A 72,089-nucleotide genomic window follows, 5' to 3' on the forward strand; every position below is an offset into this window, starting at 1 on the left:
AGGATGCTGTACCTGAACACAGCCAGATATGAACGTGTATGAATAAAAATGCAATGTATATTAATGTAGCAGTAACATTCCCATCACCAACATACCTAAGGTTATATATAGGAAACTGTAGTAAGACCTGTAGGGTATATATATCTGCAGCTACTAGAGATGTACAGCATATGTATAGGTAGTTGAAGTTGTTAATGAAATATTTCTTCACCCTACCCTATATTCACAAATAATGCCATTCCACAACAAACTGGGTATGTGTATTCACAATTAATTCCTATGGACATTTGTCCTGTTGGCTCAAACATATTTACACGTACGTTGATGCATGTGCCCTGTTCACATATCCAAACCTGATGGCCTGTTGCCATCAATCAACCCTGCATGCTGTTGGATTGTGTACTGTTGTTCAAAATAGGCATGTGTTATGCTTGTTGTTCAATGTTTGGAATTCATGGGTGTTTGGTTAATGGGAATACTGATGCATGCTGTTACAACTAATTTTGAATGGTATTGTTTGTTACTAACCCAAAATGTCATAAAATATTGCTAAACATAGGACAACAGGGAAGGCGGGTTCCAGCGGACCCACCTCTCCCACCTCAGCTGGCGAGTGCACCTGGCACTAGTGCCCAGGTCGGAACCTCCTCCGGTGGCCCTGTGCCACCTTCGGGTGGAAGCGCTGCAGGGGATGGGGCTCACCCCCCCTCTGCAAGCGTGGGCTGAGGAGACCATCCACTCACCCTCCAAAGTGTCCAGTCTATGGTGCGCAGCGAGATCAGGCATTTTGTGCTTGAACCCTTACGCCAGCTTGAGGCATGGGTGGCGCAACTCATGGGTGTGCCTGCTGCCCATCCTACACAGCCCCCAGCATAGCCCCGTCCTGGGCAGTGAAGGCGCAGTGGCAACTGCCCATGGGTGGGGATCTCAGTTCCACTGTTGCCATCTGTGGGCTCATGGGCTCGCGATATCCAAACATCCGTCCCCGTCAATTGTGTTTCCCCCCACATGTCATACTCTGCCCCTGTATGTGTCTTGTTTGTCTTGTCTGTTAACCTCCCCTACCTACCTCCCCAAATATATCTACTTCCTGTACCTCACATTCCACTCTCACCTGAAAAAAAATAAAAAAAGGCACTCTGTTCCCGCAAAAAAATTACGCCCCATACATAGCTGCCCATTTTGCAGACATGTCTGCTGGACATGTGAACTGGTAATTACAATTGGCTGTACAACATATTTTGTTGTCCTCACCCCTCTCTCAGGAGTGGAAGGTTTCAATTTTCACACCAAATTACACACATATGCACAGCTGTTGCTGATAAAGAAATGGGCAGCTATGGGCCTTTCCTACATCCTTCCTGCAAATCCTGAGCTTGTTTTCCTACTGTCCTACCCTCTTTGTGCCCCCTTTTTCACCACTTTCCTATCTCCCCATTTTCTTTTCTTTCAAAGAAATTAGCGCGGGTGTGCATGAGAGTAAGCACTTTTAAGCAGTAGTAAGCGAGTGTGTGCTTGTGTGCGCTTAGCTAAGCGTGTGCGCGCGAAGCTAAGCAGCACTGTGCATGCATGAGCTCCGCGCAAACCAGCACTAACCCGCTTACAACTGCTTAAAAGTGCCTTAGTCACTCTGAATGATAAGGCCTGTAGTCTGCTCAGCATCAAAATAAAATTCCTCTGTCAGTCTCGAACCCAGGACCTTGGAAACACTAGTCTGCATGACTTACCACTAAGCCATGACTGATATACAAGAACTTTGTGCTGAAAGCAATATATCATGAAATAGTAGGAATGAATGTAAAGGGAATATAGGAAGGCTATTACACAAAGCTATTTTTGTATCTTTACTGGCAATTCTTGTGGATTTGTATAACATTAGTGTGAGAAGAGAAACAGCCATGCTAGTAGGTATCTAGTAGGTGATAATGTGACAGTAGCACCTTGCAAACCACACACACTATCAGAGCAGGATAAACACTGCCATATTTGAATAGGTAAGAGGCCAGACCTCGCAACTGTGACTGATTTACAGGGATGTCCCTGATTTGAAAACAAATGTTAACTGTGCCCCAATGACTCCCTGTGAAATGTACTAACAGTAGGCAGAAAGGTGTGGAATCCCACGTAATGGTAACTGTCAATTACTTAAAGTATGCGCTACTTGCATGTCAGAAATGGTGTAGTAATACATATGCTCAAAATACCCCAGAGTCACAACTGCAGAATATCTGAAATATATCACGGGTGTATCCCACTGATATGTACCATTCCCTGAGGCTGATAAAAGATACACCTGAGAGTATCTGAGGCCTGCAAGTGTCACAAACTCTCAGGCATATCATTGTCTGCTGTCACACACTCTGTGAATAGCTGTAGAATAGCTTCCACAAGCACACCCTCATGTAGGAATACAACCCAGAAATATCAAAGGATGTAGCCAACTAATAAAATAAGGACAGCATAGCAGTTTACAAGCGCTGCATGTGCCTGCTATCCATAACTGTTAGTACAAAGTACAAGGCCCCACTACTGCTCAGCAGCAAAATAAAATACCCTTGTAGGTGTCAAGCCCCACACCTTGGCCAGACCAGACTGCATGCAGTACCACCAAACCACACCAAACATATAAGGAATTGCTGTTGAAAGAAATATAGCAAGCATTACAAGGAGTGAACGTAAATGGAAAATAGGAAAGCCATAGCAACACATTCCAGTAAAGACACCTAGCAGGCCTTCAAGGAGTGAATGTAAAGGCCAAATAGTGAAGACATAGCAACAAATTGCAAGAGCCACTGCTGTATACCAGTTACTCCACAAGTCACACAGGAAAGCACATACTCCCATTTAAACAGTATTAGTATTATTAGGTGTCAGTTAACATACACACTGAGAAGAATGAACTGGAAGAAGCAACAGTCAGGTTTCAGTACAACATGCATTTCAGTGTCTACAACACAGCCTTAAATATGAGAGACATACCAACCTTTACACTCACAGAACAGTGTCCACAGCATACCAGCATGGTCCCCACCTTGAAAATCTGAAAGGACTACGCCTACCTAACCTAACATTTTATAGCACTGTCCTGAAATCACAGTGAGAACTGCAATTACCACACAGCAGGCTGCATGCAATTAGTAAATGCTGGCTAACAATTGGTGCAGAGGCCATCACATGCACATGTGCAGATACCGACAAAAGCAGCCTGTACTCCCAGTCCACACATGCAATAGTTTCATTGCAACAACCGGAGGGAGAGACAGAGAGAGAGAGAGACACAGAGACACAGAGACACAGAGAGAGGCACCAAAAATAAATAAATAAATAAATAAATAAAAACCATCAAGCTAACCAGCAGCAGGCCACCAAGCAGCAAGCCATCACAAACAGCAGTGAGAAACAAAGGTAATGTAAACTAATAATCTAATAATCTACATACTGTGAACCCTCCATATGTGTTAGCAGTCTGTATCTATATATATATATGAAGATGTGCATAGGGCAGGGGACATACTGCAACTGTTAGTGAAGGCTGGACATACATATGTATTTGAAGGTTGCTATGTGCACATATCAATGTAGGTTGCAGTGCAACGTACAATGTAGGTTGTACAGTAATGGATGTTTAGCAGTATGTTAGTGTGTGTATTCGTATGTGTAAATAAAAAATATATATATATATTATATGTATATGTATAGTTATATATGTATATATATATAATATGCATATATGTGTACATAGATAGAGAGGGATGTATAAATAGACATATATAGATAGATAGAATATGTATATACATATATATGTAATAGACACATACATATATAGATATATATAGATACATACACATATACAGACAGATATGAATGTCTAGAGATATGTATGTATATGAATATCTCTCTCTCTCTCTCTCTCTCTCTATATATATATATATATATATATATATATATATATAGATATAGATATAGATATATATACTGAGAGATGCACATGTGTGCAGATGTATTGCAACAGGTGCCTGGTGACAAAGGCATGGACTGAACACCAGTGTGGATACTGGAGTACCATACCCCATTCCAAAACACTTACACCACTAACCACCACATAGGTGGTTGCCTGCCTACTACTGGATGTGTCAGGAGGGAACATGGGAAACAAGTGTACAATAGCCTCCCCTTTGATATTCACAGTGGCACACTAGTCTTGTAATTCCTGTACATGGTACGTGTCAGCACAAATGGTGCGTCAGCTAGGGAAATGTAGGTCACTGTACCCCTCTACACCTCACAATGTCCTACATGGTATGTACCTCCCATGACAACTACAGAAAGGGAGAAGGACACAGTCATACCTAACAAACAGTGATAATGCCCTCAAACACATTACCTATGCAGAGTGACTGACAAAACCACAGACAGAGTGCCTCTCATACTACCTACACAGATGTTACCACAGCTGGATATGCATAGTTAAGTCACACCCATAACAGTTGTCCAACAACCATGGTAACACCTCACAATATCCCCAGCCTAAATGACCTATGTCTGTCATCCTTGGCACCGCAGTAAAGAGCACATGGTGGAGGTACAGGTTCCTACCCACAAATAAGCCATACCCTGGAGTAAACCACCCAGCATTAAGAAGCAAGGCTCCTCATTAGTAGATGTCAGACATACCCCTGTTGAATGTTATGCAGATAGATAATATGCCATATGAGTCACCCTGTGTAACTGTTTGACAGGAGCAAGTACAATCACATTACATGTGTCCCAAGGGGCAGGGTACATAACAGAATGCTGCTGTAGGCCCAGGGCCAATAGCATACTACCTACCTATGACACAATGCACACACACATGTACTCATTGCAATACCAACTATGTGAGGTGGAATGAGTGTGCCACTGACTGTGTGCAAGGTCTGTAATGGTGTGATTGCTCAGCATGACTTTGTGTCTGTCATGGTAGTGTGTGTCCTTGGTGTGAGGCCAGAGAAAGATGTGTCAGGTATTGGGATACAAACATACTACATTGCCATATGTTGTGCTGTGGTTCCCTGTATGTGACTGTGGTGTAGGTAGGGGTATGGCCACAAAGACTAGGGTGCATTACCATTGAAATTTTTACTGTGCATTGCATGGGTTGACAATGTTCCCCATCCATTACCTTGATCCAAACCCCCAGTGTGAGGTTGTGCATTGGACCTCAAACAGTGTGCCAACTGCTGGTGTATACTAGTTTGTTGTATGGAGTGTGCCAGGCACTGTCACACAGTTGGCTGAGCACTGATATGTGTTCATTTACATGTGTATCCCCCAACAGACAGACAGATGCTATATATGGCAGTTCAGTGATATCACTACAGTAGAGTATTATGTGTGCCATATCACTTGCTCACATATTTTTCTTTTCCTTCCAGGGAGATGGTGCAGCAGCACAACCCCTCGTACTCTGCTGCAGAGGAAGAGGAGATACACCAGAGCCTGGTGCGGGATTTTGCCACACTCTTTTCCCGCACCAGCCAGATCCAGCAGGAGAGGGCTGCACTATGGCAAGACCTTGTCCGTCGGGTAAATGACATAGGCATGCATAACCGGACATATGAGCAGGTACGCCATCACTGCAGTGATTTAAATAGAAATGTCCATCAGCGTGTGTCTGATATCCACAGGCAACAGCTTGCCACAGGTGGTGGGGCGGCTATACACCCCCCCTCACCAGACTGGAGGGGCTCCTCCTAAGTGTTGTGGCTCCAGCCCAACAACAACATCCGCAGACATGTGTAATGATGGAGGCTGGAGCCACCCAGCATGTGGACATGGAGCGTGCAGGTAACATGCCATATCTATAGTTGACTGTTCTCTACACTGGTAGTTTATGCATGTGTGAGATGTGTACTGTGTTTGTAGCTGTTATCCTGAAATTTATTGTGCAAGAGTGATATTCGCAGTATCAGCAGTAGACCTGTGAAAGCCAACTGTTGTACTACTGAACTGTATCATACTCACAGTATCAATGGCACAGTTGTGCCCACTGACAATAAATGTCTTATTTGTGCAGGTCCCTCTGACAATAAATGTCTTATTTGTCCAGGTCCCTCTGGTGTAACAGCAAGGCAGCCAATCCATGCTGGTGAGTGTGTAATAACAATACTTTTAATACTAATGATAATAATAGTAATATTACCCTCAAACAGTATTGCTATGTCTTTGATTGCAGGTGTGTTTGTGTCTGTGTGTTTCTATCTCATGTGCCCATGTGTGCATGTGTGCATGTACCCATGTGTGCATGTGCCCATGCATGCATGTGCCCATGTGTGCATGTGTGCATGTGCCCATGTGCGCATGTGTGCATGTGCGCATGTGCCTGTGTGCATCTGTGGTAACATTGTGTACACATTGTAAACTGTGTTTCCTGTCTTCCTCTCACAGGTTCTGGTGTTGCTCTGGTGGTGTGCAGCAGGGAACCTGAATCCACTGCTGGGGATAGTGATAATGATGATACATGTGTAATGGCACAGGGAGGTGTGACAGGGTCTGTTGTTGGTCAGCCAATCGACAGTACATAGCAGTCAACCCCATCAAAGCGCACAGTCATCCTGCCAATACATCCATTGTCACCAATGTCCTTAGGTGATGGACAGCATACAGTGGGCATTGACCAGGGTAATGTGGTATCAGTGGCACATGCATCCCCTCACAGCAGCCATGGCCAGAGTCCTGACATGGTACCACACAGGCAGATGTCCAGAGGTTCTCGTGGGAGCATCCATGGTCATACTGCCCCTGTCAGACATGCCCACAGAGGTCTTTCAACCTCAGCTATGTTCCGGGCTGTAATGCAGGCACGTATGGAAAAGTACAACAGACAGGGTCTGAGGGAGCTGAGAGCACATCGTACTGCTATGAATGACACTATGCATGACATTGCGGCTGCCATCCGTAATTTCACCGAGGTCATTGACAGACGTTGGGGGGACAGATTAGATCTGTTCCACAACTACATGTCCATGAGCCAGGGCAATGCAGGATGGTTGAGGCATGGACGTATGCCAGCAACATCAGCAGCTGGCAGTCGTCGCAGATGACAACAAACCCGCAGCCGCTCCCATAGTGCCAGTACCAGCCCCAGCAATGCTGGGTCTGTGCTGTCATCAGACCGCCCTAGGAGACCACGTGCATGTGGCTCTGGACAGTCCCAGCAGGGACATGTCTCCAGTCATCAACCAACTGCTTCTGATGACAGTACCCAGTCCAGCTTAGTACCTGATAATGTCCGTAGCACCCCTGCCAGGCACAGGTACTATGTCCGTGGCCAGAGACAGTGATCTGTATGACCTGGCAGGTACAATCTGTGGCTGTTCACAAATACCCGTATATGGCAGCCACGAGGTGGAACTGTGTGCATGCATACACACATGCATAATGCTAACACCTAGGGCTAACACATACACGCACACACCGCATCAACATTGCCCCATCTTGTACTGTTGTCCCTCACTAACACACACACACACACACATGTCGATTGGTTGTATCAGTGGCAGACTCAGGCATACCAAGTAGACACCCTGTGTATATGATGAAACTGTGCCACCTCCTGCAATCTGTAACATTGATGCAGGAACAGGTTAACATGGTGATGATGCACAGGGTGACTACATAGAAGTGTAGTAATATTATTATGTTGTCAACTGTGCAGTGTAATGATATCATTGTGGGTATATCCCAGCATGCCTGATGCATTAACAGTATGATTGTCATTGCATTGTTTGGTACACCAGTATTACTTACCATAGTGTAATGTCTGCACATCTTTGCATTCTGATGGAAAGGCTGTAAACAGAAGGCCACCTACATAGGTAGCACAGGGGATAAGAAAATGGAAGTAATGATACTCAATGATGGACATGTAAACACAAGGCCACCTACATAGGTAGCACAGGGGATACGAAAATGGAAGTAATGATACTCAATGCCAGACATGTAAACACAAGGCCACCTACAAAGGAAGCACAGGGGATAAGAAAATGGAAGTAATGATACTCAATGCCAGACATGTAAACACAAGGCCACCTACATAGGTAGCACAGGGGATAAGAAAATGGAAGTAATGATACTCAATGATGGACATGTAAACACAAGGCCACCTACAGAGGTAGCACAGGGGATAAGAAAATGGAAGTAATGATACTCAATGTCACACATGTAAACATGTAAACACAAAGCCACCTACATAGGTAGCACAGGGGATAAGAAAATGGAAGTAATGATACTCAATGATGGACATGTAAACACAAGGCCACCTAAATAGGTAGCACAGGGGATAAGAAAATGGAAGTAATGATACTCAATGATGGACATGTAAACACAAGGCCACCTACATAAGTAGCACAGGGGATAAGAAAATGGAAGTAATGATACTCAATGCCAGACATGTAAACACAAGGCCACCTACAAAGGTAGCACAGGGGATAAGAAAATGGAAGTAATGATACTCAATGCCAGACATGTAAACACAAGGCCACCTACATAGGTAGCACAGGGGATAAGAAAATAGAAGTAATGATACTCAATGATGGACATGTAAACACAAGGCCACCTACAGAGGTAGCACAGGGGATAAGAAAATGGAAGTAATGATACTCAATGTCACACATGTAAACATGTAAACACAAAGCCACCTACATAGGTAGCACAGGGGATAAGAAAATGGAAGTAATGATACTCAATGATGGACATGTAAACACAAGGCCACCTACATAGGTAGCACAGGGGATAAGAAAATGGAAGTAATGATAGTCAATGCCGGACATGTAAACACAAGGCCACCTACATAGGTAGCACAGGGATAAGAAAATGGAAGTAATGATACTCAATGATGGACATGTAAACACAAGGCCACCTACATAGGTAGCACAGGGGATAAGAAAATGGAAGTAATGATACTCAATGCTGGACATGCAAACACAACGCCACCTACATAGGTAGCACAGGGGATAAGAAAATGGAAGTAATGATACTCAATGATGGACATGTAAACACAAGGCCACCTACATAGGTAGCACAGGGGATAAGAAAATGGAAGTAATGATACTCAATGATGGACATGTAAACACAAGGCCACCTACATAGGTAGCACAGGGATAAGAAAATTGAAGTAATGATACTCAATGATGGACATGTAAACACAAGGCCACCTACATAGGTAGCACAGGGATAAGAAAATGGAAGTAATGATACTCAATGATGGACATGTAAACACAAGGCCACCTACATAGGTAGCACAGGGATAAGAAAATGGAAGTAATGATACTCAATGATGGACATGTAAACACAAGGCCACCTACATAGGTAGCACAGGGCATAAGAAAATGGAAGTAATGATAGTCAATGCCAGACATGTAAAATCAAGGCCACCTATATAGGTAGCACAGGGGATAAGAAAATGGAAGTAATGATACTCAGTGATGGACATGTAAACACAAGGCCACCTACATAGGTAGCACAGGGGATAAGAAAATGGAAGTAATTATGCTCAGTGATGGACATGTAAACACAAGGTCACCTACATAGGTAGCACAGGGGATAAGAAAATGGAAGTAATGATAGTCAATGCCAGACATGTAAAATCAAGGCCACCTATATAGGTAGCACAGGGGATAAGAAAATGGAAGTAATGATACTCAATGATGGACATGTAAACACAAGGCCACCTACATAGGTAGCACAGGGATAAGAAAATGGAAGTAATGATACTCAATGCCGGACATGTAAACACAACGTCACCTACATAGGTAGCACAGGGGATAAGAAAATGGAAGTAATGATACTCAATGATGGACATGTAAACACATGGCCACCTACATAGGTAGCACAGGGGATAAGAAAATGGAAGTAATGATACTCAATGCCGGACATGTAAACACAAGGCCAGCTACATAGGTAGCACAGGGGATAATAAAATGGAAGTAATGATACTCAATGATGGCCATGTAAACACAAGGCCACCTACATAGGTAGCACAGGGGATAAGAAAATGGAAGTAATGATACTCAATGATGGACATGTAAACACAAGGCCACCTACATAGGTAGCATAGTGGATAAGAAAATGGAAGTAATGATACTCAATGCAGGACATGTAAACACAAGGCCACCTACATAGGTAGCACAGTGGATAAGAAAATGGAAGTAATGATACTCAATGATGGACATGTAAACACAAGGCCACCTGCATAGGTAGCACAGGGGATAAGAAAATGGAAGTAATGATACTCAGTGATGGACATGTAAACACAAGGCCACCTACATAGGTAGCACAAGGGATAAGAAAATGGAAGTAATGATACTCAGTGATGGACATGTAAACACAAGGCCACCTACATAGGTAGCACAAGGGATATGAAAATGGAAGTAATGATACTCAATGATGGACATGTAAACACAAGGCCACCTGCATAGGTAGCACAGGGGATAAGAAAATGGAAGTAATGATACTCAATGCCGGACATGTAAACACAATGCCACCTAAATAGGTAGCACAGGGATAAGAAAATGGAAGTAATGATACTCAATGATGGACATGTAAACACAAGGCCACCTACATAGGTAGCACAGGGGATAAGAAAATGGAAGTAATGATACTCAATGATGGACATGTAAACACAAGGCCACCTACATAGGTAGCACAGGGATAAGAAAATGGAAGTAATGATACTCAATGATGGACATCTAAACACAAGGCCACCTACATAGGTAGCACAGGGGATAAGAAAATGGAAGTAATGATACTCAGTGATGGACATGTAAACACAAGGCCACCTACATAGGTAGCACAGTGGATAAGAAAATGGAAGTAATGATACTCAATGCCGGACATGTAAACACAAGGCCACCTACATAGGTAGCACAGTGGATAAGAAAATGGAAGTAATGATACTCAATGATGGACATGTAAACACAAGGCCACCTACATAGGTAGCACAGGGGATAAGAAAATGGAAGTAATGATACTCAGTGATGGACATGTAAACACAAGGCCACCTACATAGGTAGCACAAGGGATAAGAAAATGGAAGTAATGATACTCAGTGATGGACATGTAAACACAAGGCCACCTACATAGGTAGCACAAGGGATATGAAAATGGAAGTAATGATACTCAATGATGGACATGTAAACACAAGGCCACCTACATAGGTAGCACAGGGATAAGAAAATGGAAGTAATGATACTCAATGCCGGACATGTAAACACAATGCCACCTACATAGGTAGCACAGGAGATAAGAAAATGGAAGTAATGATACTCAATGATGGACATGTAAACACAAGGCCACCTACATAGGTAGCACAGGGGATAAGAAAATGGAAGTAATGATACTCAATGATGGACATGTAAACACAAGGCCACCTACATAGGTAGCACAGGGGATAAAAAATGGAAGTAATGATACTCAATGATGGACATGTAAACACAAGGCCACCTACATAGGTAGCACAGGGGATAAGAAAATGGAAGTAATGATACTCAATGCCGGACATGTAAACACAAGGCCACCTACATAGGTAGCACAGGGGATAAGAAAATGGAAGTAATGATACTCAATGATGGACATGTAAACACAAGGCCACCTACATAGGTAGCACAGGGGATAAGAAAATGGAAGTAATGATACTCAATGCCGGACATGTAAACACAAGGCCACCTACATAAATAGCACAGGGGATAAGAAAATGGAAGTAATGATACTCAATGATGGATATGTAAACACAAGGCCACCTACATAGGTAGCACAGGGGATAAGAAAATGGAAGTAATGATACTCAATGATGGACATGTAAACACAAGGCCACCTACATAGGTAGCACAGGGGATAAGAAAATGGAAGTAATGATACTCAATGATGGACATGTAAACACAAGGCCACCTACATAGGTAGCACAGGGGATAAGAAAATGGAAGTAATGATACTCAATGATGGACATGTAAACACAAGGCCACCTACATAGGTAGCACAGGGGATAAGAAAATGGAAGTAATGATACTCAATGATGGACATGTAAACACAAGGCCACCTACATAGGTAGCACAGGGGATAAGAAAACTGAAGTAATGATACTCTATGATGGACATGTAAACACAAGGCCACCTACATAGGTAGCACAGGGGATAAGAAAATGGAAGTAATGATACTCAATGATGGACATGTAAACACAAGGCCACCTGCATAGGTAGCACAGGGGATAAGAAAATGGAAGTAATGATACTCAATGATGGACATGTAAACACAAGGCCACCTACACAGGTAGCACAGGGGATAAGAAAATGGAAGTAATGATACTCAATGCCGGACATGTAAACACAAGGCCACCTATATAGGTAGCACAGGGGATAAGAAAATGGAAGTAATGATACTCAATGATAGACATGTAAACACAAGGCTACCTACATAGGTAGCACAGGGGATAAGAAAATGGAAGTAATGATACTCAATGCCAGACATGTAAACACAAGGCCACATACATAGGTAGCACAGGGGATAAGAAAATGGAAGTAATGATACTCAATGATGGACAAGTAAACACAAGGCCACCTACATAGGTAGCACAGGGGATAAGAAAATGGAAGTAATGATACTCAATGACAGACATGTAAACACAAGGCCACCTACATAGGTAGCACAGGGGATAAGAAAATGGAAGTAATGATACCCAATGACGGACATGTAAACACAAGGCCACCTACATAGGTAGCACAGGGGATAAGAAAATGGAAGTAATGATACTCAATGATGGACATGTAAACACAAGGCCACCTACATAGGTAGCACAGGGGATAAGAAAATGGAAGTAATGATACTCAATGATGGACATGTAAACACAAGGCCACCTACATAGGTAGCACAGGGCATAAGAAAATGGAAGTAATGATACTCAATGATGGACATGTAAACACAAGGCCACCTACAGGTAGCACAGGGTATAAGAAAATGGAAGTAATGATACTCAATGATGGACATGTAAACACAAGGCCACCTGCATAGGTAGCACAGGGGATAAGAAAATGGAAGTAATGATACTCAATGATGGGCATGTAAACACAAGGCCACCTACATAGGTAGCACAGGGGATAAGAAAATGGAAGTAATGATACTCAATGATGGACATGTAAACACAAGGACACCTACACAGGTAGCACAGGGGATAAGAAAATTGAAGTAATGATACTCAATGATGGACATGTAAACACAAGGCCATCTACATAGGTAGCACAGGGGATAAGAAAATTGAAGTAATGATACTCAATGATGGACATGTAAACACAAGGCCACCTACATATGTAGCACAGGGGATAAGAAAATGGAAGTAATGATACTCAATGCCGGACATGTAAACACAAGGCCACCTACACAGGTAGCACAGGGGATAAGAAAATGGAAGTAATGATACTCAATGATGGACATGTAAACACAAGGCCACCTACATAGGTAGCACAGGGGATAAGAAAATGGAAGTAATGATACTCAATGATGGACATGTAAACACAAGGCCACCTGCATAGGTAGCACAGGGGATAAGAAAATGGAAGTATTGATACTCAATGCCGGACATGTAAACACAAGGCCACCTGCATAGGTAGCACAGGGGATAAGAAAATGGAAGTAATGATACTCAATGATGGACATGTAAACACAAGGCCACCTACATAGGTAGCACAGGGGATAAGAAAATGGAAGTAATGATACTCAATGATGGACATGTAAACACAAGGCCACCTACATAGGTAGCACAGGGGATAAGAAAATGGAAGTAATGATACTCAATGATGGACATGTAAACACAAGGCCACCTACATAGGTAGCACAGGGGATAAGAAAATGGAAGTAATGATACTCAATGATGGACATGAAAACCGCAAGATGCATGCAGTCCAAACTCTACTCTGCATGGAGAATGTTGATATCTGTGCAGTAATAGACAACAGGTTCAAGACTCCCAAGAGCACCCTCGCACTACCAGGTTATACCTCATACCATGCTTGACAGCCCCAAAACATGGAACTAACTATGACAGGAGGGTGAGTCGCATTAAATGTCAGGGATACTGTGGTGGCAGGACAGGTAGCATACAGTCTACTAAGTTGGGAACTGCTGACTGAGGGCTCAGTGTCTGTTATTCTAAATGTGTTTTAGTTCTGGTTTAAGCACTTGGGCTTCAGGCCAGTTATTTTACATTAAAAGGGTTCGTGGTCTGCACTCTTCTGGGAGGAGAGGCTGGACTCTGCCCTTCTGAGCTGGGAATTTCTGGCTAAAGGCTTATAGTGCCTGCATATTTGAACTGTTTCTTACTGAAATTGGTACACCTTGTTTGCTGTAGCATAGACTAGATCCAGGCCTGCTGAATGTAGCTTTGTTTGTATGCTTGTTTGCTTGTTATTTCCCTGAAACGCTAATTCCACCTAAAACAAGGCTTTTCAGCGCTTCTGTGGATCCCTAGTGACATCTGCATTTCTTACTGTACTTATTTCCTTGTTTCCCTTGAAAGAAAGTTACTGTTTGTCATTTTTGCATTTAAGTTACCTGTAACACATTGCATTTAAATTACCTGGCACTTGCTCACTAAAGCAATTATATACGCCAGCACTAACAAATTAAAAGCACTACACCCTCACAAACTCCCCTTGAGTACCTTGTTCCCCATTGGCCCTTTTTGTTGTCAGTTATAAAGGAATTCCCAATACTATTCTAGCATGTCCAAAGGTCAGTTGTCAATCTCCTCTCCGATCCAGCTGGTGAATCTGGGAATCTTGAGGCAATGTTGCAACTGCCTCATAGGTTCATAGGTTCATAGGTTCATACTAGGCTATCTGCCCGAGGGCATTTATAAGCCTAGCCCATAGTTTTGTGGCTTACACCACCCCTTTAGTTTGGAGAAACTATGCCCATTATTTTGCTGTGCCTCTGTCGAGCAGTGACACTGAGGTAACCCCTGGGGTGTATCTGCGATCTCCCATCCATTGGTCAAGATTCCTCTTGAACAAGGCCAGCGACGTGCTATGCCTCACATAAACCGGGATTTTGTTCCACAGCATAGGGAGTCTTTGGGTGATGAATCTATCCCTCCAGCACGTCCTATTAATAACCGTGTCGAGGTTTAAGTCTCCCGCCCTTGTGGCTCTGAGGGATCTAGATTTTTGGAGATGAAGCATGTTCATCAAATCTGGGTTTGACATGGCCTTGTATGTCAGGCATAGGTCACCTCTGAGCAAGCGGTAAGCAACTGAATATAACTGGAGTTCTTTCAGTCGGGCAGCATAAGACAGATTTTTGAGACCCTTTATCCTTTTGGTGAGGAACTTTTGTGGCCTTTCCAGCTGCTGCAAGTGTCGGGTCAGATACATTCCGAATGGGGTATTGTACTCGATCATTGGTCTGATGAGTGATGAGTATAGGGAGACTATGACTTCCCTTGATCTAGATGTGAATCCCTTCATGATAAGGTGGGCAATGTAGAAGGTCTTCCTAACTACTTTAGCAATATGAGTGTCGAATGAAAGGCTACTGTCAACCTGGGTTCCCAGGTCCCTAATAACTTCTTCTGTGTTCAGGGTATTGCCACCTATATGGTAGCTAGGGTAACCTTATTTTCCCGAAGGGTATGACTATGCATTTCTTGGCATTTAACTTTAGGCCATGGCTCTGGCACCAGTTATCCGTTTCTGTGAGACCCTTCTGAAGGATATCTGTGTTGGATGCCCAGTTTGCAGTCATCTGCAAACTTTGTCAGCCATAACCCTCCTGTGTTTGCTTGTACTTCAGAAAAGTAGATGCCAAACAAGAGTGGGCCCAGGACTGAGCCTGTGGGACACCACTTGTGACAGGCTTTGAGTCTGACATGGCGCCAGCAACTCTGACCCTGTGGGTTCTGTCACTCAGCCAGTTTGCAACCCATCTTGTAATGTATGGGTTTACATTTAAGTTGATGAGTTTTTCAATGATACCCGAGTGAGGTATTGTATCAAAAGCCTTCGCCAGGTCTAGGTAGGCTGTATGGACTGCCTTTCCCTCATCAATGGCCTTGGTGACTGTTTCAAAAGTCAACCAAGTTTAAAAGGCATGATCTGCCTTTGACAAAGCCAAACTGGGTTGGATCCAAAGTCTGCAAGTTCCCTATGTCTTTATTTATGAGATCCATTATGATCCTCTCCATGGCTTTGCAGATAAGGCTTGTCAAGCTAATGGGATGGTAATTTCCAGGGTCGGTGGAGGCACCGCCTTTGTGGAGTGGGACCACAGTCGCTGTGCACCACTCCTGGCACGTATCCGGAGGTGAGACTAAGATTAAACAGCTGTCCTAACTGTGGGTTTAATTCCTCGTTGAGTTCATGGAGCACACAGCCGGGGACACCATCAGGTCCCATGGATGCTGTGTTCTTTGCCTTGGAGAGAGCAGTTCTCACCTGGGCGTTAGAGATGTTTGGGGGCTACAATCATTTGGTATAGATATCTCTCCTTTAGGGGAGGGGGAGAAGTTTGCACTGAACCTGTCAGCCAGTATGTTGGCAATGTCTGTAGGATCAGTAATCTTCACATCATTTTGAACTAATTCTGAGCATATCTGGGAGTTTCCTCCTAGGTTTCTGACATAGCTAAAGAATGCCTTATGGTTGTCTTTAGAGTCCTTAGCTATTTTTTCTCAAAATTAGCTTTGGATGATTTTATGAGAGCTCTTAGCTTTTACTTATAGTGATCAGCGGTGTCTTACCTTTTAAGGATTTTGCTCTATCTTGTAGTAGCTTTCTCCTTTTGTTGTAGAGTTTGTTTATGGCTAGGGTCCACCAGACTGGACGCTTGCCTTTGGTACAAAGAGTCTTTGTTTTGCTTGGGATTGCCTGATCCATGCAGCCTGCAGGTGCTGGTAGAAGGCATTTGTAAGTGATTCAGCGGTTTGAGTAATGTTAACCGCCTGCTCAGGGCCTTAAAGGAGACCACACTAGTCTTTAGAAGTGTGAAGTCGGCTTTGAGAAGTTCTTTACTGTGGTCTTTTTCATTTCGGTGGGGCGGGATGAGGACCTCCAGCGAGATTAGTTTGTGATCAGATCTCACCAGTGAGGGGTATACTTCGGCGTTGAACATTGTGCTCCCATATTCGTGATGATGAGATCAAGTATGTTTTCTCCTCTTGTGGGGATGGTGACTAGTTGTTCCATGGCATTTGAGTTTATGAATTCCAGGAACTTTTGGGCTAGAGTGTTTGGGCTTGAGTAGTGTTCCCAGTCTATATTAGGGTAGTTGAAGTCACCTAGTATGATGGTGTTCGGAGATACATTTATCCTCCAGTGTTTTCAGGAAGGCCATATGAGGTTCCTGAGTTTGTGAGGGTGGCCTGTAACATGCTACAAATTGCAGAGCAATCTTGCCTATGGTTAATTGCACCTGGATGGTTTCCGATGCATCGTCGATGCCACCAATCTTGAGGTGTGGGTGTCCTTGATGAATATGGATACCCTCCTCCTTTCTTGGTATTGTCTGGGTTTTGGGGCGGAGCATGATATGAGGTAAAACCTGATAGTGCTGGGGTGCTCTCAGGAGCCTTGAACCAGGTTTCTGTCACAGCACAGACATCGATGTTCTCCATACTGAGAAGGGCCTCGAGTGTGTGCATCTTGAGGTTGAGACTTCTGGCATTGAGCAGCATTACCCTTAGTTTTTTTTCTTTGTTTTGTTCTAGGGTGGTAGGTTTAGAATTTGAGCCTTGCCTAAAAAAGGCACTATGGGTGTGGCAAGAGCCTTTGCCAAAATCCAGAATCCCAGGGGTGACAAGTGCAAGCCGTCCCTTGCGAAGCAGCGTGGCTTGTCCAGCATGTCATCCCAGGCAGACAGACATTGGATCCCCTTTGAATGACACCAGAGTTTAAGCCAATTGTTAAAGCTGATCATCTTATCTCTGTATTGTGGCATCATTCTTGGTGAAGGTAGGATACTGCTCAAGGTCAGGGTCATACCTGCTTGGGCTACATAATCAGAGAGCTCCTCTATGTCTCTTTTCATGTAGTCCAAGGAGTGCCTCAGGTCGTTTACACCAGCGTGGACAATGATTGAGTCGTACTTGTACCTGCTGTTGAGAGACCTGAGTGCATGCGTTATGTGGCGGATTCTAGCACCCGACAGGCAGCTTACTGTGACCTTCTCCTTACTCAGTCTGGTGAGCGGGACGCCAGTGTGTCTGACTATGGAGTCACCAATGACTAGTGTGTCTGGCATTGTGTTTGGCCTTAAGGGCTGTGACTGCTTGACACTCTGACTGTGTGGTCTATGTGTTGCAGGTGTTGTGTTCTGAGGTGGTAGTTGTTTGGGTGTCTGCTTTGGTGGCCTCTGCTGTTTTGGTAGATTTTTGATCAGAGCCTCCAGTATGTCTTTGTGTGTTTATGTGTATGATTTGAGGTTGTGATGGTATTATGTGAGACTGGGTCTATAGTGTGTGTGGTTACCTTCTCCTCCTGTCTGGTCATGCCAGTCCTATGTTGAGAGAGCTCAGCCTCCAGTTTGGCCGTATAGTTGCATCTCTCGCATGTATTTGTGTTTTGTGGGAGGAGGAGAGGGTTGTCTGTGTACATGAGGCAATTGTAACATTGCCTCAATATTCCCAGGTTCACCAGCTGAGCAGGAGAGGACATTAGCAACTGATCCCTCGACATGCTAGAAGGAATAGACAGAAAAACTTAAGAAAAGGTTCTGGGGATGTTGGTGACCGAGAAATGGGGTTTGCTTTTTTGGGGTACTTTCTATAACAAGAGTGCTGTATCGAGGTGATAAGTACTGTAGGAGCAAGTGCTTCGCTATACAGATAGAGAATAGTCTACTTGGGAGTCAAGTAGAGATAATTTATAGTTGTAGGATACACTAAATAGAACAGTAGTATACTTTGAGGAAGGTAGTTTTAAGGGAAAATTTGAAGAGTGGACTTTAGGTAGCCCTAATAGTTTAAATCTGAGACAACCCTCTCCTCCTCCCAACAAATTCCAACACATGTGAGAGATGCAACCATATAGCCAAACTGGAGGCTAAGCTATCTCAACTCAGTACTGGCGTAACCAGTCAGGAGGGGAAGGAAACCACACTCACTACAATTCCAGTCTCACATAGACCTACCATGACAGCAAACCAAACACATAAACACACAAAAACATACTCGAAGGCTCTAAATAAGAATCTGCCTAAGCAGCAGAGACCTCCAAAGCAGACATCCAAGCAACCGCTACCCCAGAACAGAACACGTGCAACACATAGCTCACAAAGCCAGTGTGCCGAACAGTCACAGCCCTTAAGGCTAAACAACACACCTGATGCACTTGTAATAGGTGATTCTATCGTCAGGCACACTGACGTCCCACTCACCAGGCTGAACAAGGAGAAGGTCATGGTGAGATGCCTGTTGGGCTCTATGATCCGCCACATAACACAAGCACTCAGGTCACTCCAAGGCACATACAAATATGAGTCAGTCATTGTCCATGCCAGTGTGAATGACCTGAGACGTACCTCCCTAGTCTACATGATAAGAGACACAGAGGAGCTCTCTGAGCATGTGGCCCAGGCTGGTATGACCCTGACCTTGAGTAGCATCTTATCCTCACCAAGAATGATGCCACAATATGAAGACAAGATGATCAATTTCAACAATTGGCTTAAGTTTCGGTGTCATTCAAAGGGGATCCAATGCCTGTCAGCCTGGGATGACATGCTCGACAAGCCACGATGCTTTGCTAGGGACGGCTTGCACCTGTCACCCCTGGGCTTTCGGATATTGGCAAAGGCTCTTGCTACCCCCACAGTGCCTTTTTTAGGCAAGGCTCAAAAGACAAAACCACCTCCATAGGTATCACAAGGGATAAGAAACTAATAGTAATTCTACTCAACACCAGCAGTGTAAACCTCAAGATGCATGCACTGGAAACTGTCCTTAGCATGGAGAACATCAGGATCTGTGCAGTAACAGAATCCTGGTTCAAGGCTCCCAAGAGCACCCCAGCCACTGCCAGGTTATACCTCATACCATAGAACCTACCCAACAAAGGGTAACTAGACGTAAAACAATAGCACAATGGCCACTACACACTGAAACACCAGTCAACCAAGTTGGTAGCGAAACATCAGGAACAAAACAAAACCTAGTTGAAATGAGCAAAACTTTTTAATATGAGACTAAGCGCTTTCAAAGGTGAAAGCGCTTAGTCTCATATTAAATAGTTTTGCTCATTTCAACTAGGTTTTGTTTTGTTCCTGATGTTTCGCTACCAACTTGGTTGACTGGTGTTTCGGTGTGTAGTGGCCGTTGTGCTATTGTTATACCTCATACCATGTTGGTCGGCCCCAAAACTTGCACCAAACCAGAACAGGAGGGGGAGTATCAATATTCGTCAAAGATACACACACCTCCAGGTTGGTGGCACAGCACGAAGCATCAGAGACTATCCATGTGCAACTAACAGTGGGTAAAACTGCCTTCCAGTTTATAGCCTGCCACACACCACCCTCCCAAACCCAGGAACCCCACTTGGCCTTCCTGAGAACACAGGAAATATGAAGGTCTCTCCAAACACCATTATATTGGTGGACTTCAACTACCCAAACATAGACTGGGAGCATTACTCTAGCTCCAGCACCCTAGCTGAAAGGTTCCTAGCATTTATACACTCAAATGCTATGGAACAACTTGTTACCACTCCCACAAGAGGGGGAAACATACAGGACCTGATCATCACCAACATGGGGACTCTATGCTCCAGACCAGAAGTGTACCCCTCACTGGTAAGATCAGACCATAAACTAATCTCACTGGATATTCACATCCTGACCCCACCCCCTGCCCACAAAACCACAGTGTAAAACTTCTCTACAGCAGATTCCACACCCCTCAAAACCGAGGTGGAATCCTTCAAAGCCCCCGGGCCTGTGGAAAATACGGCCCAGACCACAGAATCCTTTATAAACGCATTCTATGAACACCTTCAGGAATGCATGGATCATGCAATCCCAAATAAAAACAAGACCCAATCCTCCAAGGGCAGACATCCTGTCTGGTGGGCCACAGCCATAAACAAACTATACAATAGAAGGAGGAAGCTTCTACATGATAGAGCAAAATCCCAAAAAGGGGAGGCATCTCTGATCAGTGTTAGCAAAATACTACGGGCACTCATAAAATCGTCTAAGGCCAGCTTCGAGAGAAGAATTGCACAGGACACTAAGGATAATCACAAGGCTTTCTTTAGTTATGTTAGGAACCTGGGTGGGAATTCCCAGATATGCTCAGAATTAGTCCAACATGACAAAAATCTACACCGAACCCATAGACATTGCCAACATCCTAGCTGACAGGTTCAGCGCAAACTTCTCCCCCCCCTCCCCACCAGAAGGGCAAATATCTATCCCAGCAGAGTGCTGCCCCCCTGACATCTCAGATGCTCAGGTAAGAGCCACACTCTCCAAAGCAAATAACACAGCATCAATGGGACCAGACGGTGTCCCGGGCTGCATCCTACATGAACTCCAAGAAGAGCTAAACCCAAACATAAAACTACTGTTCAATCTCAGCCTTACTATAGGATATGTACCCAAAGAGTGGTGTACAGCAACAGTGGTCCTTCTCCATAAAGGTGGTGCCTCAACGGATCCTGGAAACTATCGCCCCATAAGCCTGACTAGCTTGGTCTGCAAAGCTATGGAAAGGATCATCATGGACCTCATACATAAAGATATTGGGGACCTACAGACACTGGATCCTACCCTGTTTGGCTTTAAGGGCATATCCTGCCTCTTAAACCTGGTTGATTTCTTTAAAACAGTCACCAAGGCCATTGACGAGGGGAAGGTGGTCCACACAGCCTACCTGGACCTCGCAAAAGCCTTCGATACAATACCCCACTCGGGCATTATAGATAAGCTCACCAGCTTAAATATAAACCCCTATGTCACTAGATGGGTTGCAAACTGGCTCAAGGACAGAACCCACATGGTTAGAATTGCTGGAGCCATGTCAGACTCCAAACCAGTTACAAGTGGCATCCCACAAGGCTCAGTCCTGGGACCTCTCCTGTTCGGTATATATTTCTCAGAGGTACAGGCCAACACGGAAGGACTGTGGCTGACCAAGTTCGCAGATGACTGCAAACTGGGCGCTATAATCGACTCTCCAGCCGGCACAACCATCCTCCAAAAGGGCCTCATAGAAACAGACAACTGGTGCCAGAGCCATGGCCTCAAGTTAATGCCACAAAGTGTATAGTCATCCCCTTTGGCAATAACAAAGTGGCCACAAATGACCACATAGGTGGTAATCCATTAAGTACGAAAGAAGTAATTAGGGACATGGGGACCAAAGTTGATAGCAATCTCTCATTTGACAACCACGTGGCCAAAGTGGTTAGAAAAACATTTTATATAGCCCACATAATCATGACGGGATTCACATCTAGATCAAGGGAGGTCATCGTGCCTCTTTACTCATCCCTCATCAGGCCCATAATTGAGTACAATGCCCCTTTTGGGATGTACCTTACCAGATACCTGCAGCAACTGGAAAGACCACAAAAGTACCTCACCAAGAGGATCAAAGGGCTCAAACAGATGCCATATGCTGCCCGGTTAACAAAACTCCATACTCAGTGGCATACCACCTGCTCAGAGGTGATCTGTGCCAGACGTATAATGCCATGTCCAACCCAGAAGTAATGGACATGCTGCACCTCAGAAAATCCAAATCCCATCGAGCTACATGCTCAAGAGACTTGAACCTCAGCACTGACATAAATAGGACATGCTGGAGGGACAGATTCATAACCCAGAGGCTCCCTTCACTCTGGAATAAAATCCCAGTCCAGGTTAGGCAGAGTCCCTCATTGACTCTCTTCAAGAGGAATCTTGATGAGTGGATGGGCGATCGTAGGTTTACCCCAGGTATCACTTCTGTGTCAATGTTAGACAGAGGCACAGTGTACTAACCTCAGAAAAGGGCATAGCAACATTAATTTAAAATGGGTGGCGAAAGCCAAACACACTCTGGCTTGGCTTATAAATGCCCTAGGGCAGATAGCCTAGTATGAACCTATGAACTTATACCCACACCCCCAGGTTGTTGCCACAGTGTGACACATCACAGACTATCCACGTGCAACTAACAGTGGGTTAAACTGACTTCCAGTTCATAGCCTGCTACAGACCACCCTCCTAAACCCAGGTAACCCACTTGGCCTACTTAAGAATACATGAATATCTGCAGGTGTCTCTAAACAACAATATATTGGGCAGCTTCATTTACCCACACATAGACTGGGAGCATTACTGTAGCTCCAACACCCTAGGTGAAAGGTTCCTAGAATCCATACACTCAAATGCTATGGAACAACCTGTTACCACTCCCACAAGAGGGGAAAACATGCTGCACCTGATCATCACCAACATGTGGACTATATGCTCCAGACCAGAAGTGTATCCCTCACTGGTAAGATGACACCATAGACTACTCTCACTGTATATTCACATACCAACCGCAGCCCCTGCACAGAAAACCACAGTCAAAAAGTTGTGTAATGCAAATTCCACGTATTCACATGAGGCAGGCTTCACGCATGGGAACTATTTAAGGTCACAGGTACATATGTCTATGTGGCACACACATACCTCATGTGTGCATTGACATTACTGATATAATCTATGTCATACAATATTAAGAGTAACGCCCGTGGACAAACTGTGTGACAAAAATACACATGGCATTTGTAGGATTCAAACCCCTACCTATGTTATGACACTTGAGAGAGATGCATTAGCAGAGCACGCTATTCGCATTACTGGGAGGTTTCCCTTCTCCTGCTATACTTATAGGGTGCTGACATCATCAGTGTTTAGAAAGAGGAATGTAAATCATGTAGTGTGTTCTTCTAGTTGCCAAAAGGGACATTTCTTTCACACAGAATTGCACACACACTGAGCATTTGCAAGATTCAAACCCCTACCTAACTATGTTATGACACTTGAGAGAGACGCATTAGCAGAGCGCGCTATTCGCATTACTGGAAGATTTCCCTTCTGCTGCTATACTTATAGGGTGCTGACATCATCAGTGTTTAGAAAGAGGAATGTGCATCATGTAGTGTGTTCTTCTAGTTGCCAAAAGGGACATTTCTTTCACACAGAATTGCACACACACTAATCCCCCTCACCCAAACACACTGAGCATTTGCAGGATTCAAACCCCTACTTAACTATGTTATGACACTTGAGAGAGACGCATTAGCAGAGCGTGCTATTTGCATTACTGGGAGGTTTCCCTTCTCCTGCTATACTTATAGGGTGCTGACATCATCAGTGTTTAGAAAGAGGAATGTGCATCATGTAGTGTGTTCTTCTAGTTGCCAAAAGGGACATTTCTTTCACACAGAATTGCACACACACTAACCCCCCTCACCCAAACACACACACACACACAGAGCATTTGCAGGATTCAAACCCCTACCTAACTATGTTATGACACTTGAGAGATGCATTAGCAGAGCGCGCTATTCGCATTACTGGGAGGTTTCCCTTCTCCTGCTATACATATAGGGTGCTAATATCATCAGTGTTTAGAAAGAGGAATGTACATCATGTAGTGTGTTCTTCTACTTGCCAAAAGGGACATTTCTTTCAAACAGAATTGCACACACACTAACCCCCCTCCCCAATCACACACACACACTCACTGCGCATTTGCAGGATTCAAACCCCTACCTAAATATATTATGACACTTGAGAGAGACGCATTAGCGGAGCACACTATTTGAATTACTAGGTATCTTTTCTTCTCCTGCAGTATTTATAGGGTGCTGACATAATTATTTATAAAGAGGTATGTACATCTATTACTATCTGTCAGTAAGGGGGATAGCATATATATGCATTAACAGCCGCCTACTTCAGGGTCACATATGCACATCAGCACTGCCAGGTTATGTTTTATACCATGCTTCGTGACCACTGGACCTGTAACACACAACACAACCAGTTCAGACCACCCCTCCCATATCCAGGAACCACACTTTGCTTCCCTGGGAACAGTGTAGGATATGAAGGTGTTCACATACACCATTACAGTGGTTAACTTCAAGTACAGGTATATTGAGTGGGGTAACTACTCAGGCCTCAACAACATCACCCTACAGCCACTACAATTTGTGAATCCATCTGCTATGGCAGGACCAATCACAACAGCCACAAGGGGGAATACATATTGGACCTGACCATCTGCAACATGGGGACTCTATGTTCCACACCAGAGGTAGACCACCATTGTTAATATCTGACCATAGCCAACTTTCCCTGGACATCCATATTCCATCCCCACCCCCAGGCAAGGAAGTCACTGCAAACAAAGTATTTATCAAAAGCAGACTTTGCACTTGTGAAGACTGGGGTGGAAGACGTCAAAGGACCCATGCTGGGGGATTATACAGGACACTCTGCATAATCCTTGACAATTGCATTCTATGAGCATCTGGAAGGTTTGCATTGTTCATGCTATCCCAAATAAACCCAAGACTCCTCCACAACAGGAGACCTGTCTGGTGTACACCAGCCATATATAAGCTGTACAACAGAAGGAGGGAGCTAATACATTACAGAGCAATATCCCACAGAGGGAGGACATCTCTGAACAGTATTGGCACGACACTTCAATCCCTCAAAAATCCCTCAAAATCATCACGTCAATCCCTCAAAATCATCACTTCAAAGTGTCCCAGTGAAATTGTCCAGACACTGCAGATAAGGCTCCCTTCAGTCTGTAATTGACGCCCAATTACTGTTATAAGTCCTCGCCAACCCTCTTCCAGCAAACACCAGCCACATGGATGTGACATTGCAAATTCAACCCCTGGGATCTCCACTGTGTCCCTGCTTGATGGAGGCACAGCACACTAGCCTTAAACGGTGCCTTCTGTGACCTACTTTACAGAGGCACGGTAGCCTACTGTACTGGGGAGGCAGATGCCAAACACACTCTGGCTAAGCTTGTATTCCCTAGGGCAAACAGCCTAGTATTGACCTCTATACCCATATGTTTACTTTTTAGATGCACAATATTTGTTGCTGATAAACTGTTTGCAGGTCTTTATTGCCATAGCTTTCCCTGTTTCTATGAACAACTTGTGTATCTGTGGAAGATGTTTGAATATGAGAGGGATCCACTATTTAACTTATGTCTCTGTTGTCATTTAACTGTGTGCACTGGGCAGATTGCTGTATTGTGGGAGGTTCCTGGATTAACACATACAAATGCCAGATATGTGTGGCCAACTGCTAAACTGAGACATGGCCTAAGTGTGTGAGCATGCCCAGTTCAGGCTTTCCATGGCTTGTTGCCTGACATATGTCTCATTTATCAAAGTGTGCGAGCATGCCCAGTGTGAGCTTTCCATATGTTGAAATCTGCAGTCCACCACATTTGTGGTTGTGTGTGAACTTCAACAATATTTCACATTTATAGTTGTGTGTTGGGAGTCATGTTGTGTACTTACTTCCCAACTGCTTTGTGTCTGAACCCAACAGGGATTATACTGTGTCTGCAGGGTTTCCATGGGATAGTTTGCATACAGTTGTCAACATCCTTTCATACTGACCAAACACTGTAATATCGTATAGTGTACTGGTTCAGTACTTTCACTGTGGTGGACAGTATCCTGGGTTTCAGTCCTATCACTGCTTTAAATATTCATATTGAGCACACCAGACTGGTTAAGGGCCAGTTGTGCACATATGACCATGTTGCATTTTATTCAGATATGGACTACTTAAACCAGGCTTGTCCAACATTGGTAGTGTATTCCGCAACTTAGGTGGACATTGACAAACACTAGCTATGTACCCTAGGCCATTTCTAATGCTAGTCAGAGAGTGTGTTTGTCCTTCAACACACATTGTAACTGGAGTTTGCCATGACATATTTCAAGATTAGTATACTGTGCCTCTGTCTACCCATGACATAACAGTGATACCCAGGGTAAACCTACCATCTCCCATCCACTCATCAAGATTCCTCTTGAGGAGAGTCAATGAGGGACTCACTGGCTAACCTGTACTGGGAGTTTACTCAAGAGTGGAGGGAGCTTCTGGGTTATGGATCAATCACTACAGCATGTCCTATTTATGTCAGTGCTGGGGTTCAGATCTCTCATGTGCATAGCTCACTGGCATTCAGATTTTACAAGGTGCAGCATGTTCATTGATTCCAGCTTGGACATGGCTTTATACATCAGGCACAGATTGCCTCTGGGCAGGCAGTATGGCACTGTGTGGAGCTGCAGTTTGTTTAATCAGGCAACACATGGCATCTGTTAGAGCTCTTTGATCCTCCTGGTGAGGTACTTTTGGGGTCTTTCCAGTTGCTGGAGGTGTCTGCTGAGGTACATCCCACAGGGGCCATTGTACTCAATTGTGAGGCTGATGAAGGATGACTGAAGAGGCACGATGACCTCCCTGATCTAGATGTGACTACCTTCATGATTAGGTGGGTATATGGTATGTTTCTGTAACCACTACAGCCACATGGTTGTCAAATGCAAGATATCTATCAACTTGTGTCCCCAGGTCTCTTATTACTTCTAAAGTACTTAATGGGTTAACACCTATGTGGTAATTGGTGGGCACTTACTGTTTATCCACAGGGGATGACTATACACTTTTCTGCATTTAGCTTGATGACATGGCTCTGGCACCAGTTGTCTGTTTCTATGTGGCCCTTTTGTTGGATGCTTGTGTCAGCTGGAGGGTCAGATATGGTGCCCAGTTTGTAGTCATCTGCAAACTTGTTCAGACACAGTCCTTCCATGTTGGCCTGTACCTATGGGAAATATATACCAAACAAGGGAGGTCCCAGGACCAGTTGTAGCTAGTTTGTAGTTTGACATGGCTGCAGCATTTCTGACCATGTCAGTTCTGTCCTTGAGCTGGTTTGCAACCCATCTACTGACATAGGGGTTTATATTTAAGCTGGTGAGCTTATCTATAATGAACACGTGGGGTATTGTATGGAAGGCTTTTGCAAGGTCCAGATAGGCTGTGTGGACCACATTCCCCTCTTCAATGGCCTTGATGACTGTTTCAAATTAGTCAAACATGTTTAAAGGGCAGGATCTGCCCTTAAGAAAGCCACACTGGGTAGGGTCCAGTGTCTGTAGGTCCCCAATATCTTTATTTCTGAGGTCCATGATGATCCTTTCCATAGCTTTGCAGACCAAGCTTGTCAGGATTCTGGGGTGATAGTTTGCAGTATCCATTCAGGCACCACCTTTGTGGAGAGGGACCACTGTTGCTGTACACTGCTCTTTGGGTACATATCCTGTGGTAAGGCTGAAATTGAGCAGTAGTGTTATTTGGCGTTCCATTCTTCTTGGAGTTCATGTTGGACGCAGCCCAGGACACCATCTCGTACCATTGATGCTGTGTGTTTTGCTTTGAAGATGCTGGCTGTTACCTCAGCATCTGCAATGTCAGGGGGCCAGCACTCTGCTGGGATAGATATTTGGCATTTTGGTGGGGGGGGGGGTTTGCACTGAACCGGTCAGGTTGGATGTTGGCAGTGTGTGTGTGGGTTTGGTGTATTGTTTGTAATATTTGAGTAATTCAGAGCATATCTGTGAATTCCCATCAAGGTTCCTACCATCAGTTAAGAAAGCCTTGTGATTATCCTTAGTGTCCTGTACAATTTGTATCTTCATAGATTCATAGGTTCATACTAGGCTATCTACCCTAGGGCATTTATAAGCCTAGCCAGAGTGTGTGTGGCTTTCGCCACCCCTTGCTATGTGAATATTATGCCCATTTAGGGGTTACTTTATTGTGCCTCTGTCTAGACGTGACACAGTGATGACCCCCAGTGTAAATCTACGCTCTCCCATCCACTCGTCAAAATTCCTCTTGAAGAGAGTCAGTGAGGGGCTCTGCCTAACATGGACTGGGATTCTGTTCCAGAGTGTAGGGAGCATCTGGGTTATGAATCTGTCCCTCCAGCACATCCTATTTATTTATTTGTTGAGGTTGAAATCTCTCGCGGCTCTGATGGATTTGGATTTTCTGAGGTGGAGCATGTCCATTAATTCTGGATTGGACATGGCCTTGTACATCGGGCATACATCGCCTCTAAGTAGGCAGTATGTGACTGCATACAGCTGGGGTTTCTTCAGCCGGGCAGCATATCACAAATGTTTGAGACCCTTTATCCTCTTGGTGAGGTACTTTTGGGGTCTTTCTAACTGCTGCAGGTGTCGGGTAAGGTACATCCCAAATGGGGCATTGTACTCAATTATGGGCCTGATAAGAGAAGAGTATAGGGGCACAATGATCTCTCTTGATGTAGATGTGAATCCTTTCATGATAAGGTGGCCAATATAGAAGGTCTTCCTAGCCACCTTGGCAATGTGGGTGTCACATGAGAGGTTACTGTCCACTTGTGTCCCTAGGTCCCTGATTACTTCTTCCATACGTAATGGATTACCACCTATGTGGTAATTTGTGAGTACCTTGTTTGGTATTTGGAGAGACATTCATACTCTCCAGTGTCTCCAGGAAGGCTGAGTGGGGTTCCTGGGTTTGAGAGGGTGGTCTGTAGCATGCTACAAATTGTACAGCAGTTTTGCCTACGGTTAGTTGCACATGGATGGACTCCGATGCTTCGTGCATTGTCAGTAACCTGGAGGTGTGGGTATCTTTGATGAATATGGATACTCGCCCTCCTTTTGTGGTTTGGTCCAGGTTTTGGGGCCGAAAAGCATGATATGAGGTATAACCTGGTAATGCTGGGGTGCTCTCAGGAGCCTTGATGCAGGTTTCCGTCACTGCACGGACATCGATGTTCTCCATACTGGGGAGGGCCTCGAGAGCGTGCATCTTGAGGTTTAGACTTTTGGCGTTGAGCAGCATTACCCTTATGTTTTTTCCACTTATGTTTTCTAGGGAGGTGGGTTTGTCTTTTCAGCCTTGCCTACAAAAGGCACTATGGAGGTGGCAAGAGCCTTAGCCAATATCCAGAAGCCCAGGGGTGACAGGTGCAAGCCATCCCTGGCAAAGCAGCGTGGCTTGTCAAGCATGTCATCCCAAGCAGACAGACATTGGATCCCCTTGGAATTACACCAGTAACTGAGCCAATTGTTAAAGCTGATCATTCTGTGTTTGTACTGTGGCATCATTCTTGGTGAGGGTAGGATGCTGCTCAGGGTCAGGGTCATACCGGCCTGGGCTACATAATCGGAGAGCTCCTCTATGTCTCTTTTCATGTAGTCCAGGGAGGTACGTCTCAGGTCATTCACACCAGCATGGACAATGACTGAGTCATATTTGTACTTGCTTTGGAGTGACCTGCGTGCTTGTGTTATGTGGCAGATTGTAGCGGCCTACAGGCGGCTTACTGTAACCTTTTCCTTGTTCAGTCTGGTGAGCGGGACATCAGTGTGTCTGTCAGTGAGTCACCTATTACAAGTGTATCAGGCATGTTGTTTGTCCTTAAGGGCTGTGACTGTTTGGCACACTGACTTTGTGAACTATGTGTTGCATGTGCTATGTTTTGAGGTAGTGGTTGCTTGGGTGTCTGCTTTGGAGGCCTCTGTTGATTTGGTGGATTTTTAATTAGAGCCTCCGGGAATGTTTTTGTGTGTTTATGTCTTTGGTTTGCAGTTGTGATAGGTCTATGTGAGTCTGGGTTTGTGGTGTGTGTGGTTACCTTCTCCTCCTGACTAGTTTTGCCAGTACTGAGTTGAGAGAGCTCGGCCTCCAGTTTGGATAAATGGTTGCATCTCTCATATATATTTGTATTTCTTGGGGGGGAGGAGGGGGTTGTCTGTGTACATGGGGCAGGTGTAACATTGCCTCAAGTTTCACAGATTCAACATGTTGCAGCTGGCCTTAGTGGATTTTATGTGTGGCCATATTTTTTGCCATAATACTGATCAGAGATTACTTCCCTTTTTGGGATTTGCTCTATCATGTAGTAGCTTCCTTCTTCTCTTGCATGGTTTGGTAATGGCTGGGGTCCACCAGGCCAGATGCCTGTGTGTACTGAATTGGGTCTTGGTTTTATTTGGGATTGCATAATCCATGCATTCCTGAAAGTGTTCATAGAATGCATTTATAAAGGGTTCTGAGGTGTGGCCCATATTTTCCACAGGCACAGGGCCTTTAATGGATTCCACATCAGTTTGGAGGAGTGCAACATTTGCTTTACACATGTTTTTCACTGTGGTTTTCTGCCCAGGGACTGGGGTCAGAATGTGAATATCCAGTGTGATTACTCTATGGTCTGATCTTACCAGTGAGGGATACACTTCTCATCTTGGGCATAGAGTACCCATGTTGCTGATTATCACATCCAGTATGTTTACCCCTCTTGTGGGAGTGGTAAGTTGTTCCTGAGCATTTTGGTTTATGAATTCTAGGAACCTTTGGCCTAGGGTGTTGGAGCTAGAATAATGCTCCCAGTCTATGTTTCAGTATTTTCAGTCACCCAATATAATGTTGTTTGGAGAGCTTGATATTTTCTTGTGTTCTGACATAGGCCAAGTGCAGTTCCTGGCATTAGGAGGGTAGTCTGTAGCAGGCTACAAACTGGGAGGCAGTTTTAGCCACTGTTACTTGCCTGTGGATAGTCCATGCTGCTTCTTGTTGTGGTACCAACATGGGGGTGTGGTTATCCTTGACAATTATTGCTAGTCACCCTCCTTTTGTAGTTTATTCCATGTTTTGGGGCTGTAAAGCATGGTATGAGGTGTAGCCTGGTAGTGTTAGGGTGCTCTTGTGAGCCTTGACCCAGGTTTCTGTTACAGAACAGATATCAACATTCTCCATGCTGAGGAGAGTTTAGACTGCATGCATCTTGCAGTTTAGACTTCTGGCATTGGGTAGCATTACGTCTAGGTTCTTATCCCTTGTGATACCTATGGAGGTGGGTTTGTGTTTTGAGCCTTACCTATTCAAGGCACGGTGGGGGTGACAACAGCCTTTGCCAGTATCCAAAAGGCCAGGAGTGATAGGTGCATGCCATCCCTAGCAGTTGGAGCATCGTGTCTTGCTCAGCATGTCATCCCAGGCTGGCACGCATTGGATCCCCTTTGACTAACAGCAATACTTAAGCCAATTATTGTAATTGATCATCTCATCTTCATATTGTAGCATCATGCTTGGTGAGGGTAGGATGTTAGTCAGGGTCATCAAGTTTGCATATACTACATGGTGTTACATTGCTTAACACATGGCAATCATGCCTCAGGTGGTGCTGCAGGGCTGTCTATGTTGGATGCACATACTACACTCCCTGTACATGTTTGAAAGCAGGTTGTGTCAACTTAGGCATCCCTTTTACAATATGTGTGAGTCAGAGAGAGGTATCATTTCCAGGGTTCCTACTGAGCCAGTGTATGTGCTATGCGTTGCCGCTTTGCCAAAGCCAAGGCATACTGGGCACGCCTCCTTCTGCCTACTGGGGCAGGCTCAGGTTGTTCCTCCTCCGAGTCACGCTCTGCCTGTGATTGGCTTGGCAATGGTGGGGGGCTGTTTGGCACAGCCCTATGCTGGTCCTGCTGCAGCTGTTTTCACAGAATCATATTATGTAGCATAGCACATACCATAACAATTTGGGTACATGTAGTTGGTGAGTACTGCAAGGCTCCACCAGATGTGTCCAGGCACCGGAACCGTGACTTAAGCAGCCCAAACACACGCTCGATTACATTTTGTGTTTGTGCGTGTGCCTCATTATGGCATTCTTGTTCAGGTGTGTGTGCATTTCTGATGGGTGTCATCAGCCACGGCTCCAGTGCGTAGCCAGCATCCCCCACTAAGTGACTATGTGGAATGTCCCCATTAGCAAATGTCTGGTACAGCAGTGTCAAATGCCAGATATGGGAATCATGGTAGCTTACAGGGCAGCCAGCACACACATTCATTATTATGCCCTGGGCATCACACACAACCTGGCAGTTGAGGGAGGGGAAGCCCTTGCAGTTAATGTAGGCCCTACCGCTCACCAGCTGGTGCTTTGATGCGTATATGTGTGCAGTCTATTGCACCCACTACCTCAGGGTATTCTGCTATTTGCTGGAAGAGACGCATATTGCTGGCCAATACCTCACAAGAATTGGGGAAATATACATGATTACTGACATGTGCTGACATGGCATCCAGGAAATGCTGCAGTACCCTGGATGCTGATGCCTGTGATATCCCCATCATATCACCAGTTGGTATCTGGAAGGTACCTGTTGCTAGTATTCTTAGGCCAACACATACCTTGGTTTCCACTGGGATGGGTTCCCCTCTGTTGGTTCTGTGTGTGAGGCGTGGCCTGCACAGCTCAACAATTTGCTGTAGGAGGTCTCTGTCCACTCTATAGTGCTCCACTATCTCCAGCTCATGTAACCCCTAGTAGGTGACCCTGGGCCTGTACACTCTTCTTCGTCTCCTCACTGTGGGTTGTCCGGCAGCATTTGCATAGTCACCACCCTCAGCAAGTTGCATATGTCTCCTTATAACAGCTATGGCAGCCCCTAGCATTTTTGGTCTGAGTGAAGCTTTTTCAGTTTTCACTTCTAATAGCTTACTCCTCTGTTGCAGTGTCTCTTGAGAGAAACATTCTGCACTGTTGTTTGTAGAGTTTTAAGTGCTGGGCTGGGCTACTGTTCTGCCTGTGTAATTGCCTGCTTCTGATTGTTTTCACTGCTAGCTATGCCAGTAATCCCCGCTAGCTTCCTACTATTTCTCATGCTTCCTTTTTCCCTTCTGTTTCCTCAGGGGGGAGCGACGCGCATACCAGCGAAAACACGCTCATAGCGGCTAACACGCATGCACACATGCTTAGATGGACTAGAATCTGCTTATTCGGGTTAAAACATGTGTACACCAGTGCAAACAAGCTTACAGGTCTTTAAACAGGCTCCTACATGCTTACTCCAGCTTAAATGCGCGCACTCACACTTACACGCGTGCACTCAATCTTACTCGCGCATCCAGGTGCATGCACACGTGCACATGCACACCCAGCAAGAAACTTTGGTGTTATCCATAGTGTGCACCTTCCATTTCTTGGCTTTCCCATGCCTACTTGTTGACACTCCTCTTTCCATGATGTGTGACTGACATCTTTCACATGCCACTGTGCTCCAATGAGTTGCATTTCTTTCATACATTCCCCCCTGTGATGTCACCTATCTCCTACTCTGTTACTCCCCCTTATCCTACTCCTACACTGCACGGAATGTGCTCATTTCCTATGTGACAGTACGATTCACTATCCTACCACTCATTTACATGGGATTGCCTACTAATGCTTAGTTACATGTCTTACACTCAGCTTCCCCCCTTAGCAACCCCTATTCGGTGGCCACATTGTTTTCAGCCTGCTATTCCCTTACATTGTAAATTCATGCTTTGCATAAAACCAAATATTTTTATTTTTCTGTTTTTTTATAGCACAGCCCGTTTGCGCGGCACTGAGCTACGTTCAAACATCGCCGAAAAAAAAACATTTTTATTTTATTTTTGCATCGGGGTACGTTGCCTGTGGCCACATATTTGGCCATTGGCATGCTGCCTGGGACATTTGCAACCTTTATGTGGAGCTGACAAGGCTCCATTGTGTTATTTGCAGAACGGTACTCAGTTATCAACTGAGTACATTTCTGCATATAACACGGCTCTTACACTGGCAGGTTTCTGCTTCCTGGATCGCAAAATTACCTCATTTGCATGCCTTTTGGCTGCAAGTGAGGTAATTAGCATATCCATGCCCTGTCCGTGTAAGAGCCGTTTTAGGTGCTCTCTTACACGCACATACAGGCTGTTCCTGGATCGCGATGGCTGCATGGAGTCTTACACTACTCTTAGACTCCGTGCAAGCCATCATGAATCCTGCCGAATATTTACTCACTCAAATCTTAAATAAGTGCAGAAAATATACTTAAATCAGCTTATGTCCAGTTGATGTATGCAGACAAGTCTCAGTAGCCAGCAACTCGATTTAAAATGATTACTAGAAATGTAACCAACACAGATTTTAATGCTAGCAGAAACCGCCAAGCTAATTAACACTTAACAAAGGAATTTCACAGCAGTCTAACAACTACTGCAGAGATTCAGAGACACACACAATATTTACTGAATGCAAGAGACACAATATTTACTCACTCAAATCTTAAATAAGTGCAGAAAATATACTTAAATCAGCTTATGTCCAGTTGATGTATGCAGACAAGTCTCAGTAGCCAGCAACTCGATTTAAAATGATTACTAGAAATGTAACCAACACAGATTTTAATGCTAGCAGAAACCCCAAGCTAATTAACACTTAACAAAGGAATTTCACAGCAGTCTAACAACTACTGCAGAGATTCAGAGACACACACAACATTTACTGAATGCAAGACACACAATATTTACTCACTCAAATCTTAAATAAGTGCAGAAAATATACTTAAATCAGCTTATGTCCAGTTGATATATGCAGACAAGTCTCAGTAGCCAGCAACTCGATTTAAAATGATTACTAGAAATGTAACCAACACAGATTTTAATGCTAGCAGAAACCCCAAGCTAATTAACACTTAACAAAGGAATTTCACAGCAGTCTAACAACTACTGCAGAGATGCAGAGATGCACACAATATTTACTGAATGTAAGACACACAATATTTACTCACTCAAATCTTAAATAAGTGCAGAAAATATACTTAAATCAGCTTATGTCCAGTTGATGTATGCAGACAAGTCTCAGTACCCAGCAACTCGATTTAAAATGATTACTAGAAATGTAACCAACACAGATTTTAATGCTAGCAGAAACCCCCAAGCTAATTAACACTTAACAAAGGAATTTCACAGCAGTCTAACTACTGCAGAAATTCAGAGACACACACAATATTTACTGAATGCAAGACACACAATATTTACTCACTCAAATCTTAAATAATTGCAGAAAATATACTTAAATCAGCTTATGTCCAGTTGATGTATGCAATGGAAGGACATCAAGTTGGACTGGAGTGAGTATTCCTGCTGTAAATGTGGAAGCACCACCAGAAATGGTAAGCGTAGCTGGAGCACATTGTTTGGAAGGTAAGTTGTCTCTAAGTGTTTAAAAGCAGCACGGTTATACTCAGTACTTTCCATAGTCCCTTCAGGTAAAACAATAAGTAAATAGGTCACACAACTACGCAGGTGAAAGCTGCACTCTCTAAAGCCAAAAACACAGCATCCATGGGACCGGACAACATTCCAGGCTGCGTTTTACACGAACTTCAGAATGAACTGGTTCCCCACTTAAGCACTATGTTCAATAATAGCCTCGCATCAGGCTTTGTGCCCACTGAATGGCGCACAGCAACAGTTATCCCACTCCACAAAGGGGGAGCCACCACTGATCCTGGGAACTATAGACTTATTAGCCTGACGAGCCTGGTCTGCAAAGCCATAGAAGGTATCATCATGGAACTCATAAACAAAGACATTGGTAACCTCCAAACTCTGGATCTCACCCAGTTCGGGTTTGTGAAAGGCAGATCATGCCTACTGAACCTGATCGACTTCTTTGAGGCAGTCACCAAAGCCGTAGATGAGGGTAAAGTGGTTCACACAGCCTATCTTGACATCGCCAAGGCTTTTGACACCATCCCCCATTCTGGAATTATAGCTAAACTCAATAAACTAGGCATAATTCCCTACATCACAAGATGGGTTGCCAACTGGCTCACTGACAGAACCCACACTGTAAGAGTTGCAGACTCCAAATCTGACCTCAAACCAGTGACAGGTGGAGTACCACAGGGTTCTGTCCTGGGACCGCTCCTGTTTGGTATCTACCTCTCTGAAGTACAGGCTAACACAGAAGGCCTCTGGCTAATGAAGTTCACAGATGACTGCAAACTAGGAGCCATAGTCAAGTCCCCAAATGATGTGAACATCCTACAGAAGGGCCTCTCTGAGACACATGCCTGGTGTCAGAGCCATGGCCTCAAGCTCAATGCCAAAAAGTGCAGTGTCATCCCCTTTGGTAAAAACTCTGTACCCATGGACTACCACATAGGCAGCAATCTACTTAACACCGAATGCGTGATTAGAGACCTTGGTACCCAGGTGGACAGTAGTCTCTCCTTTAATAGTCACATTGCCACAGTAGTCAGGAAGTCCTTCTACGTGGCACACCTCATCATAAAAGGGTTCTCATCCAGGAAAAAAGAGGTCATCCTTACCCTCTACTCATCAGTCATTAGACCCATTATAGAGTACAACACCCCTTTTGGAATGTACCTCACAAGACATCTACAGCAGCTGGAAAGGCCACAGAAGTACCTCACAAAGAGGATTACTGGACTCAAATGCCCTACACTGACCGCCTCAAAAAACTCCAGCTTTACTCCATAGCATATTGCCTGCTCAGAGGTGATCTCTGCCTAACATATAAAGCTATGTCAAACCCAGAGCTGTTGGACATGCTACACCTAAAGAAATCCCAATCCCTCCAAGCTACACGCTCTAGGGACCTCAACCTTGCCACCACAATAAACAGGACATGCTGGAGGGATAGATTCCTATCCCAGAGACTTCCCATACTCTGGAACAGGCTCCCCATCTATGTCAAGTAAAGTTCTTCATTAGCACTCTTCAAGAAAAATCTTGATGAGTGGATGGGAAATAGGAAATACACCCCGGGGATCACTTCTGTGTCTCTGCTCGTCAGTGGCACCGGAAAATAACTTTATTGGGTGGCATAAGCCAGGGAACCTTGTTGGCTAGGCTTGCATAGGCCCTTGGGCCGATAGCCTAGTACCTACCTATGAACACAGAAAAAAACTGTCAGTTAAAATCCAAAAAGAAAAATCTAGCAAAGCTAGACTTTTCACTGTGTGAGAATTGCCATTTAGCTGAAACACCTGATGTCCTTAAAAGGTAATTTGCATATAGTGGAAAGTCTAGCTTTGCTAGATTTTTGTTTTTGGTTTTTAACCAATTGTTTTTTCTGTGTGACCTTTTCACTTATTGTTTTAGTTTGTTAGGTGGGATATTTTGCAGTCACCCTAATTTTTATGGATATCAGTTGGGTACAACAACCCTGTGTTTCCAAATGTTAGCCAAACTTTCCACTTATGCTGTGCTGATGATGCCATAAGAAGGCAGAAACATGCATGTCCACTGTTAGTGGGGTTTGACTTTTTTGGCCCGAAATTGTCCATAAATAGACTTAAAATAAAAAGTCATAGACATTCAGAATTGCCACTTAGCTGAAACACCTACTCTTCTTAAAATGTAATTTGCATATATCCCATGTCACCTCTAATACAAGAGGTTTAAGGTATCACACAGTGGAAAGTCTAACTTTGCTAAATTTTTCTTTTTTGTTTTTAACAGTCCCTTAAAGTAGAAAATGTAAAAGTAGAACAAAATTCTCTATCAGTACTATTCAAACACTCAGACATGCACTGACAAATGAAAATAGCAGGTTGGTTGTTACAAAGTGAGCATAAGCATTATGGTGGCACACAGTTCCTGTCTGCTCCTCTGTAAACTTTTCAGTCTCACAGAACTCAAAAGCTTACACAAGCAGTACACATTTTCATAAAATTAGCCACAAATACCTTAATAAACACTCTAAGCTAAAAATAACGGTCCTTGATAGGAAACATCCGATACTGTGAAAAAAAACACTGGGTTTCTTAAAGTGGAAATGATGTTTTTGGTCAAAAATAGATACAATTTTATTTTTTTTAAAGGGCAATAATTCTCTGAGTGGAAGGTTCCCCAATGGGGACTTATCTGCCAGAAAGGAAGCTCTTGGCCAACTGCTGCTCCTGTATATCTCAAGAAGTGCTTCTTCTTAACACAGTTCAGAAACTACTGAAGAAAGTTTCACTTTGGCTGGCTAATCCAAGGAGAAAAATCAACAATCATCAGTCAGAGTGAAAGAATGGCATGTGTGTGTCTTGAGGGGCACAGCCTTTTGAAGCTGGGAAGTTGTTTCTTGGGTAGGAAACAACTCATATAGCCTAAGGGCTACTGTGGCAGTGAGAATGATGACCACCTATTACAGAGCTTAAGAGAATTTTAGGAGAAATAATCAGCTTCAACAGGAATCAAGTATTTATGGGTGGTGATTGGAACCTGATTTGCAATAGTGAACTACGCTAGACTGGAAAGAAGCATATGCATTTAATTGTAAAATCTAACACACATCCAGTAACTGTCAAATCATGCATCAACAGCCTTTGAAATCCAAGAAGAAATAGTTTGCTTCATTACAACTAATCCTAAGGACCTAGGATGAAAAGAAACAAACAAGTGATCAGATTTTTTTTGATAGCCTTAGTCTTACCCAAATAAAATCTGAGTTGTCTACGCATATCCAAAGTATGCAGCAAATTGTGGAGAAGGGAAAAAAGTAGGCAAATGAACAGACTAAGTGACAACTCATTGACCATCTTAGGCATAAAAGGTGGATTAGTACACAAGAACACCCTGTCCTTATGAAATACCAAAAAAGGAGGACAAGCCATAAAGGTTTGAAGGTCAGGCAACCATCTGGCAGAAGTAAGAGCCAACAAAAGAACAGTCTTCAATGAACAATGTTGCAAGGAAGCTGAAGCAGCAGGCTGAAAGGGAGCCTGAGTCAACTTCTCCAAAACAAAATTAAGATCCCAGGGAGGAGGAACATGCTACTTGGGAGGTCTAATGTGAAGGCCACTCCCCACTATTAAAGAATTGTTTAGCCTCTAATCTAGAGGCTAAAGGAGGAGATACAGGCAGACAAGCAGAGACAGCTGATAAGTGAGCCTTAATAGAAGAATAGGCCAAACCAGCATTGAGAGATCCCCTCCCCTGTCTTGTGTGAGTAGATCCACCCTGTAAAGTAACTTGTAATGATTGCCCTTGGGTAAATGCAAAAGAAGAGGTAAACAATACTGTCTTGGCCGAAAGGGAGTCATCAACAAGATTTTGAGAGTGTCCTGTTGAATTTTGAACAGAACTTTTGGAATGAGAGGAAATGCATAAAGAAACATCCCCTTCCAAGAAAGAGAGGGTTTCCACCTTTCACACCAGAAGATCTGGGATTCAGGCATAAAACAGAGGAAATTGTTCAGAGGAGAGGCAACTAGATCTACTTGAGGAGTACTCCACTGGTGGACAATGTCCAGAAGCACATCCCTGTGAAGCATCCATCTGGTTCAAAGCTGCAGAGAGCACCCCAGCCTTACCTGGTTACTCATCCTATCATGCAGTTAGACCCCAAATTGTGGCCAGTAAAGCCAAAGGAGGTGGAGTTTCAATATATATTAAAGGCATGCACACCTCCAGGGTGGTAAACAGTATAACACACAGGAGACACTTCAGGTGCAGTTAATCATTGACAAGACCCCTATAGAAATAATAGCTAGCTACCAGCCCCAAAACCTTACTCAAGATGCCCAATCCATCTATCTGGATCTCTTCGAATCTATCAAGATTAAACCCTTTACCCTGATCCTGGGTGACTTTAACTACTCAAACACAGACTAGAAGAACTGCTCATGCCAGAACACAAATGCCCAGAAATTCCTTGATTTTTGTCAGTGCAAATGCTTTGGAACAGCTAGTTGATTCCTCCACAAGAGGTGATAATATTTTGGACTTGGTACTAACCAACATGAGTAACCACTGAGGTTCCTCACCAGTAGAATCCAGGGCCTCAAAAATCTACCATACACAGATCGGGTAAAACCCCTATCTCTGTACATAATTTCATACAGACAACTCAGAGGTGATCTCTGTCTGGCATACAAGGTGATCTCGGACCCCGCCTTGATGAGACTGCTGCATATCCGCAAGTCAAGCTACACTTGAATAACCCGCATGCGCAGCCTCAACCTGGTCTGTGACATCAATGGGACTTGTTGGCGGGACAGATTTGTGTCCCAGAGACTCCCCCATCTGTGGAATAGACTCCCTCTCCACATCAAGCAGAGTACCTCTTTACCCCCTTTTTAAGTGCAACCTGGATAACTGGATGGAAAACAGAAAATACATCCCTGGAATTCCACCCGTGTTCCTGCTGGACAGGGGCATCAGGTGCTGACGTGTCTAAACATGGGCTAAACTCTTGGCTAGGCTTGTAAGGGCCTCAGGGTCAATAGCCTAACAACTTCCTATGATTCTATGAGGACCTGTCCAGAGTGTCTGCCACAGTGTTTTGACCTGAGGGGATGTAATCTGTTGGAAGAGTCACTAGATATTTGACAGCTAGATCCCATACTAGGAGTGCCAACCAGCAAAGAAGTTAAGATCTTGTTCCTCCCTGTTTGTTTACATACCACATCACTGTGGTATTGTCTGTAAATACATTGATAGGCCCTGGAGAGAGAGAGGGGAGGATGAAAAGCCTGAAGAGCCAGCAGAAGGGCTCTCATCTCTGACACAGTTGTGCTCCTGCTGAAGAGGCAACCAGACCCCCTGCACCTTTAGGGAGCCAAAAGCTGCTCCCCACCCCACTTCTGAAGCATCTGTGAACAGCTCCTGAAAGGGAAGAGGGGGTGGAAATGCAGCCCTGGATTTAAGGACAACTGCTGGATCCACCAGCGGCATTCCTTCTTGAGACAAAGTAGAACAGAAACTACAAATTCTAGGGGATGAGCATGTTGAAGCCAAACTGACTTCAGAATCCACTGAAACCTTCTCATGTGGACTTTGATCAGAGAGAGCATAGCATTGGTGGATGAAACCCAGAGCTCTCAGAAACTCCCTGGCTGTAATGGAGTCCAGAGGAAGAAGAGTTTGAAAGGAGGAGATGAGAGTTCAGGCCTTTGGTGGAGGCAAGGATGCCAGCATAGGAACCATCTGAATCCTGCAACCCAGAAGACATGATCCTGAAAATGAGTCAGAGAAGACTTTTTGAAAGTTATTGTGAACCCCAGGCTCTGAAGAAGGGAAATGGCAAAATAAAGATTTTGCAAAAGAATCCCTGGAGAAGATGTCTGAATCAACCGGCCATCCAGGTAAGGAAATATCTGAATCCTTTGAAGCCTGCAAAAAGCAGTTATAGGAGTGAAGCATTTGGTGAATACCCTTGAGGCAGTAGAAGGCCAAAGGGCAAAGCAGAGAATTGAAAATGCCAGGAAGCAACAGAGAAATGCAAAAAGTTCTTAAAAAGAGGATGGCTCAGAATATGGAGATAAACATCCTTGAGATCCAGAGACACAATATAGGCTTGAGGGAGTAAAACAGGAAACAGGGTTTGAAGGGACAACATCCAAAAGGCGGGCACCCGCAGAATATTGTTTACATGAGAGAGGTGTAGAGTTGGTCTCCAAGTACCCTCATTTCTGGGCACTAGAAACATTCTTGAGTAAAATCCTCTCCCTCTTTGGGACACAGGCATCCTGTTCTTTCAGCTATCACATTTCTGCCATAGCTATCTTGAGATGCATGTTTTGCAATATTGTATAATAGCAGCAAACTCAATCTGAGATAATACAGTTATCAGGGGCATTATGGGTAAGGGAGAAGCTCGGCAATCAGATCCTAGAATGTAAAGAAAGTGGCTGAGTCGAATCCAAAGATCGGATCTGAACCCATTCATTGAGGAAGAATGAAAATGGACAACAGAGATGCATAGATGTCCTTAAATTCACTGTTGTAGTATTCCTAACAAATGGGATTCTTTGCCATGGATAGCCCAATATCAACCAGTATACCAAAGCGTTCTGTTGCTTTAAGGTACGCTGAACATCACACGTATGCTCCTCACATTGCATAGGGCATAAAGGTGACATCCAGATGTAACATCCTCAGAATTTCTTTGCAGCCAGTCTGAACGCATCTCCAGTTCATCGGTCTGAACTCCTATGTCATTTCTGCCAGTTTGAATGCATCTTTCATTCGCCGGTTTCAACGCTTACATCTTGCTGGTACCGAGCTATTATATGCAAGTTGATCTCTTCTTGGAACCGCGTGCCTTGAACTGTCTGTACCAAGTAATCCCCCCCCCCAAACCCAACTGTGAGGCATCTGTGGCCATCATGGTGTTTGGGGGAGGAGGGATAAATGGTTGCCCTTGGCAAATCTCTTTGGAATGTATCCACCACAACAGGGATTTTCTGCAAAACTGAGATAATTTTATTGGATGTCAGAGATTGTTGATGAAAAGACCATTGAACTGCTAGAGTCCATTGAAAAATTCTTATACGAAGACAAGCAGTGGGTTTTAAAGTTATCGCAGCAGCCATCAACCCTAGGGATTTCAGTACTATTCTTGCTGGGGGAGAAGGATGAGACAGAACCTGACTGACATGCAATTTCAAAGTAAGAATTCTGTTTTGAGGCAGAAGATCTAGACAACTGACTGTGTCTAGACGAGTCCCTATAAATTCCAAGACATGAAATGGCTGAAGTTACGACTTTGCCAGATTTATCGTAATTCTCAGAGATTGAAATAAATGGAGTAGGTAATCTCTGGCACTTTCCAGAAGATGCCTGGTCGGTGCGGTAAGGATTCAGTCATCTAAATAAGTAAACACTGAATCTGTGCAGTCTTAGATCAGCTGCTATCACTGCCATACATTTGATGAACACCCAGGGGGCTGTGATGAGACCAAAGGGCATGGCTCTGAACTGGTAATGACTGGCTCCCAGCCAGAAGTGTAGATATCTTTGAGAGCAACTGTTCATTTTGATGTGATAGTACATGTCTTGAAGATCTAGAGAGTACATCTAGTTGTCCCTCTGAAGGAGAGACAGAATGGACTGAACCATGACCATCAGCAATTTGGAATTCTTTACAAACTGGTTCAGATAACTGAAATCCAGAATGGATCTCAGGTCCCATGTTTTCTTTGGCACTAAAAGGAATTTTGAGTAAATTCCAGATAATTTTTTGTCTAGGGGGGACCTCATGGATGACTCTCTTGTCCAGCAGCTTTTGCATCTCTAGAGCTGCTAACTCCCTTTGATTCGGTAGAACATCAGGGAGAAAATTCTTTTCCTTTGGGAAACTTGTAAAAAGGTAATGAAGTATCCTCTGGATATGCTTCTTTGCACCCATAAATCTTTTGTGATGGTTATCCAGGGTTTTGACTGTAAGGACAAGCATCCCCCAGCTGCTTCCAAAGAGGGACAGTTGGGCAACCTTTCAGGAGCACTGAAAGGATCTGTCCGAGTAAGAACCTTGAAATACTTGATTTGGCAGACCCACTGTACCACATAAATAGTTTCTCCATTGTTATTTCCCCCCTCTGCCTCTGGGGGAAAATTGTCCTCTTGACTCTTGGAATGGTCTTTGAGATTTTTTGGAGCCACATCTTTTTACCACTGTATTGATTTCTTTGTGCCGGTCCCAAGCCCAGATAAATGGGGAGGGTTGCGTCAGGAAGGGCATCCGGTGTAAAACTTCGCCAAATCTTTTCATGCAATCACCAGTTAATATTTCCATACAAGATCGGTCGAGGCACATGAGGGTGCTGGCAGAAATTGGGCTACTGTTGGCCGAAGGAGGAGAAGAGGCGGAAGGCATGGCCGAAGGCAGGAAGAGAGGAGAAAGGCTAGGACTGTGGTAGTGAGGGTCAGAACTTTGAATGTTGGCAGTATGACTGGTATAGGGAGAGAGCTAGCTGATATGATGGACAGAAGGAAGGTTGGTATATTGTGTGTGCAAGAGACCAGATGGAAGGGGAGTAAGGCTAGGTGTATCGGAGGTGGGTTCAAATTGTTTTATCATGGTGTGGATGGGAGGAGAAATGGCGTAGGAGTTATTCTGAAGGAACAGTATGCGAAGAGTGTTTTGAAGGTGAAAAGGGTGTCCGATAGAGTGATGTTTATGAAGCTGGAAATTGATGGTGTAATGATTAATGTTGTTAGTGCATATGCTCTGCAAGTTGGGTGTGCAATGGATGAGAAAGAAAACTTTTGGAGTGAATTGGATGAAGTGGTGATGACTGTACCCAAGGGTGAGAGAGAGGTGATTGGAGCAGATTTAAATGGGCATGTTGGTGAAGGGAACAGTGGGGATGAGGAAGTGATGGGTAGGTATGATGTTAAACAAAGGAATGCAGAAGGTCAGATGGTAGTGGATTTTGCGAAAAGGATGGATATGGCTGTGGTGAATATGTATTTTAACAAGAGGGAGGAGCATAGGGTGACATACAAGAGTGGAGGAAGATGCACACAGGTGGATTATATCTTATGTAGGAGGGCCAGTTTGAAGGAGATTGGAGACTGTAAAGTAGTTGCCAGAGAAAGTGTAGTTAGGCAGCATAGGATGGTGGTTTGTAGGATGACGTTGGTGATCAAGAAGAAGAGGAGGAGGAGTGTGAGGGCAGCACAAAGGATCAAATGGTGGTAATTGTGAGGTAGAGTTCAGGGATGAGTTAAGACAGGCACTGGGTGAATGAAGAGTTACCAAATAGCTGGGTAACTACAGCAGAGCTAGTAAGGGAGATGGCTAGAAAGGTGCTTGGTATCACATTGGGACAGAGGAAGGACGACAAGGAGACATGGTGGTGGAATGAGGAAGTACAGGAGAGTATACAGGCAGAGTTTGGCAAAGAAGAAGTGGGATTGTAAGAGAGATGAAGAAAGTAGACAGGAGTATAAGGAGATGAAGTGCATGGCAAAGAGAGAGGTGGCAAAGGCTAAGGCATATGAAGAGTTGCATGAAAGGTTGGACACTAAGGAGGGAGAAAAGGACCTGTACCCATTGGCTAGACAGAGGGACCGTGCTAGTAAAGATGTGCAGCAGGTAAAGGTGATAAAGGATAATGAGGGAAACATACTCACAAGCGAGGAGAGTGTGTTGAGGAGATGGAAAGAGTACTTTGAGGGGTTGATGAATGAAGAGAATGAGGGAGAGAAGGCTGTATGATGTAGGGATAGTGAATCATGAAGTACAATGGATTAGCAAGGAGGAAATAAGGATAGCTATAGATTGTTTAATGAAATCTTGGAAAGTGAGAGGATGCCTGAGGAATGGAGAAAACGTGTTTTGGTACCGATTTTTAAGAATAAGGGTGATGTGCAGAGCTGTAGTAACTACAGAGGGATTAAATTGATCAGTCACAGCATGAAGTTATGGGAAAGAGTAGTGGAAGCTAGGTTAAGAAGGGATGTGATGATTAGTGAACACCAGTATGGTTTCATGCCAGGAAAGAGCACTACAGATGCAATGTTTGCTCTGAGAGTGTTGCATTGTATTTTTGTAGACTTGGAGAAAGCATATGACAGGGTGCCTAGAGAGGAGTTGTAGTATTGTATGAGGAAGTCAGGAGTGTCAGAGAAGTATGTAAGAGTGGTACAGGATATGTACGAGGGTAGTGTGACAGCGGTGAGGTCTGCGGTGGGAGTGACGGATGCATTTAAGGTGGAGGTGGAGTTACATCAAGGATCAGCTCTGAGCCCTTTCTTATTTGCAATGGTGATGGACAGGTTGACAGATGAAATCAGACAGGAGTCCCCATGGACTAGGATGTTTGCAGATGACATTGTGATCTGTAGTGAGAGTAGGGAACAGGTGGAGGAGACCCTGGAGAGATGGAGATATGCTCTAGAGAGAAGAGGAATGAAGGTCAGTAGGACTTAGACAGAATATATGTGTGTGAATGAAAGGGAGGATAGAGGAATGGTGAGGATGCAAGGAGTAGAGGTGGCGAAGGTGGATGAGTTTAAATACTTGGGGTCAATAGTTCAGAGTAACGGTGAGTGTGAAAGAGAGGTGAAGAAGAGAGTACAGGCAGGATGGAGTGGGTGGAGAAGAGTGTCAGGAGTGATTTGTGACAGACGATTACCTGTAAGAGTGAAAGGGAAGGTCTACAAGAGGGTAGTGAGACCAGCTATGTTATATGGGTTGGAGACAGTGGCATTGACAAAAAGGCAGGAGTTTCAGCTGGATGTGGCAGAGTTAAAGATGTTAAGATTTGCACTGGGTGTGACGAGGGTGGACAGGATTATGAATAAGTATATTAGAGGGTCAGCCCAGGTTGGAAGGTTTGGAGATAAAGCCAGAGAGGCAAGATTACGTTGGTTTGGACATGTGCTTAGAAGGGATGCGGAGTATATTGGGAAAAAGATGCTAAGGATGAAGCTACCAGTTAACAGGAAAAGAGGAAGGCCTAAGATAAGGTTTATGGATGCGGTGAGAGAGGACATGCAGGTGGTTGGTGTGACAGAGCAAGATGCAGAGGACAGGAAGAAATGGAAACAGGTGATCCACTGTGTCGACCCCTAACAGGAACAGCTGAAAGAAGATGATGATGATGATGATTGATTCCTGAAAAAAGGATGGAAAAGAATAATCAGTTTTCAGCAGAGACTATTGCTTATAGGTGGGAACCGGAACTTGATTTGCAATAATGAGGAAGTATCTGGGGGACCTAGAAGGGAAAATATAACAAAAGAAGGTAGGTTTCTGAAGAACTTTCTGAAAATATTCCATATGAAAGACTTTAATTCATATTCCCCACCATACAATAACTGGGCTGGACTAGGCAGAAATTATATTTTACAGGAACATGTGCATTTAATTGAAAACTTCGACACACATCCAATAACTATTTCAGATCATGCACCAATAATAACTCGGATAAAAATGCAGGGTAATGAAGTACAGATGAGACATTGGTACCTCTCTACCTAACAGCTGAAGAGAGGAATTTAAAGAATGGGTAGTGGAAATTATTCAACAGTTATTAGGGAAGATGGAAATTTCTCCAGAAATTATATCTAGTGAGTGGGATAAAATGAAAGTAAAGTTTTAAAATAGGTTAGAAATAAATGAAAAAGAGATGTGGTTAAAAATTAAGAATCATTTGGAAGGGCTGACAAAGATTAAAGTATTGCAGAATAAGGGGGAACTCACAGAACAAGTAGAGGTGCAAATGTAGAGTGCTAAAGAGAAAATAAGGGAGTAGGTAGATAATATCCATGACTTAGAAAGACTACTGTTAAGCAACTGTTTTTGATGACAAGTCCAAAACACAAAAACTTTCAGCACTGCGACTTGGGCAACAGAAAGTATAAGGGTTGTTGCCAAACCTATGGAGTCTGTGCCGACTTTCAAGATGGCTGCACATTGAGTAACAGCTTAATTCTAGCTATCCTAGTGTGAAAACAGAAACTTAGCAGAGAAATCCAGTGGATCTGTACTTCTGGGTAAATTTCAGTAACTAAATAATATAAAGTATCCACCGCAATCAAGGATCGTTCAACACAAAATCCGAACATGAAACATGGAACAGAAGGGCGACCAGCACAGCTGAACAGAAATAAAGATTCATTAAACACAGTGAGCGCTTTCATGGGTGGGCGGTTCTTCGGACTGAGTGGCCATGAAACACAAGTGTCTTTATTTAAGACATTTGTGTTTTGTGGTTGTTCGGGCTGGGGAGGTGCCTGTGCATGGGGGCGCTTACTGTGTTTAATACATTTATTATTTTTAGTTTGGCTGTGTTGGTCGCTCTTCTGTTTAATGTTTCACATTTAAATTTCGTTAACTGGCTAGTACATGCAAGATCTGGATGCCAGGATAAAGAAATACTGAGGACTTAAAGGAAAATCAGCTAATCCATTGTCCCATCAGGGGCTCCAATATCCTAGACCTGGTCATTACCAACATGGGAGATAGATGCTCCACACCAGTGGTCATCCCCTCATTGGTCAGGTCTGACCATAAGCAAATCACCCTTGACATCCACACCCCACCCCCCAGTAAGGAAACCTCCTTAAAAAACTTCTCCAAAGCCAACTTCATGCTACTGAAGTCAGAATTGACAAACGTCACGACATGCACGCAGACGGGATCTGGAAGTTCGACTGCAGAATCCTACACTAAGACACTGTACGAGCATATCCACTTGTGCATGAATCGTGCCATCCCAAATAGAACCAAGATGCTCTTCTCCAAAAAAGGAAGCCAATCTGGTGGTCCCCTGCTATAAACAAACTATACAACAGAAAGAAGAAACTGTTGCAGAAAAGAGGAAAATCCCAGGATGCAAAAAATCTCCCTCACCAGCCTCAGTAAGAAGCTGAGATCCCTCATAAAATCCTCAAAAGCTAGTTACAAAAAAAAATTGCCAAAGATTCCAAAGTCAACCACAAGGCATTCTATAGTTATGTCAAGAATCTAAATGGTAATGCTCAGATTTGCTCTGAACTACAACAGAATGGCATCAAATATACTAATCCCAAGGATATTGCCAGTATCCTGGCAGATCGATTTAGTGCCAACTTCACCCCCCTCTCACCCCCTAAAGGGCCCATCTCAATACCAAAAGATTGTCAAATTCCGGTAATCACGGCCACACAGGTAGAAACTGCACTCTCCAAAGCTAAGAATACAGGATCCATGGGACCAGATGACATCTCAGGCTGTGTACTACATGAACTACAAAATGAACTGGCACCTCACCTAAGTGTCATGTTTGATCATAGCCTCACCTCAGGCTTCATGCCCACTGAGTGGCGCACAGCTACAGTTATCCCGCACAACAAGGGAGGATCCGCCTTGGATCCCGAGAACTACCGCCCCATCAGTCTGACAAGCCTGATCTGCAAGGGCATGGAACGCATTATCATGGAACTTATAAACAAAGACATTGGCAACCTTCAAACACTGGATCCCACCCAATTTGGGTTTGTGAAGGGCCAATCTTGTCTCCTGAATCTGATTGATGACTTCAAATCAGTCTCCAGAGCTGTGGACGAGGGTAAGGCGGTCCACACAGCCTATCTGGACCTTGCCAAGGCCTTCGACACCATTCCCCACTCTGGAATCATAGATAAACTTACTAAGCTGGGCATAAATCCCTAAGTTACTCGATGGGTTTCCAACTCGCTTACTGGGCCTGTGGAAAATATGGCCCAGACCTCAGAATCCTTTATAAACGCATTCTATGAACACCTTCAGGAATGCATGGATCATGCAATCCCAAATAAAACCAAGACCCAATCCTCCAAAGGCAGACGTCCTGTCTGGTGGACCCCAGCCATAAACAAACTATACAATAGAAGGAGGAAGCTACTACATGATAGAGCAAAATCCCAAAAAGGGAAGGCATCTCTGATCAGTATTAGCAAAAAACTATGGGCACTCATAAAATCGTCTAAAGCCAGCTTCAAGAGAAAAATTGCACAGGACACTAAGGATAATCACAAGGCTTTCTTTAGTTATGTTAGAAACCTGGGTGGGAATTCCCAGATATGCTCAGAATTTGTCCAAAATGACAAAAAATACACCGAACCCACAGACACTGCCAACATCCTAGCTGACAGGTTCAGCGCAAACTCCCCCCCCCCCATCAAAAGGGCACATACCTCTCCCAGCAGAGTGCTGCCCCGCTGACATCTCAGATGCTCAGGTAAGAGCTGCCCTCTCCAAAGCAAAAAACACAGCATCAATGGGACCAGACGGTGTCCCGGGCTGTGTCCTACATGAACTCCAAGAAGAGCTAAACCCAAACATAAAACTACTGTTCAATCTCAGCCTTACTACAGGATATGTACCCAAAGAGTGGCGTACAGCAACAGTGGTCCCTCTCCACAAAGGTGGTGCCTCAACGGATCCTGGAAACTATCGCCCATAAGCCTGACTAGCTTGGCCTGCAAAGCTATGGAAAGGATCATCATGGACCTCATAAATAAAGATATTGGGGACCTACAGACACTGGATCCTACCCAGTTCGGCTTTGTTAAGGGCAGATCCTGCCTCTAAACCTGGTTGATTTCTTTGAAACAGTCACCAAGGCCATTGACGAGGGGAAGGTGGTCCACACAGCCTACCTGGACCTCGCCAAAAAGCCTTCCATACAATACCGCACTGCGGCATTATAGACAAGCTCACCAGCTTAAATATAAACCCCTATGTCACTAGATGGGTTGCAAACTGGCTCAAGGACAGAACCCACATGGTTAGAATTGCTGGAGCCATGTCAGACTCCAAACCAGTTACAAGTGGCATCCCAGAAGGCTCAGTCCTGGGACCTCTCTTGTTCGGTATATATTTCTTGGAGGTACAGGCCAACACGGAAGGACTGTGGCTGACCAAGTTCGCAGATGACTGCAACTGGGCTGTAATCACTCTCCAGCCGGCACAAGCATCCTCCAAAAGGGCCTCATAGAAACAGAAAACTGGTGCCAGAGCCATGGCCTCAAGCTAAACGCCAAAAAGTGTATAGTCATCCCCTTTGGCAAAAACAAACCACATAGGTGGTAATCCATTATGTACAGAAGAAGTAATTAGGGACCTGGGGACCCAAGTTGATAGCAATCTCATTTGACAACCACGTGGCCAAAGTGGTTAGAAAAACATTTTATATAGCCCACCTAATCATGAAGGGATTCACATCTAGATCAGGGAAGGTCATCGTGCCTCTTTACTCATCCCTCATCAGGCCCATAATTGAGTACAATGCCCCTTTTGGGATGTACCTTACCAGACACCTGCAGCAACTGGAAAGACCCCAAAAGTACCTCACCAAGAGGATCAAAGGGCTCAAACAGATGCCATATGCTGCCTGGTTAAAGAAACTCCAGCTCTACTCAGTGGCATACTGCCTGCTCAGAAGCGATCTGTGCCTGACGTATAAAGCCATGTCCAACCCGGAATTAATGGACATGCTGCACCTCAGAAAATCCAAATCCCATCGAGCTAAGCACTTGAGAGACTTGAACCTCAGCACTGAAATAAATAGGACATGCTGGAGGGACAGATTCATAACCCAGAGGCTCCCTTCACTCTGGAATAAAATCCCAGTTCAGGTTAGGCAGAGTCCCTCAGTGACTCTCTTCAAGAGGAATCTTGATGAGTGGATGGGAGATCGTAGGTTTACCCCGGGTATCACTTCTGTGTCACTGTTAGACAGAGGCACAGTATACTAACCTCGAAAAAGGGCATAGCAAAATTAATTTAAAATGGGTGGCGAAAGCCAAACACACTCTGGCTAGGCTTATAAATGCCCTAGGGCAGATAGCCTAGTATGAACCTATGAACCTATAAAAGTAGACTCCCATGGCAGATAATGTCTTTCCATCCTTCTCACTATGGGAGAGTGTCTCTCTAACTGTTGGCCCAAACAAGGAATATCCATCAAAGGGAGGACTGATGAATGATGCTTTAAATGACTTTGCAAAACTGCATCCAGGCATGTCTCCTAATTGCTGTGCCTGAACCAGCAGCCCATGAGGAACCTTCGGCTGTGTGCAAGATTAACTGCATGGATGCATTAGTAATGGATTTTATGGTGGCCAATCATGAGTAAAATTCTTCTGTTCCTCTGCAAACATGGACCTAGGAGTAGAGTTAGAGAGTTCCTTGACTAAATCCCTCTGTAACCTAGTGAAATGAGTCAAATAATTCAATGATCATAAGGCAAACGTTGCTGATGCAACGTTGCTGATGCATACAGTCACTTCCCAAACCTGTCCAATGCTCTAGATTCCTTGTTAGGATGATGAACAGAGGATCTCTATTCAGCCAACTCCTTCTTAATGGCTGTCGCAACAACCATGGCATCTACAGGAATACCCTTTGTCCAGTGTTGTCTGTCAGAAGGAGCATTCAAAATTTGTCCAGATATTTGGGGATCAGTTCTACAGAGTCTGGTTCCTTCCATGCTCTGCAAGAGACAATGTCTATTAGCTCATCTGCAGGTGGGGTAACCAAAGACATAGATGCTCCAGATCCAAAGGCTTCCAAGAACACCAGTTTCTCCTAGGAAGGAGTTTGAGAAGACCAACCACCTTTCTGGGATAGGATCTCTAAGATGTCTTCAAATGAGACATCCTCAGGTGAAGATCTTAGGACCCTTCTCCATCAAAATCAGTGTCTTCTGTGAGGTATTCCTGTGTGGAATCCAACTGCCTCCTCTTGCATGTCCTCTTCTGAAGGACCTCCTCTGTGGGATGTTCTGGGAAGGTGCCAGAAGAGAGAGTTCCTTGGTGGGAACTGCTTGGAAGTTCATCTGGGCTGGGTGTCTCTGAGGTGTCAGATGAGAAGACTCAGAGATAGGATCTAAAGAGGGAACAGGACATGGAGCCAAAGAAGGAAGAGTAAAAAAAAACACTCTGGGATGTGAGAAAACGCTTTCCACCACCTCGATGGCAGAGAGACCAGGGGAAATAGAGGACCATCCCACCAGAGCAGACAATCCCTGAGGCTCCCCAATTCTCCTTTCTGAAGGAGGAGTCAGAGCCGAGCTAACACTGAAGCCCCCAGAGGAAGCGATGGCTCAGAAAGCTTTGGAGTCAAAGTCAACCCCTCGGATCAGACACCGATGCTTCTGCTCTGAGAATCATCGGGTTCCATTGGAGTCAGAGTCGATCAGATCAGGGAAGTCACCAGAGTGGAAGCTAAAGTAACCTTCGGATCCAATATAAAAGATTACAGAAAAGGCCAGTAAGGAAAGATTTTTAAGTGTAAGGGAGATAAATCTTAGTATATAAAGAAAAAAAGAGAAAATATATATTAAAAAATATGTGGAAAATATAAACTACCCACTCACTACAACCCACAAGGAGCTCAAGCAATTGCAATCCCATTAAATCTCAAAGAGCAGCAAATGAGATTTCAGATAATACAGTTATCAGGAGCATTATGGGTAAGGGAGGCGCTCGAGAGTTGGATCCTAGAATCTAAAGATACTGGCCGCGTCAGATCTGAGGATTGGATATGAACCCACTCTTTGAGGAACAAATGAAAATAACATCAGATATGGTAGTTTAAAAACGTGGTAGTAGTAAGAGTGACAGACACGGGAAAGAAGTAATATAAATTACTTAGAGAAGCTGACAAGTATTATAGAATAAAGGGAATCTCACAGAATAAGAGGAGGAGCAAATGCAGAGTGATAGAGAGAAAATAAGGAGTATCTGGATAATACGCATCAGTTCAGAAAGAACGCAGTTAAGCAGCTAGTTTATGATAACTCCAAAGTACAAAGGAATGTGGAAACTAAAAGTCACAAATGGAAATATTTATGGAAGACTTAATTATATCAAGGTTAGAGACAGATAAGGCTCAATGATTATTAGCCGAGATGAGATTAAAAAAAAAAAAAAAAAACGTTGTGAAATCAACATGGAAGCCTCCAGTAAAGTCCAGTTATGTAAGCTCTTGATATCCTACTTCTCACTGTTGCAGTATTCGTTACTGCTGGGATATCCTGCCAGGGACAGATGAATGTCTGGCCAGTATACCAAAGCTTTTACACCTTCCCAGCATTGTACGTTAGATGCATGTTCTACCTGCAAGGTATAAAGTACATACGTGACGTACAGATGCCTAATCCTCAGAACTGAAGTCCCGCAATAAAATCTGAGCAATTGCACAGAAGGCAATAACATGCACATCCAGGAAGAGGAAGAAAAAGAAGACGACCCCTCGGCCACAGGTAGGACAACAGGGGACAGGAGGGAGGGACAGAATACTGCAACAGTGAGAAGTAAGACATCTACTATTATGGTAAGATCTTGCGCAACTGTACTATGTCCTTTCTTATCACTTTTGCAATATTTTTTTACTCTTGGGAGAGTACAAAAGCTACTGGAAGGTATGGGAGGAGGAAGGCTGAGAAGAGCCCTCCATAAACCCATGATAGGATGGGCCCTGGTAAAACCTGCCCAGAAGACCAAGTAGCAGCTTGCAAGATGGATCTAGTATCTAAACCATTGAAAAAAAAAACAGAAGAGGCCATTGCCCTGGTTGAATGAACACAAACAGAAAAGGAAAGCTGCTTGCCATGAAAAGAATAATAAAAAAACAATGGCCTTAGAAATCCAGGAAGAGGTGGTATGCTTGGACAATGCCAAACCCAATTTCCTGGCATGAAAGGAAACAAAACCTTAAGTGTCAAATGAGATAGTAGAGTTATGTAACTTGAACTTACCATAACAGTAGATGTTCAAATGATCACTGCTGCAGTAGCTTTAGCTATATGGGTTATATCCTGCTAAGGATATAACAGCTGGTCAGCTTCCACAGCTTCAGGGCACTTTCCATATACCCAAACTGTCAAACAGCTCAAGCTGAGATGACTAATAGACAAGTTTTGGATGTGTAGCCATTTTAAGCTTTCTTGCCAGCAGAGAGAGGGAGGCTGAACCTGAAATGACAATTATAGGAACAACAAAGAATTAAAGTCCACACCCTGGTATAAAAAGAACACCAAAAAATGAGAAGGCTGGAGGGAATGAGTGGCTACTTCTGCAGTGGTCATTCAAACATCTGCTATGTATGGTAAGTTCAACTTATACAGCTGCACTATGTTCATCATACTGATCATTGCTGCAGTAGCCTTAGCTATATGGGTAGATTACCTCAGCTATGTACATTTGGGAGGTGGAAAGAGAAGAGTCCAGGAGCCCCTGAAGTATGGTCCCAGCAAAGCTTGATCTGGACCTAGTGAAGGAACCAAGCTTATAGTGCTTTGTAAATGTATTTTTTAGAGGACCAAGAGGTGTCTTGTACAACACTTCTAGAATCCATCCCTTTCCAAAAAGCCATAAATAAAGCCAGTGCCCTGGTAGAGTGGGCCCTGACCCTGCCTGGTATAGTTTTGCTATGGTGAATGTAATAAAAGGTAATAGCCTTAAACAACTATTTGGAAATGGTCTATTTTGACATGACTGTCCAGTCTTCTTACTCTCACAAGAAATGAACAATTGATACAAAGACCTCAAACATTTAGTTCTCTTAAGATAGTATCAGAGTTAAAAAAATGGGAATTAAAGTGCTCAACACCAAAATGACCAAAAAACTTCTTAAAGAGCACTTTGGAAGAAAACACCAAGCTGCTGAGTATAATACTTTAATAATTCCACAGTATACACAATGCATAGACCAACAAATACACAAACACCCACCAGTTAAAAATGTATTTTCGTATCATAGTTGTCCATGGACATTCATGGTAGAGAGTAACCTTTCTCTCCCATTTTTAGGTTCAGGAAAAAAAACTGGGAGATGGACTGTTTGGCTTAAAGTAAACTCGGATACCACTTCAAGCCATAAAAGGATTAGTTCTCAAAGTAACCTTGCCCATTATGGAAAATGAGATAGGGTTGACTGTCCATAAGAGAATGCAACTCAGATACCCTTCTTGCAAAGGTCAGAGTACTCAGTAAAACTGTTTCCCATGTTAAGAACCTTAAGTCAGCCAGATTAGCTGGTTCAAATGGAGTTTTAGCTTCTCTAACACAAAATTAAGATCCCAAAGAGGGACTGCCATTTTTTGGAGGTATCTTGTGCAAACCTCCTTTCAAAAACATTTTGACATGAGATTGCACTGAAAGAGGAGGGTCCATGGGCAGAAATACTGAAATGGCTTATAAATAAAGCTTGATAGAAGAATAAGAAAGGCCATACGATGGTAACTCTCACAAATATTGTAAAACCAGAGAACATCTAGCCCTGAATGGGTGCTGGTTATGTTGTTGGCGCAAACTAGAAAACCTTTTCCATTTTTTTAATATATGATTTTCTAGTAACAGGGCTTCTTTCCCCTATTAGTACCTGATGCATCGTCTCAGTAAACGGGTGCCTAAATTGAGTTAAGACCCTACCATCTAGTCAATCAACTGAAGATGATTGATATCAGCGTGCCTCAAACACCATTGTTCTTGTGTGAGTGGATTCAGTTTGTGTGGAAGCTTGTGGTAATTATCCTGGCCATTTCCTAAATATAGGAAAACCATGAGGTTGCCTAGGCCAGAAAGGAGTCACCACAATGATCTTAGGGATTCCTTCTGAATCTTCAGAAGTACCCTGGATATTAGCGTAAAGTGTGGAAAAGCATACAGAAACATTCCTGTCCAAGGAAATGAAAAGGCATCTGTCTTTCAAGCTTTCTAGACCCCCAGATTTAGTTTCCATTTGTGAGGGTCTGCTTTGGTCCTGCTCAGCTTGTCTTCCACACAATTTTTCTCTGACAGAATGTATGATGCCTGTAGAGTGAGATTGTGCTGTGCTAACAAGGCTAGTCTGCATAGGGGTATGACGTGATTCCCCCTTGCTTGTTGATGTGCCACATAACTGTGGTATTGTCTGGAACCACTAGAAGCGGTCTCTGGGACCAAAGATGGTTCAGACAATTGAATGCCTTGATCAGGGGCAAGCATCTCCTTAATATTTATGTGCTTGCATCTGTCCTTGGTGTTCCACATTCCCTGTACTTTTATCCCTCCAGAAACTGTCCCCCAAGCAAGGACTGAAGCATCTGTGGTAAGTGACTGCTCTGGGGGAGAGAGGGAGAAGGGGGGACCTGGATTTAAGGATGTCTGTTGTCTCCACCACACGGTTTCTCTTCTGACAACCCCAGCACTGGGATTTAAAAAGATAAAGGGTGTTGATGCTGGGACCAAAGAAATTTCAGACATCGCTGTATCATGAGAAAGATTAGTTGTGTAAGAACTTACCATAATGATGGATGTCATTCTATTCTCTGTTGCAGTAGTCCTGACAAAAGGAAGTTGCCTGCCAAGGTGATGACCCAACATCAGCCAGTATATCAAAGTCTTTTACTACCTAGGGTGCACAGTACATATGACGTAGGTCACCAACAGATGTCGGCCATAAAAGAGACATCTGCACGCACCACCCTGAGAACTGAGGCCCCAGGCAGAGAGGCCATCTAAGGGAATGAGAATCACTGTATCCAAGAAAGCCAAGATGTGGGGGACACAGGGAGGGTTGTACTGCAACACCGAAGAGAAGGACAACTATCATTCTGGTAAGTTCTTACACAACTAATATGTGTCCTTCTATTCTTCTGTGGAAGTGGCAGAGGAATTTTCCATGAAGTCATGGAGAATGGTCCTGGCAAACCCTGTCCTGGATGTGGAGATGGAATCCAGCTTATAGTGTTTAGTGAAGGTGCGGGCAGATGTCCAAGTAGCTGCCTCTAGGATAAAGTTGGTATCTAAACCCGTAAGGAAGGCCCCTGAAGAAGATACTGCCTGGTACAGAGTGTTTTGACTGAGCCCGGAAGAACCTTACCATGGTGAACATAGCAAAAGGCAATAGATTTGGATATCCAACTGGAGATGGTCCGTTTAGACACAGGCAATCCCAGAGCCCTGGGATGGAAGGACACAGATAACTGATCTGTTTTCCTGAAGGGTTTAGTCTTATGTAAGTAGAACCTGAGTTGTCTGTGTACATCCAAGGTGTGCAGGATCCTCTCACTACTGTTCTGGGGGAGGGGAAGGAGGATGGTAGGTAAATTGCCTGGTTTGTGGACAATTCATTGACAACCTTTGGCATGAAGGAAGGATTGGTCTGCAAGCAGACCCTGTCTTTGTGGAAAGGCAAGAAGGGGGGGATAAGGTCTTGTAACCCTGAGACCCACCTGGCAGAGGTAATAGCCAAGAGGAGGACCGTTTTCCAAGTGCAGTGTTTGAGTGAAGTAGAAGAAGCTGGCTCAAAAGATTCTCAAGTCAAGTCAAAGCATGAAGTTGAGGTCCCACGGCAAAACCACAGGTCTCCTTGGGGGGGGGTTATGATATGAAAGACACCTTTGAGGAATTGTTTAGCTTTGAATCTGGAAGTTAAGGATGGAGCTACTGGCAGACAAGCAAAGATAGCTGACAAATGAGCTTTAACGGAAGAGTATGTTAATCCTGCATTAAACAATTCACACAGATAGGACAGGACCATAGGTGGATCCATCTTCAGTGGTTCCTGGTTCCTAGTCAGTCACCAGACAGAGAACCTCTTCCATTTGGAGAGGTAAGATTTTCTAGTAGATTTCCTTTCCTCCTGCAGGACCTGAAGCGCATCCTCAGAGTAAAGGTGTCTGAATGAGATCAGGGGTCTATCACCCACAGGGTCAGTTGGAGGGTTTCCAAATGTGAGCAGAAGAGTGAGCCCATGTTCTTTGTTAGTAGGGCCACTCTGTGAGGTAATGGAGTACAATGCCCCATTTGGCATGTACCTCACTAGATACCTGCAACAAATGGAGATGCCACAAAAGTACCTCACAAAGAGGATCCTAGGCTTTAAACATGTCCTATATGGACAGAATAAAAAAACTCCAACTATTCTTTGTCTCATATCGCCTACTTAGAGGCGATCTCTGCTTGACTTAAAAAGCCATGTCTGACCCAGCTCTATTAGAAATGCTGCATCTAAAGACATCCCAGTCCCTCCGCATCACAGAGACCTTAACCTCATGACCACAATCAACAGAACATGTTGCAGGGAAAGGTTCATAATCCAGAGACTGCCCATGCTCTGGAATAGACTTCCCATACATGTCAAGCAGAGCACCTCACTGGCCCTCTTCAAGAGGAATCTAGATGAGTGGATGGGAAATAGAAAATTCACCCCGGGGATCACTTCAGTGGCTCTATTCGACAGAGGCAATAGGAACTAAGGTCGGGTGGCATGATGCCGAGGTAATCCTATGGGCTAGGCTTGTAAAGGCTCCAGGGCCATTAGCCTAGTACACACCTATGAACCTATAATGTGATGATTGCCCTTGGCTAGGTGAAAGAGAAAGGGGAACCAGTGCTGTCTTGGCTAATAGGGAGTCACCAGCAAGATATTTGGCTTTTCCTGTTGGACTTTCAACAGGACATTTGGAATGAGTGGGAGGGGAGGGAATGCATTTAGGTATTTCCCGTTCCAGGAGAATGAAAGGTGCCCACTCCCCATGCCTGAAGATGGTATTCTCTGGCATAAAACCGAGGGAGCTGTTTGTTCATGGGCAAGGCAAACAAGCCTATCTCTGGAATACACCACTGGTGGACAATGTCCAGAAACACATCTCTGTGAAGTATCCATTTGTGGGCTTGTGTTCTGGGTCTGCTTAGGGTGCCCACCACAGTATTCTGGCTGGAGAGGACATACACCACTTGGAGGGATACATCTAGGAGGAGAGCTAGATCCTACCTGCATGGTTAGTCTGCACAGAAGATGGGATCTGTTATCCCCCTGCTTGTTTATATACCACAAGACTGTCATGTCTGTGTGTACATGTAATGTCCCTGGTTTGATACGTGATTGGAATATTTGCAGGGCAAAAGTTAATGCCCTAATTTCTCTCACATTTATGAGGGCCTTAATTTGGGAGGGTGACAACTCTTCTTTAGCTGTGTGGAGGTCCAGGGCCACCACCCCCAACTCATGTCCGATGCATTGGATGGGAGGATGACATAATGGTTAAGGTGTTTACCTTGGAGCCACAAGGTGCAGGGTTTGATTCTCACATGGGGTAATTGGCTAGGCTTAAAATGGCCCACAAGGGCAGTTAGCCTAGTACTAACCTATGAACCTATCTGTGAATAGGACTCACATTGGTGGTAGAGGGTGAATGGGGAGGCCTGGATTTAGAGACAGTTGTGTAATCCACCATTGGAGCTCCTTCTTTAAACAGGGGAGGAGAGGAATTAGGTGTTCTAGAGGGTGAACATACTGAGACATACTGATTTGAGGAAACATTGTAGTTTCCTTTTTTTAAAAATGTTTTTTATTGATTTTTAAATAAATCAATATAACAATTAAATACACAAATAGTACAAATAAAGCTATATACAATGTCCATAATATGAGTAATTTCTAAGTACTGTCAATATTTATCTAAAAGATCTTTAAGCTTTAACCATGGCAGTTTTATGTGCAACATTTGAAGTTAATGCATTAGCAGTTTGGGTTTTCCTTTTACAAACATTTTTTTTGCAAGAGAAATAAATTCTGAAAATGAGAGGTTACTTTTACATTTACAGTTTATTGTTATTTTCCTTGCAGTAGCAAGGAATAACCAGATGAGAGGCAATTGTGTTCTTGGAACTGAGTTAGGGATTGGAGCATTAAATTCTATCACTGAATTTGTTATATCACAATTATCTAACCACAACACTTTAATAAAGTTGTTGGAATCTGACTAAAATGGAGCAACTATTTTGCACTCTAAAATCATGTGAATCCAATTTGTATTTAAAACTTCATTGCATGTTCAACATTTAATATGGTCTTTTTTATAATATTAAGGTAATTTTGTACGGAGTAAGGAAACTTCTTTGTAAGTACTTCCACATAAATATTTTTCAAAAAGAAGATGAAGTTGTATTACTAATGGATTTAAATATTGTTTTATTAGCATCTGAAACGTTTCATTATTAATCTTTGTGGAATAGTTCCAAAATGACATATTACAGGTGAGAATTCAGATCTCAAAATCTTGTATATAATTGATAATGATAATTTGTATTAAATTTCTGAACTACTGATTTTAAAAAAAAGAAATATAAAATCTTAGGAATAGTTCTTGAGTTTATATGTAATAATTGTAACTCATTACTGACACATTCTCTAAATATTTGAATATTCAACCAATTGTTTTGCCTTGTATTGCATCTTACCAGAAGATAATTGTTTCATATAATTTATTATTCAAAAATTGGTGCCAATATTTTAAACCATTTTTTTTCAATTTCTTTTATTTTGTGCAGTCTAAAAGAATCTGGACATTCTGCAGTAAAAGCAGTTGGAAACGTTAAATTTATTTAACATTTGTTTACTGGGAAAGTCCAACTTGGAACAAAGCCAATTTTCAGTGGAGGCCCAGGGAGAAATGTTCCAGATGCATGGCTTTGTAACATGGGAAGAAACCGGAGCACTAGAAGAAAACACACACAAACACAGGGAGGGCATGCAGACTCCGCACAGAAAGCACTCCAGCCTAAAATCCAACTGGAGAACTTCTTGCTGCGAGGCAACAATGCTACCGCTGCAACACTGCACCGTAATACAAAGCACTGTTTTTAAGTAAGGTAATTACTGTGCATTATCTTCCTGAAATTAGTTAAAATGTAGTTGATGAAGGGTGTGTAATTAGGGATTTTCCTGGTATTAATGCTAAATTCTTTTATAGGTTCATAGGTTCATAGGTTCATACTAGGCTATCTGCCCGAGGGCATTTACAAGCCTAGCCCATAGTTTTGTGGCTTACGCCACCCCTTTAGTATGGGGAACTATACCCATTATTTTGCTGTGCCTCTGTTGAGCAGTGACACTGAGGTAATCCCTGGGGTATATCTGCAATCTCCCATCCATTGGTCAAGATTTCTCTTGAACAAGGCCAGTGAGGTGCTCTGCCTCACATATACCGGGATTTTATTCCACAGCATAGGGAGTCTTTGGGTGATGAATCTATCCCTCCAGCACGCCCTATTAATAGCCGTGTCGAGGTTTAAATCTCCCGCCTTGTGGCTCTGATGGATCTAGATTTTTTGAGGTGAAGCATATTCATCAAATCTGGGTTTGACATGGCCTTGTATGTTAGGCAAAGGTCACCTCTGAGCAAGCGTGGCGACTGAATAGAGCTGGAGTTCTTTCAGTCGGGCAGCATAGGACAGATGTTTGAGACCCTTTATCCTTTTGGTGAGGAACTTTTGTGGCCTCTCCAGCTGCTGCAAGTGTCGGGTCAGATACATTCCGAATGGGGCATTGTACTCAATCATTGGTCTGATGAGTGATGAGTATAGGGAGACTATGACTCCCTTGATCTAGATGAGAATCCCTTCATGATAAGGTGGGCAATGTAGAAGGTCTTCCTAACTACTTTAGCTACATGGGTGTCGAATGACAGACTACTATCAACCTGGGTCCCCAGGTCCCTGATAACTTCTTCTGTACTCAGTGGATTGCCACCTATTTGGTAGCTAGGGTAACCTTGTTTTTCCCGAAGGGCATGACTATGCATTTTTGGCATTTAACTTTAGGCCATGGCTCTGGCACCAGTTATCCGCTTCTGTGAGACCCTTCTGAAGGATATCTGTGTCAGATGTGTTTTCTACTATGGCCCAGTTTGCAGTCATCTGCAAACTTTGTCAGCCATAACCCTCCTGTGTTTGCTTGTACTTGAAAAGTAGATGCCAAACAAGAGTGGGCCCAGGACTGAGCCCTGTGGTACACCACTTGTGACAGGCTTTGAGTCTGACATGGCGCCAGCAACTCTGACCCTGTGGGTTCTGTCACTCAGCCAGTTTGCAACCCATCTTGTGATGTATGGGTTAACATTTAAGCTGATGAGTTTTTCAATGATACCCGAGTGGGGTATTGTATCAAAGGCCTTCGCCAGATCGAGGTAGGCTGTATGGACTGCCTTTCCTCATCAATGGCTTTGGTGACTGTTTCAAAAGTCAACCAAGTTTAGAAGGCATGATCTGCCTTTGACAAAGCCAAACTGGGATGGATCCAAAGTCTGCAAATTCCCTATGTCTTTATTTATGAGGTCCATTATGATCCTCTCCATGGCTTTGCAGATAAGGCTTGTCAAGCTAATGGGCCGGTAATTTCCAGGGTCGGTGGAGGCACCGCCTTTGTGAAGTGGGACCACAGTTGCAGTGCGCCACTCCTGGAATGCATCCAGAGGTAAGACTATGATTAAACAGCTGTCCTAGCTGTGGGTTTAATTCCTCGTTGAGTTCGTGGAGCACACAGCCGGGGACACCATCAGGTCCCATGGATGCTGTGTTTTTTGCTTTGGAGAGAGCAGTTCTCACTTGGGCGTTGGAGATGTTTGGGGGGCTGCAATCGCTTGGTATAGATATCTCTCTGAAAGTATATTATTGTTTATTTATGTAATATTAGTTGATAGTAAGATGGAATTATGAATGATTTTATTTATTTGTTTGTTGACATTTATTGACTGGGAAAGTCCACTGTGCTTGAGACCCATTTTCAGTGGAGGCCTGGGGAGAAAAGCTCCAAGTTACATGAAAATCATTACATGAATTTGCAAGGAAACAATTACCCAACACTACAACCTGTGAGAGATGCACTTATCTAGCCAAACTGGAGGTAAAGCTCTCTCCAACCAAGACTAAACTTGATAGTCAAGAGGAGAAGGTAAACATTTGCACCACACCACACTCATCAGATAGTCCAACTAAACCTACACCACCAAAATCCACACATAGAAACACAAAAACATTAGCAGAGGCTCTCAATAATAATCTGCTCAAGCAACAGAGACCTCCAAAGCAGAAACGCAAGCAACCTCCCACCACCAACACAACCCAAATGACACATAGCCCACAGACTCAGTGTGCCACTCAACTACAGCCCATAAGGCAAAACAACGTACCCAACACACTAATCATAGGTGACTCTATAGTCAGGCACACTGATGTCCCACTCACCAGGTTAAACAAGGAGAAGGTCACTGTCAGATGCCTGTCGGGTGCCAGGATCCGCCACATAACCCACATACTCAGGTCATGCCACAAGTACAAATATGACTCTGTGATTGTCCATGTTGGTGTGAACGACCTGAAACGTACCTCCCTGGACTACATGAAAAGAGACATGGAAGAACTCTCCGATCTTGTAGCCCAGGCAGGTATGACCCTAGCCCTGAGTAGCATCCTGCCATCACCCAGAATGATACTGCAGTACAAGGACAAAATGATTGACTTCAACAATTGGCTAAGCTTCTGGTGTCATTCTAAGGGGATCCAGTATCTGTCTGCCTGGGACGACATGGTCGACAGACCATGATGCTTTGCCAGAGATGGCCTGCACCTGTCACCCCTGGGATTCCAGATACTGGCAAAGGCTCTTGCCGCCTCTATAATGCCTTTTTTAGGCAAGGTTCAAATGACAAATTCACCACCATAATAGGAACAGGCAAGCAAAAACTGAGGGTAATGCTACTCAATGCTAGAAGTCTAAATCTCAAAATGCACTCACTCAAGACACTCCTTAAAATGGAGAACATCGATGTCTATGCAATGACTGAGTCCTGGTTCAAGGCTCCTGAGAGCACCCCTGCATTTTTTGCATGCTAGTAGTATGCACCCTGTACATTTGATTAAGGCTTTACCAGAAGGGGAATTTAAAAGGAATTTGAGGAACACTTCAGATAAAAATCTCTGGGAGGAAGTGTGTGATGGAATTTTGGAAAGATTAACATCTTGTGGTTATGATCATGACAAACTCCAAGTTATAAAATGCAGATTGTGTAAAAATAAGACATTTAGGATGCGTGGGCATGAGAATGTATTGACTCTGAAAGTCTATCAGACTTGAATAGATTATTTTTTGTGTCCAAGTACTCTAACTTTTCCATTATTATGGAAAAAATCATTAGGGGTTTGTGGCATGTGGTATGTGAAGATCCAGCAATAGGTCACCTCTTTCCCAAGCATATTACCTTTTCTTATAGAAGGTATCCGAATTTAAAAGAAATTTTGAATAGAAAATTGGAAGTCAAGGCAGATAGCAACGTTGGGATGTATAGTTGTGGTAATTGTTCTGCTTGTAACAAAATTAAAAACATGCATGGAATGAAAATAAATGGAAAAAAATACATTGCCTTTGAGAGATTTGACTGTAGGTCATCTGGTGTAGTATACATTTTAGGATGTGATTGTGTTCCATCCAAGTGGTACATTGGTCAAACTACCAGAAAGACTAAGATTCGCATTTTGGAGCATTTGGGTGACATAAGGAGGGGTAACTTGGAGAGTCCTGTAGCTGCACATTTTTGTAGTATACATGATGGTAAAAATGACAGCTTTAGATTTAGTGTACTAGCCAGGCTCCATTTGCGCAAAGGGAATTTTAAAGCAGCTTTGAACAAGCTTGAACAGAGGATGATCATAGGGTATCATACTTTATTTCCTAAGGGAATGAACTTGGAAACTTAATTAAATTTAATGAAATTCATTGTAGTGAAAATCTTTTGAAAAAACATAAAGTACTGATCTATATCTGTTAATTTAATATTAAATATAAGTAATTTTGTAATGCTTGAATCACATTTAAAGTGTTTTATAGGATGTTATATTGCATTTTCAAATGAAAGGAATTTATTACATTGATGAAATTCATTAACATTGTAATTTTGAATAAAATAGAGTATTTATTCCATGTTTGTATTTTTGTAACATATACAAGAAATTTTGTTAAAAATGAAATAATTAATTTTAAAATGATGAAATAAGAAAAAAAGAAGTAAGGAAAAAAAGAAAAAAAAGAACATTATATTTAAGTCTTTTGTGGAAAGATGTTTCAGTGCTGAATGAGTTAAAAATGTTTGGAACAATTAATTGTTTAATTAATTGATTGATGCATATATAAAAGAACACTGAAAATGTTTGTATGTGTCCCATTGAAGGCGAACAGCTGAGGTACCAGGACGGATTGAATAAAGATGGATTAAAGCCACTTCTGTGTCTTCCTCTGAATTTTCTGTGGTGTATTCTGAAGCACCCCTGCATTACCAGGCTATAACTCATACCACACTTTTCAGCCATCTAACCTGGACCAAAACACCAAAGGCAGAGGTGTGTCCATATTCATTAAGGATATCCACACCTCCAGGCTAGTTGCTCAGCATAATGCAACCGAGGTCATCCAAGTGCAACGAACTCTGGGCAAAACTGTAATCCAAATTGTAGTTTGCTACAGATCCCCCACCATGCCCCAAGTGACAAGATAGCGAAGCGGTTAAGGTGTTCGCCTCCCATGCACAAGGTACAAGGTTCGATCCTGACCTCTGGCCAATGCATTATTTCCGGCCTTTGCATTATTTACTTGTGCTTCTGTGGGGGTCTTTCCCCCAAATCATGCTGAAGTGGGAGGGTGGCCTAATGGTTAAGGCATTTGCCTTATAAACACAAGGTGCAGGGTTCAAGTCTAACAAGGGATAATTGGCTAGGCTTAAAATGGCTCGCAAGGGCAGTTAGCCTAGTACTAATCTATGAGCCTATGAACCAAGATTCCCTCTCCTCTTTTCCTGATATACTGGAAAATATTAGGGTTCAAGCAAACACCCTAATACTGGGTGATTTCAACTACCCCACCATTAACTGGGAAAATTACTCATGTACCAACTCCTTCGCTCAGCACTTTGTGGAATTCATAAATTCCAATGCCCTGGATCAACTTATCCACACCCCCACCAGGGACAACAATATCCTAGACTTAGTCATTACCAACATGAGTGACCGGTGTTCCACCCCTGAAGTCAGTTCCTCGTTGGTCAGATCTGACCATAAGCTAATTACCCTAGATATCCACATCCCGCCCCCACACCCCATTAAGGAAACCACGGTAAAAATTTTGTCCAAAGCCAACTTCGTGCTTCTTAAGACAGAAGTGGTGAACTTCATGACACCCATGCAGATGGACAATACAGTTACGACTGCTGAATCCTACACAAATGCACTCTATAAGCACTTACACGAGTGCATGGATTGTGCTATCCCAAACAGAGCCAAGACATTGTCCTCCAAAAAAAGGAAGACAATCTGGTGGTCCTCTGCCATAAACAAACTGTACAACAGAAGGAAGAAACTGTTGCAAAAGAGAGTAAAATCCCATGAGTGGAGCAGCTCCCTGGTCAGCCTCAGCAAGAAGCCGAGATCCCTTATAAGATCCTCCAAAACTAGCTATGAAAACTAGACTGCCACTGATTCTAAGGACAACCACAAAGCATTCTATAGCTATGTCAAGAATCTCAATGGCAACACCCAGATCTGCTCTGAGTTACAGCACAACGGCACAAAAATTACAGAACCAACTGATATTGCCAACATCCAGGCAGATAGGTTCAGTGCTAACTTTACTCCCACTCTCACTCCCTAAAGGGCCCATATCTATACAGGAAGAATGCAGAGTCCCTGCAATCACAACTTCACAGGTAAAAGCAGCACTCTCTAAAGCCAAAAACACAGCATCCATGGGACCGGACAACATCCCAGGCTGCGTTTTACACGAACTTCAGAACGAACTGGCTCCCCACCTAAGCACCATGTTCAATCATAGCCTCATGTCAGGCTTTGTGCCCACTGAATGGCACACAGTAACAGTTATCCCAATCCACAAAGGGGGAGCCACCACTGATCCCGGGAACTATCGACCTATTAGCCTGACAAGCCTCGTCTGCAAGGCCATGGAACGTATCATCATGGAATTCATAAACAAAGACATTGGTAACCTCCAAACTCTGAACCCCACCCAGTTCAGGATTGTGAAATGCATATCTTGCCTCCTGAACCTGGTCGACTTCTTTGAGGCAGTCACCAAAGCCATAGACGAGGGTAAGGTGGTTCACACAGCCTATCTTGACCTTGCAAAGGGTTTCGACACCATCCCCCATTCTGGAATTATAGCTAAACTCACTAAACTAGGTATAAATCCCTATGTCACAAGATGGGTTGCTAACTGGCTCACTGACAGAACCCACACTGTAAAAGTTGCAGACTCCAAATCTGACTTCAAACCAGTGACACGTGGAGTACCACAGGGTTCAGTCCTGGGACCTCTCCTGTTTGGTATCTACTTCTCTGAAGTACAGGCTAACACAGAAGGCCTCTGGTTAACAAAGTTCACAGAGGACTGCAAACTAGGAGCTATAGTCAAGTCCCCAAATGATGTGGATATCCTACAAAAGGGCCTCACTGAGACAGATGCCTGGTGTCAGAGCCATGGCCTCAAGCTCAATGCCAAAAAGTGCATTATTATCCCCTTTGGTAAAAACTCAGTACCCATGAACTACCACATAGATGCCAGTCTTCTTAACACTGAAGGTATGATGAGACCTTGGGACCCAGGTGGACAGTAGTCTCTCTTTTGATAATCACATTGCCACAGTAGTCAGGAAATCCTTCGACATAGCACACCATCACAAAAGAGTTCTCATCCAGGAAAAAAAGAGGTAATTGTTCCCCTCTACTCAACACTCATTAGACCCATTGTAGAGTACAACGCCCCTTTTGGATTGTACCTCACAAGACATCTGCAGCAGCTGGAAAGGCCACAGAAGTACCTCACAAAGAGAATTTCTGGCCTCAAACAGATGCCCTCCACTGATCGTCTCAAAAAACTCCAGCTTTACTCTGTAGTATATCGCCTACTCCAAGTTGATCTTTGCCTAACATATAAAGCTATGTCAAACCCAGAGCTGTTGGACATGCTACACGTAAAGAAATCCCAATCCCTCTGAGCTACACACTCTAGGGACTTAAACCTTGTCACTACAATAAACAGGACTTGCTGGAGGGATAGATTCCTGTCCCAGAGACTTCCCATACTCTAGAACAGGCTACCCATCTATGTCAAGCAAAGTCCCTCATTAATACTCAAGAAAAATCTTGATGAGTGGATGGGAAATAGGAAATACTCCCCGGGGATCACTTCTGTGGCTCTGCTCGACAGGGGCACAGGAAATTAAACTTTCTTGGGTTTGCCTAAGCCAGGGAACTTTGTTGGCTAGGCTTACTTAGGCCCTTGGGCCAATAGCCTAGTACCTACCTATGAACTTATAAGGCAAGGCAGAGCCCCTCACTGACCCTCTTCAAGAGAAATCTTGACGAGTGGATGGGAGATCGTAAGTTTACCCCTGGGATATCTTCTGTGTCCCTGCTAGACAGAGGCACAGTAAACTAACCTTAAAGGGCTATCTTCTGTGACCTACTATACAGAGGCACAGTTAACAAATCAAAAAGGGAGGCAAAAGCCAAACACACTCTGGCTAGGCTTATAAATGCCCTAGGGCAGATAGCCTAGTATCTACCTATGAACCGATGAAGTCAAATAATACAGAAAACTATCTAAACAGCACATATGTTGTAAAAAGGCACAATATAATAACAATGGAACATTAGCATGTAGGAAAATTATACAGTAAAAAATATTTAACAATACAGCTCAATTTTTGGGGGGGTAGGAAAAGGGAAAGGTAAGTGTAGTGGGGAGGTAGAATTAGAGAGTTAAACTTAAAGGTAGGATAGATATAGTTAGAATCTTATAGCTAGGTGGTGGGAATATGTAGATTATAGGTGGTATGTATTTAATGGTAGTATTAAATGTAGAAAGTGACAGAGAATAGAAAATGTGTAAAGATAGTTGTATAGACATGTGGACTAGGATACTAAATATTAGGGATAACTCATATAGTATGACAGTATGACATATACATAAGTATATTTGCTACGTGAAACAGTTTTCCTAGATTAAGGAGGCTGCGGATATGTGTTGCATGTGCAACTGGGGTTATCAGTGAGATGTTGTTTTAGTTTTCTTTTAAAGGAGATTATGTTGTCTAATTCTGTAACTGATGATGGGAGGGTGTTCCACAGCTTAGTTATGGAATGGGAATAGAGGCAGCTACCTGCTCTACTAGGTTTTGATGCTTTAAGTAGGTGTTTGTTGTTAGAGCGTAGATTTTAAATGGGACGTAAGGTTCAATTATATTTTTCAGGGAAGGGCAACACTTGAGTTTATTAACGAGTTTATGGGCAAATGTAAGTTGTATGTAATGTAGGTAATGCAAATTCTAGCCAGTTTAGTTCTCTACTGGCCTGGCAATGGTGGGTGTGATTTGGTTTGGCTGATGTGAATTTTTCTATCTTATAACAACAGGACTGCAGTTTGTGTTGTAAAGAGTTGTGAAGATAGGAGACCCATATAGTAAGGTTGGAAGGAGAAGAGTTTTTGAAAGTTTTATTTGGATGGATTTGTCTAAGTATTGTTTGTTTCTGTAAAGTTTGCCTAATTTGAAGTGAGTCTTTTTTATTGCATTATTAATATGCAAGTCAAAGCTAAGTTTGCTGTCAATAGTAATTCCAAGCAGTTTGGCCTGATTTACTAACTCTGTGTGGGTTTTGTTAATGGATAATGTAGTAAACTCTGTTGGAACAGGTTTAGATGCAAAGATGAGTAGTTTAGATTTATTAGGGTTAAGTAATAGCTGTGATTGGTTTAGCCAGAGTTCTATGGATGTAAAGGCCTTTTGTGTTAACTTTTGGAGGTCAGAGAAGTTATTGGAGGTACAGATTATGGTTGAATCGTCTGCATATTGTATGGTAGTACAGTCAGAAAGAACTTTATTTAGGTCATTTATAAAAATGTTGAATAGTAGGAGTCCCAAGGCTGACCCCCTGGGGCACTCCTATGTTATTTGGGAGAAAGTTAGAGAGGGTATTCTGCCATTTTACGGATTGCTGTCTGTTTTCCAAGTAACTAGTGAACCAGGTTCGGGTGGCATCAGAGCATCCTAATGAGTGGAGTTTCTGGATACGTTTGATGTGGGAAACTGTGCTGAATGCTTTTGAGAGATCTAGTAACAGGACTGATCTAAGTAGGTTACTATCAAGGGCATTATAGATGAAATTTGTGAAGGAGACTAGGGCAGTAATGTTACTGTGGGATGGTCAAAAAACATGTTGTGAAGGGGATAGTAGGTTGTTTCTTGTTAGATATTCAACCAGTTGTTTGTGGGTGCATTTTTCCCATTATTTTAGATAGAGGGGTCAGTATGGAAATGGGTCTAAAATTAAAAATGTCATGAGAGTTTCCACCTTTATGAAGTGGAGTGATTATTAATTTTTTCCAGAGCTGGGGGACTGCGTGTTCTGCAAGTGATCAGTTTATAAGGATACTTACTGGGAAGCTTATTGCCTTAGCACTATTTTTGAAGTATTCTGGGGGGAGATTATCAGTGGATAAAGAGCCTGGTTTCAATTTGCCAAGTCATGTTTGTATTTGAGTGGTTGCTACAGGTTGCAAGTTAAAGGATGGTACAGAGCTGATATGGCCTTCAGGTATGTCCATGTTGGTGTGAATGACCTGAACTGTACCTCCCTGGACTACATGAAGAGAGACATGGAAGAGTTCTCTGATCATGTAGCCCAGGCCTGTATGACCCTGACCCTGAGTAGCATCCTGCCCTCACCAAGAATAATACCACGGTACAAAGAAAAAAATGATCAATTTCAACAAAAGGCTAAGTTTCTGGTGTCATTCAAAAGGGATCCAGTGTCTGTTCACCTGGGGTGACATGCTCAACAAGCCACGCTGCTTCACTAGAGACGGTTTGCACCTGTCACCCTTAGGCTTTTGAATACTGGCCAAGGCTCTTGCCACCCCCATAGTGCCGTGTTTAGGGAAGGCTCAAAAGACAAACCCACCACCATCAATAGCACAAGTGACAAAAAACTGAGGGTAGTGCTACTCAATGCCAGAAGTCTAAACCTCAAAATGCACGCACACAAGGCACTCCTCAGTATGGAGAAAATCGATATATGTGCAGTAACAGAAACCTGGTTTAAAGCTTCAGAGA

This window comes from Protopterus annectens, chromosome 4.part0 (assembly GCF_019279795.1).
Source record: "Protopterus annectens isolate FY-2018-M chromosome 4.part0, PAN1.0, whole genome shotgun sequence".
NCBI lineage: Eukaryota > Metazoa > Chordata > Ceratodontiformes > Protopteridae > Protopterus > Protopterus annectens.